The 72,089-nt window shown below is 31.8% G+C and overlaps 2 protein-coding genes across 2 annotated transcripts; one reads left to right on the top strand and one right to left on the bottom strand.

The window, feature by feature from the left end:
• Nucleotides 1–47,100: 47,100 nt before the first annotated feature.
• On the bottom strand, nucleotides 47,101–71,809 carry dpr18 (defective proboscis extension response 18). The gene is made up of 8 exons (XM_090113325.1): nucleotides 71,649–71,809; nucleotides 59,713–59,816; nucleotides 55,410–55,559; nucleotides 53,819–53,982; nucleotides 52,960–53,173; nucleotides 51,346–51,769; nucleotides 48,620–48,723; nucleotides 47,101–47,438 (listed from the first exon to the last, which is right to left on the bottom strand). The coding sequence occupies exons 2-8, from the start codon at nucleotides 59,771–59,773 to the stop codon at nucleotides 47,326–47,328; spliced, it is 1,230 nt and encodes a 409-aa protein (XP_089969451.1). The 5' UTR covers nucleotides 59,774–59,816; nucleotides 71,649–71,809; the 3' UTR covers nucleotides 47,101–47,325.
• On the top strand, nucleotides 57,423–58,272 carry LOC149900241 (uncharacterized). Its single transcript, XM_090113430.1, has 2 exons — nucleotides 57,423–57,463; nucleotides 57,567–58,272. Exons 1-2 carry the CDS (start codon nucleotides 57,428–57,430, stop codon nucleotides 58,065–58,067), a joined length of 537 nt encoding a protein of 178 aa, XP_089969556.1. The 5' UTR covers nucleotides 57,423–57,427; the 3' UTR covers nucleotides 58,068–58,272.
• Nucleotides 71,810–72,089: the final 280 nt, after the last annotated feature.

The following is a 72,089-nucleotide window of genomic DNA, read 5'->3' as shown; positions in this document are numbered from 1 at the left end:
CTGAGTTAATTCGCACAACAACATCCACGTAGTGATCTTGTCGCGTTTGTTCGTTTAAATAAAGTTCGTTGCGAGTTTGGAATACGAAATTTCTGGAAAATCAGTTTGGGGCTCTCCAAATATTTTGCGACTAGAAACACGGATAGCTTGCCAGGTTTTCATAGTTTAGTATGGGTCGATATTGAATATGCTGTATCTTTTTTTGAATCTTATACGTCCTGGCGTTTAAGTTGCACTATATCATCTTCATTTTTGAGTGAGGACTATTCGGAAAACTGAACGTTTTTTAGCACATTTAACATTTATACGATCCTGAATCCTCCATATGGAGAATGAATTGTTCGTTTATAACGTATGCCCCAATTTCTATGTGACCTTTGTTTGTTAAGTATTTGTATTATAAAAGAAAGAAGCCATCACTTATCCATTTTTATCACTCAATGAATTATCATGTTATATTGTATTAACACACACTAGTATTTCTATATTTAACGTAAATTCACCAGCACGATCTAATATCACATTAATTAAAAATACTTGGAATTCCACTTACAATGACGAATGGCATACGTCACGGGGTGGAAAAAATGGAAAAATCCTTCTCGAAGATTCTCCAGTCACCAGTTATATTGGATTCCGGGAACGTCGATGTCCGATTACCATAATGTGGCCAATCTGTCTTTGACAATTCTTTTAAAGTTAAACGACTTTAGATGAAATGGAATCGCCTCTGCTCCACTTTTTTCACGATCTTAGAAAATAGTGAGTGAAATACGTTTCAATTATCAATTTTCAATCGACTTCAAAAAAGGAGGTTTTGAATTCAACTGTACTTTTTTGGGTTTGAATTATATACTAGATAGCCGATTGTGATGATGATTTTTGAAGTGAAACGTTGAGAGTAAAATTTCACCGTTGCGTCATGGCAATACCTGCACGTCATGGAGAACGCGACGATTTTGGTATATTTGAATCTTGCCAAAAAAATTTTACTTATGTCACGTGTTCAAAGCTAGGTTTACAGTTAATTAGTAGTCCCATTTAAATTTTGTACGTTTCTGACCATTTGAAGGTTTTAGTTTTTTGTTAAAATAATAATTATTTTCAAGCATTTGTATGAAACGAATGTTAATTAACTTCCCGGATTACGTTTTCATACTGAATGAGTTTCATTGTCGGTTCTGGCCGTGGCTAGTCTGCGCATTTGTTCTATATCGCATTTGGATTCATGCGAGTATTATTTAATTATGCCTGTTTTTGGTCCATATTCATAAAATTCATGTTCCGCATTACAAAGCCAGCTGTTCTTTTTGAATTAAGTTTTAAATTAGATTCATATTTTATTTAAAAATTTCCTACATATCCTCAAATATTTAATCATATTCTACAGCCTATTTTAGAAGATCTATATGAGATATACATAATATTATCTATCCTATATGAGACTCGAATTTTATCACTGTATATTTTAACTAAACAAATGTATACGGAGGTTGTTTTGGTATACGTATTGAAATATACATAAAGAAACGGACAACAAGTTCTACCTAAAGCCTGATGTACCTAAGTATTAAAATCTTGCATTAAAAGTATTAGGCTTAAGGGCAAACTATTCACAGAAACGCATTAACGGAAAATATAGAATAAGTAGATATCTACATAAAGTTTGCAATAAATAAGCTCAAACAACCGAAAACGCCTTAAAAATTTGCCACGAAAAGAAATAATAACTTCCTAAAGCCAAAGAAAAGGCACCATAAATCTCGAGATGGTTAGCGCCTCCAAAATCCGGTAACAGGGGAAATCTGTCTCTAAAGCTACTGCAAACTTTGAAGTACTTTCACTTAATGCGTCTAAAACTTGTTTATTGGAGGTTTTAATAGTACTTACTTGTATATGTTTTATTTTATTATATCAATTTTTAAATTAACATTAGCAAGTGTCTTGTCCTGCTAAACGTTCTGCTTTTAATCATATTGTTTATTAACCGATAATGATATTTATAATGGATATCGCAGATTATATTAAATTGTGTTTGTCTATTTCTCTGTTGATTCTAACTAATATCTAAAACAGTTAGTTTAAATAACATTTAACACGGACGAGGTCACGACCAATTTAAAGCGGATGTGGTCACGATGTGACATATAGGTACCCTATGTATCTCTACTCATAAAATAGCGTAGTTCCAATAAATAATAATGATCTTTTTCTAGTGAATAAATTATTATAATAGTTGTTATGTACAGTCTGAACCTACAGTCTGAACGTATATGGACTTATAATGGTGATGAGGATCATGAAATTGTTAGAATATTATATACCTATATGCTAAAAACTTATAACCATGCTCGGTTTTTGATACGTTTCTTCTTGATACATACCTAAAGTGATTCAAGAGGAAGATTTATACGTATGCTAGCTGCGCCCCGCGGTTCCACCCGCGTGGCTCCGCTCATGTTGGTCTAAGCGAGATGATATATTATAGCCTTCCTCGATAAATGGGCTATCTAACACTAAAATATTATTTTTTTAAATCGGACCAGTAGTTCATGACATTAGCACGTTCAAACAAACAAACTTTATAATATTAGTATAGATAAGTAAGATTCATAATGATAGTGAATCCGAAGAAGAAGCGGGGCGGCTAGCTAGTCTTGTACCTAAATAAATACACCAATCCAACACATGTTAGATAACATCAAAACGGCAAACGACGAGAAGTTTCCAGTGATGTAATATAAAACAGATAGACTGAAAAAGCCGTAGTTATTTTAATTAGTTCTGAGCGCGTCCCAGTAACGAGTGGAAAGTATTGTTGTGAAGTATTTTAATTACCTAGTTTGAGTAGCAGCTAACATAATTTAGGTGCTAGCAATTTTTGCTTATTTAAACTGGGAAAACATATTTTCCTTTTAATATCTGGAAAAGATAAAATAATAAATACACGGTTAAGTGTGTTTGCGACATTGTTTGCATAGAAGTTGATAAGACGAATTTTTTTGTCGCCTATAATGATTTCTCGAAAAATAGGCTATGCGGAAAAGTAATATTTTTAGATTTCTCTCTACATTGTAATAATACGTTTACGTAAATCAATATAGATTTGCTGAATTTAAATTTTATTGCTATAGGTACATGTAGTGAATTTTAGGTGATAGTTATTAGAAGAGGAAGATTAAAGAAATTAAATACTTTTTAATGGATTTTAAACGCGGTTTATTCATTTTATTATGTAACCCGACGTTTCGAACAGTTTACAGCGAGAGTGGTCACGGCCCACGGGAAGACAAATATAATTTCTTAATTAATAATACTTACTCATGTAAAATCAAACAAGAACACACACTCTTCATTATGTTAATGGACATGTGAACAAGCACTTGTGACATTTCCAAAACCTTAAGCCAATGCATAGCTACATAGAGTTCAAATAGAAATGTTCGAAGCTTAGTCTATGCTCCAAAAGCTTTACAATAAGGTCGTCAGCTTACTCCCTTGTCGTTCAAAAACTTTATTAACGAACCAACTATTGTGTGGTACACTGAGGAATACTGGACCGTTATTTTATTGGGCTTGATGTAAAGTTTGATGTAGTCAAACTAATATGGATTAATTCATATATGTTTAACGGTAAGTATAGTTTATGTGGGTCTTTGATCAGGCAATTTATTTGATTATAATTAATCACAATAATGTGGTACATAAATAACTATATATTTCAAATCTGAACTAAGTTTAGGATGCTAAACGAATAGGTATACTAAATATTACTTGAGCAATATAAAACAAGTCTTTTTTTTAATGATTTTACCAATTTCATAAAAAAGGCTCTGTGGTGAGATTTAAACTTAAAACAATTATTGTTCAGTGCATTTCATTTATATATATTTTAATGTAAATTTTATATGAGTAATATGGTTTTATTTTGCGCACAAACGAATTAAATCAGCCACGCAGTTCGCCAAAATAATTTCAGCTTATTTCGTTATTGAACGAAATTGTAAAAGCTCGTTGTTTTTAATTCTCGTTCCATTTTTTATTTGTTTCTTTATGACCGGATGAGATTAAAGGGATGAATGATTGTAATTTGTTGGATATTCATTATACGGATTTGTTTGAACAAAACAAACACGTGCAATGTATTTATTTTTTACCTAAAGGGCTTTAAAAGGGTTGGTTTACACAAGGCTTTGAACAACTGGAAAACGGTATCGATTTTCACAATGAAATCAAAGTTAGCAAATGATTACCAATTAGTGTGAATTTGAATCATGTTATATTAAATGCAATAAACTATACAGATTTAATTTGAGAAATTAAACACTATATTATGAAGATTGTTAATAATTGATCTAAACATAAGCTTTAATGGCGCCAACTACCTATTATTATTATCTATGTAATGAAATTAATTAAGTCGATTAATGTTATCTCTGCTTAGTATTCACTGAATATTGACTTGAAGATGTTGTTAAGAAATAACTATAATATTATTATTTTATTCATTCCTATTTTAATAATATAGTTTCAATTTTCATCCAATTCTATGAGAAACGTTGTCTGAAGAAGGCAACCTTTTTCCTTTTTGTTAAATTTGAAAGGACAAATACCGTCATTATTTCCATGGTAAAAGTGAAGTGCAAATCTTTTATTTGAATCGGAATGAATTCTAGTTTAGTTAGATTTTTTTATATATGTAAGGTTTCACAGGAAATAATATTATAATATATTATCTACTAATGATAACCGCGATATCATCTCCGGTTTGCGAAATTTTACAATAGCAGTCTTCTATACAAAAGTCCCTGCATATTATTATAATATAAAACTAAGTTTAAAAATTGTTCTTTTATTACATAGAATATACATTTTATAAAAGAACTAATAAAGTATACCTGCATGGAACCAAAAATTATATTTAGACAACACATACAGTAGAACGCAGTACAGTAAACCACAAAATACAATATTTCATAGCAGAATACATTTCTCTAATTGAACACAGTCACAATGCATATTGTTAGCATCAATATCAGTCCCCACACTGTCAATCCCTTATCTTCACATAAATGTCTACTTAGGATTCATGCCAGTATCCAATATCTGAAGATCCTCTATCAATTTATAAGTGATGTGGGGTGTGAGTAGATGTCATTTTGCGGTTCCGTATTAAAGTAAGATGTATAGCTATTGATATTATGTATGTAAAGTTTAAACAAGTTTTATACCAGATCATCGGTAAATTAGAACTTATTTTTAATGAAAGGTGAAAATACATCACCGAATAACTAAATATATATTATTTAGCTTTCAGAGTATATAATAGTATACTTTGATATTACATAACCCAAATAAACACGAATACAGCTTTATATAAATTATATAAAATGATAATCTATCTAATATCTAATATCTAATATATATTATAAAGGCGAAAGTTTGTAAGGATGTATGGATGTATGGATGTATGGATGTTTGTTACTCTTTCACGTAAAAACTACTGAACCGATTACAATGAAATTTAGCACACATATAGAGGGTAACTTGGATTAACACATAGGTTAGTTTTTATCCCGGAAATCCCACGGGAACGGGAACTATGCGGGTTTTCCTTTGCAAACGCGGGCGAAGCCGCGGGCGGAAATCTAGTCTATAATATAAAAATGAATCCCAAAATGTGTTGGTAAGCGCATAATACGAGAACGGCTGAACCGATTTCGTTAATTCTTTTTTTATTATATTCCTTGAAGTACGAGGATGGTTCTTACGTAGAGAAAACGTAAATATGTACCACTGTTATGATCGTCACTATTCGTTGGATAATTTAACCGAATGTTCAATTTTTACATTGTTTTCACACAAAGACTGACCTAGATTAATCCCAACTTTAGGCAGTTTGTAAAATTGCAGGCTAAAATAAAAGAATATTTTGAAACAAGACATTCTTTTCAATGGAAGTTAAAATCTTCTGGGAAATAAATTGCCCAGACTTTTTATCCACAAGGCTTTTAAGATATCATGAACAAAGAAATGAGAATAATGAAGGTAAGTGTGTTTTAAAAACCTTTAGTTTTTATTTTGTACAATTGCACACAATAAAATGTATGTCATGAAAATTATGAATAGAGATATGGCGCACTACTTGCTGTATAAAAGAACACTAGTATTTCATCTAAAATAATATGTTCTTCGTATGTTTTTTAAATACAGTGTATGTGGAAATAATGTTCTATTATTATAGCAGAGTGGATTTCTAACAAGGATAAAAGTCTATGCTGTAGAACTAGAAAGAAATCACAGATGCTATATGCGTTGCTCTAACTAAAAGAATGTAATTGTGTGGTTAACATATTATTATTTATTTATTTATTTATTGATACAGAATTATTCTTTGTACTAACAGTAATCTGTAATAATACCAAAGCATACATAGAATTTAGTAACAATATGTAAACAAAAATACAAACAAAACGGAGTTACATACTATGTGCATCCAAGTACCTGATACAGAGGTCTAGGACAGTATTTGTACTGCTAGCAAAAATGTCAATTGTGGCCTCGGAGGCCAGCACACGATTTAATAGATGAAGGGCCGAAGGGCCTTATTATATAGGTATATATGTGAATGTTTATTTACACAAATGATATCTGGGTATTAGTTGGATATTAAAAGTATACGGTTTCAAAGCTGATTATCTTCTAGATAGTTGGGCTGAACCAGCGGTTTTTAAATCGCAGTATATTCCTTTCACGACCTACAAGCAGTTTTTCAGGGGTACTAAAAATTTGTAGTGTGTGTCATACTCGTGTATGTGTTTAAATAAATCTTTTCTTAGAAAAGGTCTGTCACTTTGACTCGCACTTCTCAACTTCCTTATTCAACAGCATCCTATCATAACATACTCATGTAAAAAAGTTTATTTAAGGAATTTATGAATGGATTTCATTCAATCCTTCTTCATCCCTCCGACTGAACAGCAATCCACTTATGAGGAAAACCATGATGCTTCAATAAGGATAAAATGAATGTATGAAAGATCCCCTTTATTATTTTATTGTATTCCATCTCTGTGTCAATCAAATTGAAAATCAAGTGCCAATATAGAAAGGTATTTTAAGAAATCATTTCTTCAAATCATGGATGTAATTTGCTCTTGGTGTGCAATTTATTAGAATAATAAATTATATGTGGATGTTTAGTATGTTTTGCGTTTGTGTAAAAAAGGATATTTTGAATTATATAAAGCTCATAATTTATGAGTCTTAATAAATAGAATAGCGGAAGATTCATTACTTTAATCATGAAATAAATAAACTTTTCAAATCTATTCACAAAATTGATTATTGCACAACACAGAAACTAAAAACACATAGATACGTTGAATCATGTCACAAACTGTGATACAAAGTTGTATCGAAGAATACGAAATAAATGGTTTTTCATTTCACCCTTTGTGCGAGAAAACACGAGCGACGATATATGGGAACATTAGGAAAAACAATGCTCTATTGTGCTCAAAATGCTTTTGGGAAGCGCTCGAATAACTGACTGACCGCTGAGTGTGACGTCACAATCGATTAAAAATTAATCGCCGTATTGTCGGTCTGAATTATTATTCATTGCTATGATTTTATCGAAAGACAATCAATAAGGCCACTTGTTGAAGCGTAAAAGACTATAATGTAGGTTACAGAGTCGATCGTTAGATTTTTATTAACGACCTTTTTGTAAATGTGCTTCATATTTTGAATTTTTGATTAGTAATGATTGTGTATTATGACTTGTAATTTTACTGCAAACATTGAATAATCACTATGGCACATTGAATTGTGAATGATTGACTAATATTTATTATTTGTGCAACGTTTTGTTTAACTTTTACAAAGCATTATTATGATTGTAATTAGTCTTTCATAAATTTTTGAATGTATATATCTTTGTTATATTAATAAAGATAGAGTAATGTGCGTACATGTATAGTCTTGTTACAGTCAAAGCTCGAGAGGTCCTGTGTCGGATCTCCATACACGGTCTCGAAAGCCAGTTAGGTCAATATCAAAGGAAACTGATAATATAATATTGACATATAAATACAGTTTACTTATTGATAAAATCGATCACTAAAATACATTGAAGATGTACCTATCCTAAAGCACACATAGAACGTAAAATAAAAATAAAAATAAAACGCTGAATTTGTTGCTAAGCGCAAATCTCGAGAACAGCCGAACTTCGTTTATTCTTTTTACAATATTCCTTGAAGTACGAGGATGGTTCTTATGGAGAGAAAACGTAAACATGTAGCACGGGCGAAGTCGGACGGAACGCTAGTATTCAAATAAAACTTAATAATATCTAGTTAAACCACTTTCTGATAATATTACGACTTTCTTCAATACAATTCTAGTTTTATATTCAGACTCATGATTATCGAACATCTTCGGACATTACACGTAATAAAACCACAGGCGCAAAGTTTTGTTTGCTTCTCATACGGTATGAAGTTTATAAATTACTCCGAAGAAGACACCAGTATGTATCTAGTCTCAGCGATTGATAAAGTTTTGATGGATAAAGTTCCATACAATAGTGGTCTGTATTTAACATCATGATACAAATAAGACACTACGTACAAATCCACGATTAGTTATTTTGTTGTACTATAGTTATGAATCTTAATAATCCTAATGATATTCTAAAAATTATTAAATACCTATTTTTTATACTATGATCATTTTAATACAAATTTCTTACCCATTACAGAATCATCTGTAAATAATAGGAAGCCTGAGATCATGGACTCTGTAATATATGCCAATCTCGGATAAATAATTGAACAAAATAAATTCATTAAGTCAGGTCACACCTTGCATACGATCCCAAAGAATCGCAAATACAGCATCGACGAAGACAAAACAAGTAAATTAGCTATCCCTATCAGCGGGAAGAAGTTCTAGCAAACACTGGCGACACGCTCGACTGCCAACTTGTCTCCGAACTCGCTCCTACACTTCTAAGTAGTTTTTGGAATTTCGTTTTCACATCCGCGAATCGTACTGAGGTTGAACTAAAACTGTTCGATGCCAATTTGAATATAGTCCGTACTGTATTAGATGCAATAAAATTTATATGTGTATAAGAATTTTAGTGTTAAACACTCATTTAGGGATGTAATCTACCTTTTAAATGAAAGACGCAGTAGATATTCCTACTCAATAAAACGTATATTTATACAGGGTGTCCCACCGTCGGTATTCTAAGCTCAATGGAGGTTATAGCTTTGCATACGCTGAGTACGTAAAAAGTATACTTATAAAATTCCAGATGCATTTTTTTTCAAATAAATGAATTCTTAAAACTCTTTGTGTACATCCCTAACAAGCAACCCGCCCAACTTTGCCACCCGCACGTGAGCTATCGTTTAAGATTATGTTTTCATAGACAAAATGCTTACATTAGCGAAGCGTTATATGCCGGCTGCCCGAAGCTATAGAAGAAAACATGAATTTTAAGAAAAAATTGAGCAAAAATTTTTTTGGCATAATTTTGTTGTTTAAGTATTTTTTACGTGATCAGTGTATGCAAGACTACAAATTCCTTCGCGCTCAGTATACCGATAGTGGGACACCCTGTATAAGAATGTTAGTGTTTAACATAAAATTAATTAAGGAATGAAAACTACCTTAAATTAAAAGGTAGTAGATAATATGCCCACTACAGATGGTAACGCGCGTAGCACAACTCCGACTTTGGCGTAGCACCGTAGCAGTAGCAAAAAACCTCGTTTGTTGTATTGAACTATAACAAATTAATAGACCAATATGTTTTTTTTTCATCTATTTGCGTTTCAAACCTAAAAGTAATAGCACAATGTAATTTAAAGCTAGCTAATAAGATGTCGTGAAATGAAGAAAGCATTCCATACAATACTCTTGTTATTAACGGTAGCTAATGTTTCATTTCATCCGATATCTGAAGTACCAATAATTGTACCTGAAATAGTTACACGATTGATTTCTCAAACCTTCTCATAGGCCCTCTTCACAATAGGCAGTGTTGGGCGAGTATAGGCAATCACGATAGTGTAGAGGGCCTAAATGTCTATGATCGGCCGTAATATAGATGTTTATTCATAATCGCCGTAATGGCGGCAAACATCGACGATTATTTGTTGGGCCAACGCTGCCCATTGTGAAAGGCTCATCAATGTTATAGCTGATTCATCGTCCCTCCGTGATCTGTCAGCCTCAGGGCAGGTTATTTTAATCTCGACAATATACCGTTGGAGTTTATAAACATTGTTTTGAATCCTCCGTTGTATGTGTAAGGTTTATTTTTTAAAGTTAGCCAGCTGATTTTGGTTTCAATTTTAACCACTTTAAAATAAAGTCGGTATACGTTCAAATACGACCAACGTTGGTCGGATTTTATCTTTTGAAATAAAGTTTTTTCTTTTTCAGTTGGTGTCCTTTTTAGGTGGATTATCTTAAAACTATTAAGCAATTGTTGCTTTATTTCTAACTAATATATTAAAGTATTGGTAATTAGAAATATATAGTATATAATATAGTAAATAATATAATATACTAAAGTCACTTCAAACTTCTACTGATACACAAGAAATATTTCATCACCAGTTAAAGTCCCTTTGAGGATTATATTTCAATTTGTTCTTTAATAAATCAAAGAAAAAACTTAGCGTTCTACTTTATAGTTTCTAGCGTCGGTAATTTATAAGGCTGTGAGATGATTCCCTGCAGTGAAGGTCAACCAGGACAATCTACTTTTATATAAGCATTTTATTGAAGTGAAACTTCTTTAGACGCGTGAGAGTAAAATTTCAAGGTCGGGTCATGGCAATACCCTCACGTCATGGAGTAAGGCGACGATTTGGGTATCTTTGAATCTTGCCAAAGAGGTTTTTTTATTGCATGTAACTTTCTTATAATGGATAACTGGATCCATTAACATACTGTTCATATTATATAATATATATAAGTATTATTTGCGCAATGACAAGGAGCTCAAATCAAGACATTACAAATAAAACAGAAGAGTCCAACATGCTCAATGCTTATGGCCCCATTCATATAATATAATATAGGTATATATATTCATATAATATAAGTACAATTCTTATAGTTGCTTCATCGTCCCGCGTACTGATCAACATGATCAAAATATATAGGATTCCTGAGTGTTGTTTAATATACATTTTAATGATATAGGAAAAAATCCTGTATCATTAAAATTTTTATTTTCTGTAGTTCAAATAACATACATTTATATTGATGTTAATGACATGCCGAAGGTGTGGTTTCGAAGGAAATTAATCTCACCTATGATACGCGAAAGCTATCTCCCTGAAGTAATGGCGTTATGATCCGTTGCAAACTTCATTAAAACTCCATTGAGAAACCATTTTACAGTGGTTTATAAATTTACGATGCTATGTGATGCTTTTATAAATGAAAGTGGTTAGTGGATGTTGTGTTAATTGAATTTTTTTTAAATATGTGGCAAAAGAAAGTTGCAGTACTTTTTCTGAATAGGCTATAGTTTTTCAGAAAAGCTAATGCTTTATAAAAGTCCTTAATAATGGATTTGTAGAAAATCGGACTGTCAAACCAAGGGTTTTAAGGGTGTGATCTTGTTTTTATAACGATAAAAAGGGTTACGTTCAGGCCTGCTTCTATTGCAATTTGGTTTGTAAACTTTTGGAGCATCAAGTGATACTGTTAGTAGAAATACTTATTGACTAAAATGATTTGAAAATTAAATTTAAAATTATTTCACTTAGAACATTAATGTCTCCAAAAACTTTTGTTAATAATCTTGATGTTATACGAATTTACAAGAGGTAGTCTTTAATCAAATAATATTCCATGTCATATTATATCCATTCCAATAAAATTTGAATAGAGCTCCTCTGCTATTATATTCTTATGAATGCCCCAAGAAAAGGGAAGTTCAGAGGACAAAGGATGTTACAATGTACCTTATCCTTTGAACTAGTATAATTCGTCAACATCAGAACAGTATGGCCATCGTAATGGAAAATTTAATAGAGATTAAAGTTTAATCGGATCCTTTAACAACGGTTCATAGAAAAGCGGAGCGGAAGAGATATGGATCATTTTCATATCTCTGCACTGTTGTGAACATAAACTAAACCGTTTATAAATACATACCAGATAAGATTTTGGTTCACAAGCTCTTCATAATATAAATTTATAGCAGCATTCGTTTTATGAGAAATATTCCTATGTTCCTATTGCGTATTAAAGGAACTAGTTCCTTTTGTTTGTAACGTGTCTCCCAACTACGTAGTACGTATCTTGATAAAGATCCGTGTACAATGGAGTTAGATATCTCGGTTTTCGAAGTATCAATTTGCTGACGGAATCAAAGCGGCACAGACGTTATTCATGTACATATCTGAAACTTTGTATAGGTTATGTGCGATGTGATTGATATGAAGTAATTGTAATTTACTTGGTAATAGCTTTGGCCAATAATTCGTAAGTGTAGGAGACTATAGAATTTTTTCCCGTGTAGTTCTTTTGTTTGTCTATTGATACTTGGACTATAAACCGTCCATCTTTTAATAAATTAGATATCCGGGGTAACGTAAAAATATTTTTTCAAATCAACTAAATAATGTTTTCAGTTTTATTAGATTGATATTTATATTATATAGGGGCAAAAAATGATTAAATATTGCACAAATAAACAGAATCGAATGGAATACATAAAATCCAGTTAAAAAAGTATCTAACAGCCAGAAGAACTAAGAAATCTAATAGCCACCTTTCATGAAGAAAAGCTATCGCTGAACTAGATGGGAAATGCATTTGCATAAAGTCGTGTCGATAAAACGGTCTCCCATTTTAAACAGTTTCATTATGTCGCATTCATAAAAGGATAAAAAAACTAATTAAATTACTATTTTAAAATCTGCAGATAAAAGCGAGAAGTATACAAAAATAAAGAAATGACATAGATAGCATTTGAGCTTGTGATGTGCACTTGATACTTGTTTTTAATGATGTTTGCATTCTGGCATTTCATAATATGGGACGGAATTTCAAAATGATATCTTCAGTGTTCGCTGTACATCTCATTATCAAAGATCAAACTCTCAGTTGAACTGTAGATGGCGTTATATCAAATATCGGATAGTTTGTTCAAAGACGGAAGTTTATTACGAAGTTACAATCTCAGCTCCAATATTTCAACAGCTTGAAACAATAATAAAAGGAAAGGCTTTCTCAATTCAACATAATCAGAATCTGTTAGGCTAGATCGAATAGTTTGCACGGAATAAAAACGGGAATTCCACTGGACATGATCCAATAAGATTTGGAAGAGGGCCAAGTCACACCACGAACGTTAAAAGTCTCAAGCACATTGTTAGTTTCTTCCACTCTCGCCTTTAATTAATCGAAAAATCGTACTCATATTAATAAACTTTGGTTTGTTTTCTGAAGAGTTACAAAGTAAGAACGATTGATTTGTTTTGAATGTACTTTGATGATTTTAAGCCACATCTTATATATAAGAATGAATCGCAAAATGTGTTGGTAAGCGCATAACTCGAGAACGGCTGAACTGATTTCGATAATTCTTTTTTTATTATATTCCTTGAAGTACGAGGATGGTTTTTATGTAGAGAAAACGTAAATATGTACCACGGGCGAAGCCGGGGCGGACCGCTAGTTATCTATATAAATGCGAAAGAAACCAAAGCAGTAATATGTTAGTTGCTGCTACTTCAATCAAAAAATTAGGGTTTGGAAACCGGCTTATGTGAATAGTTCGACGTCATAACATTATGGAATATTTAAAAATTATGTAAAAAACGTATTCGTATTCGTAAACGTAACTGTTCAGAGAGCCTATTACAGCATTAAGGAATATATGGAAGATAAAAACCCATGGAGGGTTATCGCGTAAAATACAGTATAATATACAGTTACATATTTTGTAAAATTAAATTGTAATACTGATATGATTTAAAAGAGCAACTATGGAGTTTCTTGCCGGTTCTTCTCCATAGATACTGCTTTCCGAATCGGTGGTAAATGTAAAAATATGTATTGACGTTTCAAAAGTGCTTCTCCAAGAAGTCTAATTGAATAAATAAATGTTTGAGTTTGAGTTTGAGTTTGAATCTGCCAACCTGTTCTTGGCCAGCGCGGTGGATTATAGCAAAAGTCAAAAGCATGACTTTTGTCCCTGCAGTAGAAACTTTATATAATATGGGATGATGATGCTGAAAGCATCTCTCATTTTGTCAGATTTTCATATCCCACCTACTGAAAAGATATATATAAAATTTGGGGAATAAAAATGTGTTCTATTATTTTGCCATGTAAACGAATAGCAATAAAATAAATATAAATAATTTATGAACATTATAATGAGCAAAATCACCTTATTAATGTTAGTGTTTTGCAGTATAACTTACAAAAGATCATATTTTGACTTAATTTATGTTGTAAAAGAAAAATAAAATTATATACCATTCAAGGGAATATAATGCTTCAATTATTAACGTTTATAAAGCTAATAAAACAGGTCTACATTTTAAAATTTATTTAAAACGTTTCTGTAATTAAAATTGTTAATAACTATGTTTTTCTGTTGGAAATAAATGGAATTTTCTCTAGAAGTTTCATAATTAAAATTTTGTTAATCAGTAACAATTTGCATCGTAAGTATGTAAAGACTCAATTTGAACATTAATAATTGCCAAGGTTAAAACGGATTTTTTTTAATTGCCCTCTTGTATAGAAGTTACAATTTAAAGTTCTTACAAATTGGGATTCGCAGTAACTTTTTATATCAAAATTTGTGATTATCAATATTTTATACCATCACGTCATGGAGTAAGGCGACGATTTTTGGTGTCTTTCAATCTTGCCAAAGAAGTTTCACTTCTGACACGTGTGCTCGGCACACACACTCTTTTTTCCTTTACACCACAGATCTTAACTTATAACTATTCTTATTTAGCTGAAATAAACTAGCCCATGAAGTTATTTCGTTTTATTTTATTTGTTCATGAAGGCATTTAGAACCCGTCATTAAACTAGGTACATAAAACCGTAATATAAAATTGGGCTTTTTGTTTTATCTGAGAAGCAATTCATAGTATCTAAGGAAAACTGACCATACCTGAAATCTCCATTAATTAGAAACAGACATCATTATTATCTTAATATGAAATTAATATTTTTGATAGCGCAATTTAATAAAATTATAGGCAAAGTAATAATAGTAAATTATTCCCACAACATAATATTATTATCTTTAATACGATTATTTTCACAAGGAACAAGCGATTTACCACCAAATCACGTGGAATAGAGGCCATAAGTACATTTTTTGTTTTTACAAACGAGTAGGAAGAGGTGGATACAATAATTATAATATTATACCTATATCTGTACTAATATTATAAAGCTTTTGAATTTGTTTGCTTGAACGCGCTATTCTCAGGAACCACGGCTCTGATATGAAAAATTATTCACTTTTGGATAAAGTCCATTTATCAGGGAAGGCTTTAGCCGGTACCGGCACGCTAAGACCAATACGAGAGCAATGTGGATAAAACCGCGGGGCAAGGCTAGTATAGGTACCATAATTATGCTCAGAGATGTGGTGCAGAAATGTTATTATGACGATAAAACTAATTTAGTCAATTGCCTTAATTAAAATGATCATCGACCTAATTCCCTACGCAGCACAAATATAAATCACTGTCGGTTTATCTAAAACAGATTTAAATTAATGCGGTTAATCGTGATATACATATAATTTACATAACTATTGATTTTTATTTAGCATCCTGTTGTAGGTATACTTTTGTACCAATTGGTCTAAATATTTGCTAAAAATATTATACTGTAAATTGAGAGGTAACGGTTAAATATGAAACATTAAATAATAAATATATAGTACCTAAGTATACTGTTAACTAATTCAAAACGAATTCCTATCTCATTCCATTTAAGTTGTTGTAATCTATCAAGAAAAACATGACCAGAATCAAACCAGAATATTTCTTCACCAAAAATTTAAAAACAACTTCTATAAAACACTCTGCCACAATTTTCTAACGAGTATCCATAAAACATAATTCTATCTAACCCTGAAATGTAACGTACAAACAAAATTGCTCGAATCGTTTCAGTCCCATGTCTTGTTTTATAAAGTTTTATGCATTTAGTTAAAAATTTCAACAGCAAAACGGTATTTTTGTTCGTAAACACGAAACAATTGTATGGACAAAATGCGCAAACATTTCCGGTGGGAAAAATCTCGCCACGAGAACGCGGTAAAGCTTAGAAAACTCGTATACACAATGCATATGCTAATTTCAAATTATATTTTGTTATTTGGACGTTACTTCATGTTGGAGTTACGTTTTTGTAAGGGAACTTAACTGTAGAGACTAGAGACGTTTAATTTTTATATTAGAGTCGTATTATTTTATCATATAAAACTAAGATATTTTTATTTATTTATTTAGGATTTTTATCGTAGATACACTTAGTCGTATGCATGTATATTCATAGAAAATATTGTCAAAAGTAAAACCGAAATGATACTATTTTGGTTTTACTAAAGATGCTCTTTTCTAACGCAAAGCGTATCTTTTAAGTACTTCTTCACATCTTAAAAATACTAATCCCATGTGTACTTTATCATCTATAAGTTTCGCTTATCATTATATGACACTTATTATATTTTGTTTGTCTTATATCATAAAAATAACCAAAATCTCATTCCCCTAACTAATTTATTTACAAGCACGGTATACTCGTAGCGAATAAATTTTAAGCTCATCGTAGTGGAAGACATTTGCTTGGGCAAACGATGGGGGAACATTTTTGGGATACCTTTATCTTTACGTTTGCCGATTTGTGTCGTGGTTGCTGTTAAATAGCAGGGGTTTTAATATAAATAATCTTAGTAAAATATCTTATACTTTAGAAATTCATGTTGAATTATCTATGCTTATAATATTATACAGCTGAAGATATTGTTTAAGTAATCTCAAGAACAACTAGACCAATTTCTGAAAAAGTACTGTTTTCAAAAATGTAAGTGTTATAATGTACCACGGTCAAAGCCGAGACGGAGCTTTAGTATAACTATATAAAGGGAATAAAAAGGCAAACAATATTCGCTTTTTAATCAAAATATCACTGAAAATCAGCCATAACAGCCCTTTAATATTCTAGCATGATACGAGTACGCTCTGGCTGACACTGCTTTCTTTTGACATACGAATATGAATAATAATTTATTACCCGTTCCATAAATATAAATTATATACTTTACATCAAAGTGCCATGTTTTAAAATATTTATTTACAATTTTATGTTTTCTGAGAAGATGGTAATTATGTTATTTGTATTTGCTAAACCATAGTAAGGTTCTATGCAACCCATCATTGTTTGATTCAAAGAATTAGCTTAAGTAAATTCTTTACATTTCATTAAGTTTCAGATAGCTCCGTTAAAATAACAATTAAATGTAGCGACAATGCAATGGCTACGTCAATATTAAATTATTAGATAGACACTTTTCCAGAAAGTTCACTCACTTCCTACAAGCTAAATTAAAATACTAAAATATTACAAATGAAATAGAAACAAAACCCATTTGTTTGGATGCATACACATTATAAACGCTCTTAGACTTAATTACGCACTCACATTTCGAGAAATACATTCACGTAAGTATATTAGTGGTACTGCTCTAGAAATGTAACCGCAGATTTTAATTTCGTCTCATGTGCTTAATTTAAGCCTCACTACAAAGCACCTACGACTCCAAAATAATGGGTTTATTGTACTAATTGTGTTAATGCGTAGATTCCTTAAGGTCGGGGTGGCGGAAAAATGTTATTATGATAATGATTAAATGTTTAATGTTTATTTCATAATATAATTATTTTGGCACTATGCTAATATACTTTACCACATATTATATTTATATTAGTGCACTATTTTGACACTACCAAAAATCTAGCCTAGATTTTCTAACTCTACATAATATTAAGAACTTGATTAATTTGATTATTGCGCTACCAATAAGATTTATTATCATATTAAACCAGTAACAATTTAGAACGTTAAAATTTGAACGTTTTCCTCCAGAATTTGTTACCATATTAACATATGAAAGTACGTGCTATTCGCTTTTTTCTTACGATATTGTGACTGAAGTCAGTCACTAAGTACTATTAATAATGCAGGCGTTGTCGCGTCGGTTCTCTCTATAATATGCAAAAACTCATTAAATTCTTACTGTTCAAACTTGTAAGTTATGCACTTCAGGTAACTGCTACAGGTACGTTAAATACTGTTTTTATTGCTATGTATTTTAAGGCGCGGGTCAAACACAAGCGGCGCGGGCGCGGGCGTGCCATAAGCGCACCTCTTGAATCTGTTTTGCACCACGTCCTTCTTATACATTTTGTATGAAAGAATTTTGGAAAGGCGACGAGGCGGCACGCCACGGTTGCGCCGCGGGCGTACCGCAGGCGTACCGCAGGCGCGCTTCCCCCATCGCATCCAAATAGAGGTCAATTCACGGTCATACACAATCAAAAACAAATCGGGTGGTAGGAGACGGTAGCCTGTCAGTCAAAAATGTGTTCTCTCTGTGTGGAATTATATAGAGCTGCTATTACATACCCTTCTTCGTTTTATTTTTAAAGGTGAATTGAATTAATCGATGAAATGATTTACACAGGTGATGGCAGTAGGGAAAGTGAAAATGAAGAGGAGCATAATGAAAGTTCCCATGTATTTACAATGTCAGAAATAAAGATAATCCTGATTTTGATTGTGTTTTTTATTTATTTGTAATTGTAATAATATTGTGGAATGATCAGTACTGTAAATACTTTTGAACTGAGATTTTAATGATAAGATTTATATGGTTTAAATGTAAACCTGTGTTTGAAAACCATATTTTATCTATACTAATATTATAAAGAGGAAAGGTTTGTATGTATGTATGGTTTTCACGCATAAACTACTGGACCGATTTTGATGACATTTGGCACAGATAATCTTTAGACCCTGAGAAAGAACATAGGCTACCTTTTATTGCGAAATATGTACCACGGGCGAAGCCGGGGCGGACCGCTAGTACAATATAAATTTTGTGTTATTTTAACCTTCTTTTCTTCCATCATTACACCAGTACTACTTTAAAATTACTTTAAAAGTACTATAAAATTTTCCAAGTAAATTCCAACATTTCCAACAAAGATATATTTGCAATCGTGGGGTTATCCTCGCTATTTACTTACAAGGAATTATCAAAACAAAATCGTTACTTTCAAATTAATGTTAAACTCTTTTAGCACAAAAAACATAATTTTACTAAATTATGCATGAAGAAAATGCATTTAACCACTCTATATAAATATCATTTTCGGACGCCAACAGCGCGCCCGATGCGCGCCGGCAGGCGCGCCCGCGGTGCGCCCGATGCGCGCCGCGCCGCTTGTATATGTCCCGCGCCTAAAGAGAGAGAATGCTTATAAAATGTGAATTTTTTGAAGTTACTTTTGTAAAATTAGAAAAGATAATGCATATAATAAATAATCATTGAATAAATTGGCTTCTATGAAAGATTAATATGTTGTGTATTATTTTGAATATAATGAAAAAGTGAAGAATAATGTTTCGTAATTGGAATATATTTTTATAGGCTCAATAGGAATGTTAAATATTTCAACTTTAAATGAAGACGTTTTCAAAAGTTTGAGCCCTCGTCAAAATTGCTCTATTTAAATTAATTAGAAAATTCGTTGCAATTTCAAAAATTAAATTAATGCTACTTCGATTAGCCACAAGTTTAACTTGTAAGTTCATATAAAGTTACGTTGATCCGATTTTAAATTAAAATGATAAATTGGGAAATGTTGATATATTTTTCTTCATAAATAAATACTCTTAATTTGCGTGGTTTATAAAGTATTTTATTAAATCTTAGATAAAGTTGTTTTTGTGCTTACATTTGAAAATATTTAACCTTCCTTTTTACTTCAGAAAAACAGAGAATTATTTATCTAAAAAGATAATTAATTCAGATATTATCAAATCTTATGCTTTTAAACAAAAATAACATTGCGTTAAATTAAAAACTTTTTAAAATTTCTTACCCAGCATTCTATGCTTTACAATAGTCAAATATAACACGCTGGTAGGCGTAATAGCAGCCCTCTCGGTACATTTATGCAAATGAATATCAAAATTCTTCTTACAATATCTCATTCAAAGCCTACAGAAATAATTGGCGATTATGCCAATTTCATTTGAAATGACTTCAAAGCATTTTCTAATGATTCTTTAACCTAAATGAATACGGCTATTGTCGGCTTTGTAGGAGATTAAAGGTATGATGAAATACGATCAAATAAATGTAAATACGTGTATCATTTATCTTTTGAAGTGGGTGCAATATGATTAGGGAAATTAAGGTAGGTACTTATAAGGAGAAAATTTCGCAAGTTCAAAGGCTCGTGCTTTTAAAAATAATTTTTAGGTTTTAAAATTGAATAAGGCAGGCAAGGAACACTTGTATTTGCTATTTTAAAAACAAGCAAATACAATAGGTATTGCTACAGTTTCTGTTTGATATTAAACAATAACTACATGAAATGATACAAGCTTTTCAATAGTCAACAATGCTTAATGTATGTTATATTCATTATTTCTTATATAACAGTATAAAAATGTTGTCGTGTATGTTAATTTTAGGTAAGAAGACTGTAAAATAAATATCATGTACTCATAAGAATATTATGTTGAACGTTGTTTAATGCTCAATACTAGGCTCTGATAAAGACGACAAATAGCATATTATTTACAAAGAATCCTTTTTAAATCCAACCCATCTCAATCTTGCATTATGACACCACCAATAATAGTCAATTTGAAAGGGAATACCGAAGTCGGGTGGCATTTTGCAAAATCCAATTTAAAAGGCAAGGTTTCATAGGAAAAATTGCTCGGATTTCTCGTTCAAAACAATCGATCTTGACCGTTTTTCCTGCTTTTACAAAGCCCGAGGCTGCGGTATTGTAACGATGTTTTCGTGGACCGTAATAAAACGTTTCGCATGTCGTCCACAGAGGGGCCGCGTGCGGACGGCGTGAGCCAAATTGATGGTCCACTCCATCGACAATGAAATGGTCCTTCAAAATGTACGAGCTCTGGTCACTAAGTGAAATTCACGTTTGATTAACTTTTCTACGACGTATGCTGGAGGAACGCGCTGGTACGTGGCTAGTGAACTAAACGCTCAGTGTTCTGTTCGGACAAAGAGAGCGATGACGGAAGTAACTTTTGATTAAAATATATTTTTTACAATGAGAAATCGATTTCTGACTACAGATCTTATCTGTATCAATATTTTAAATATTAAATATCTGGCTACGATGTGATATACTGCAAATCCAGAATTGAATAATGGAATAAATACCATATACATATAAACGCACACGTATACTTAATTAAAGCGAAACAGCTTAAGCAAGCTGCGGCACAGGTGCCAACTCCGACATCGGTTTTGTACATCCATCGTTATTACGCCGTAAAATAAATATAATATATCTACACTAATATTATCAATCTGTAGAGTTTGTTTGTTTGAACGCGCTAATGGTCAGGCACTACTGGTCCGATTTGAAAGATTATTTCGGTGTTAGATAGCCCATTTATCGAGGAATGCTATAATATATCATTACGCTAAGACCAACAGGAGCGGAACCATGCGGGTGAACCCGCGAAGTGCAGCTAATTATATATAATACTAGCGGTCCGCCCCGGCTTCGCCCGTGGTACATATGAAAAATAGATGTTGGCCGATTCTCAGACTTACCCGATATGAACAGAAAATTTCATGAGAATCGGTCCACCCGTTTCGGAGGAGTATGCAGACTAACATTGTGACACGAGAATTTTATACAGGGTGTAATCGTTAAGTGTGCACAGGCGATTTTTCCGTAAGTATTACAGATAACAAAAAACTTTAAACTGATATCGAAAGTACTTAACCTAATGAGTAAAATGGCCGTAATAAATTTTTAAAAATAAATCGAGAAATATCAAAAAAATTATCTTTAAACCCTCCCATACATTAAGTATGAAATATGAATATCCCATATACATTTAATATGAAACATTTTAGCTTTCTTTTTCTTTTATGGTTTTCTGCTTTAATTACTTCCCAAATTTGAAGTGGCATTTTCCACGCTCTTTCCGGACATTTTCACGCATTTTCCGGATATTTTCCGGGGATTTTCCGAGCATTTTCCGGGCATTTTCCGGGCATTTTCCCACGCTTTTTTCGGACATTTTCACGCATTTTCCGGATATTTTCCAGATATTTTCCAGGCATTACCCAGGCATATTCCAGGGATTTTCCAGGCATTTTCCCGCATTTTCCGGACATTTCCACGCATTTTCCGGATATTTTCCAGACATTTCCCAGGCATTTTCCGGGAATTTCCCAGGCATTTTCCGGGGATTTTCCTAGCATTTCCCAGACATTTTTTTACAGGCTATGCCAGAGAAATGTCCGGAAAATGCCTGGAAAATATCTGGAAAATACCCGGAAAATGCGTGAAAATGCCTGGAAAATGCCTGGAAAATGTCCGGAAAATGCGTGGAAATTTCCGGAAAATGCGGGAAAATGCCTGGAAAATCCCTGGAATATGCCTGGGTAATGCCTGGAAAATATCTGGAAAATATCCGGAAAATGCGTGAAAATGTCCGAAAAAAGCGTGGGAAAATGCCCGGAAAATTCCCGGAAAATGCTCGGAAAATCCCCGGAAAATATCCGGAAAATGCGTGAAAATGTCCGGAAAGAGCGTGGAAAATGCCACTTCAAATTTGGGAAGTAATTAAAGCAGAAAACCATAAAAGAAAAAGAAAGCTAAAATGTTTCATATTAAATGTATATGGGATATTCATATTTCATACTTAATGTATGGGAGGGTTTAAAGATAATTTTTTTGATATTTCTCGATTTATTTTTAAAAATTTATTACGGCCATTTTACTCATTAGGTTAAGTACTTTCGATATCAGTTTAAAGTTTTTTGTTATCTGTAATACTTACGGAAAAATCGCCTGTGCACACTTAACGATTACACCCTGTATATAAGAAGATGTAATGTAATTCACCATTGGTCTCTGTATACAAAACGAGTTATACTCAGAAAGGGATTGACAATAGAAATGGTTAGATTTATTATCAAGACACTTGAATAGTTTCTGTCCCCAGGCCGACCCTATCTCGAAAATTATGTGCTGATCCTCACAATAAACTTCAGTTTAGTCCAGAACTTGGTCATTTATATCACTGTGAAATTTGATAATAATCGTTATGTAAGCTAATATTATCTAGTTTGTTAATATACTAATACACTATTAAATATCACTTTTTATATTTATGTTTTTTTTTTTCAATTTAAAATGATTTGTAGAAATGAAACTTATTGGAGGATTTCATTGTGTCGAAGGCATATCTTTGCTACCATCATTGTAAAATACGGAAGTAATATGACATAAATGAATGAATAAAATCTATACAGACTATCAAGACAATATATCTAAATTGAATGCAATATCAATAGAAGTGCTTATATACACAAAACATAGGTAGTTGGTAAACAAATTGAGGACTTGATATAACCGAATAATATTGAATCAGCTATAGATGTATTGATTCTCAAACAGTCTCTTTGTTGATGAGATTGTGAAATACTGTTGTCTGTTAATTTCAAATTATACAAATACGAATAATATATATGTATACTTACTATTATTATAGATAAATACGTTGCAGCTACTTTAAACCGCATTGTATAAGTTAACATGAAATTATATCTGATAGAGTTACTAAATCTCCGGATGTGGCTTCGCCTTCGCCATTGTAGAAAACTTTACAATTAATTACATGCTTAAATCATCCCCTAGTAAAAACTCTATTTATTAAAAAAAACCTATCAAAATCTATTGCGTAGTTTTAAAGAAATACAGCGACTTAGTTTTATACTATGTATTAAAAAAATATATACGTCGAAAATTATGTGCGGAAGTTAACACAGGTGCTCGTATGCTAAAAAATTAATAGAAACAGTATCGTTTAAGCTCTTTCGTGTCAACGCACTTGATTATACATGTTATAATCTATAAAAGCAACGATACAATAGGGCCGTCACGTTTGTAACCCTTACTAAAGTACCCTCTCGACAGGTGTATTGCATTAACCTTATCCCAACAATATTAAAGGTCGTTAACCCTACGGGACAAAAAACATCGCTGAAACAATGGCTATGATTCATTTACAAACCGTTTTCCGTTTTAGAGATCAGTATAGACAATTTATTTGTTCTAATTTTATTAAGATGAGCTTGGAGCTTCGATTTCGAAATATACTGAAATAATAAGTTATCTTATATCATCGTATAATGTATAAATATTTCTGAGCTACTGCATTTTGTATTTAAAATAAATATGTCGCTTTTATGTGGACTCTTGTACGTCATTCGTATATTGTTTAAAAAACCTTTAATAATTTAACGCTTTTTTATGTTGCTCAATATATCCTCCATCATTACAGAAAATTAGTCAGTTATTTTGCTCTTTACATACGTACACTCTTTAGTCTTTACATACAGAACCCACACAGAGTTAGCGGGTACGTTTTTTATCAACATTCATAGCCCAGTGACCGTAATAACCGGCTTAATGCGTGATAATGACTTATCCGTCACAAATTATCCGGGCGCCCGGTCATTCCGGATTAAGGCTCACGAAGCGCTGACCGCTAATCAGTAAGCGTGCGTGATGTTCACAAATCATAATCAAGCCTTGAGTAATGGCGGTGTGACTGCTGTAATTATGTTTCGTTGAGGGAATTAGACAATTAGCATGTGAAATTATGGTAGAAGATGAGATGCAAAGTTTAAAGACGATGAAGATTATGTTTAAGTGACATGTGCAATGCGACGTTTAACGAGCGCATTATTTGGGAATTGAAACTATTTCGTCAAGATCGGTCTCATACCATTGCATTAAGAGTTGCATATACTGCTACCTGTTGACAAATATGTTTGTATTTATAATTTGCAATAAAAAAAAACATAAATATAGGCTCTGCATGCTCTACATACGTGTTCGCCTGTCTTACCAGACACGCTATGAAATTATTACCAATAAAAACATTTTTGTATCGTATCATCGTAATACTTATTCACTGGCAAGCAAACATAAAAAGTAACAGAACATGAAATTACATGAATTAATTCCAACAAAACCATAAATTCAACGCAATAATTTCCCTATAACATTCCCAATTACCAATTACAGTAATGCAATACGAAACAAAAATTTCAAGAAAGTTCACTTGCAAAGTACGTTTCAAACTTTTCTTAAATAAAACGCTAGCACGTAGCCAAACTGAATGCAGTAATGGTCTACGTGACGCGGTATCACTGCTTTTAGCGGGAACATCGCAACTCGTAAACTTCTGCTTGCATTTATCATGTTTATGATGCCCTGGTAATAGCTTATTTTGTTTGTTCTAGCTGTTATATGCACGTGAGGTCAGTTTTATCTGAGCAAGGATGGAAGGATTCTTTTTTTGTTTGTAAGAAACATTTCTGATTTTGTAGGTTGCCGTGTTGCTATTGTTATGCAGATTAGAATTTTAAATATGATTATAGATTATGAATTTTTAAATTATTATAATTCATTTATAAATAAAAAAACATATGATGTTTTGTATTAGATACCCTAATGGCAAGTGCATCTCCATCTGAAATAAAATATACTTAAATACATATTATTTCACGTTATGAACATAATGTATTGGTGAAGGAAAATGTATATATCTACGTATTAGATCTACAGAAACAGTATTAGATATAATGTGAAATGCAACGGATCGAATTAGATCTTCAGGAACAGCTATATGAACAGATTATCTAAATTGGTTCTATTTCTTCCGTCAAATATCTGTTTTTGTCCATGTCGATACGTATGTCCCTATATATCTTCTGTAAACATACACACACACATATATATATATATATATATATATATATATATATATATATATATATATATATATATTTCCACTGTTTTATAAACAATGTGAATGCCAGTAAACAGATTGAATCATCAGGATCATACATATCTGTGATGTGGAGTGATGGATGTAATTCCCACAAAGGGTGGGTTTTGATTGATTGGCCCCTATGGGCGTTAATTTAATTAAATTCAGATTCATTTAGACATGAATAATATAGGAACATAATTTGCTATAGTGTGTCATATATATTGATGATCAAAGTATCAATTAATTTTACATCATTTTGATAAGGTAGGTATTTTGAACACGAAAAATGGTTTAAACACTTTGGTTATCCTTTTACATTGATATTAGTATACAAACTTTGAGTCACTTCCACGAAAGAAAAGTTTGATGCAAAGAAAATTCGCCGAACCATACGTATTCAAAGTTTTCGTATCTAGTTATACATCACACTGTCTACAAAGTATTATTAAATTCATTATTCCACACACGCTTCCGAGATCCCACGTCGCTCTCTTAACAACCCTCTATGATAATATTGTGTGGATTTTATATCCCTTGCGCACGACCCTTTATTTAGGTGAGATTTTTACATGTACCTACGATATCTCATTATTTTCGATTATAGTTTTTGTGTTATATTACAAATAGCGTATTTTTATATGATTAATAGAACGTTTTTTGAATAAGTAGTTTGTTTTGCTATTCAATGTATTTGTGCAGTGAGGATATCCACAGTCGTCATAATATCAAAATGTGATTGTGATGTTAGCTTGGCTTTTATCTTTATCTGTGGGAAATGTATGTGTACTTACTACTTATATTATTATCACGCAGCATATTTGTAGTTAGCTTAATTTATTATTTATTTTTTATGTTTTTAATTTATAGGTTAAAATATAACTGTTTGTAAATTGAACAAGGGAGCAAATTTAAAATGATAATATCTATAAGATCTTAATCAAGAGCGATTTCCATGTTTCCAAATTGCCAACATGATGTATTGAAATACAGAATACAGGACGGAACATTCTCGATTTTCAAACGACAATTATTATCAATTCGTATCCCACGAGTCGACATAACATTATCAACTTCCATTCTTATTATTTAGAGAGAATTGTAAGCGAATACAACAATAACAATAAAGATGGATATAAACGAATATTATAGCGTACAAATGCGGTGTTTTATTTGGTTGTCTGTCGAACAATGTTTTGGACATCATCCAATATCACTTTGGGTATATTAAGATCCGTTTCAATGTTTGACTCGATATTAACGACACAATTAACTGACAATATTTCGAGGCTTTATATAAGGGTATTGAGTATTTCTGAATAGAACGTTTTTATCTAATTATTTATTATTACAAAAGGTCTGAAGGCTTTTGCTAATGTTGTTGTTGAGTTGTTATATAAGATATGTATACTGTATAGGCTTTTCCATTTTATAATACTCATTAAGCTCTGCAAATATTGGTTCTGGCTCAATAGAAAAAGTGAAACGTAGAATTTGTTTCGCTGCTTCACAATTTAATACTTATATATCATTTTTTAAACAGATAATTATAACAAAAAAACATTTAGATTCTGTGAAACTGACTATTCTGTCCGTGTCCTTTCAGACTGAGTCTCATTTCCAATGATCATTCCTCATCAGAGATCGAGCCACACTGTTAAAATTTCTGACCCTGATCAGATGAATTAAGACGATTATTCTACCCATACTCAAAAGTCTATAGTTTATAAACTTCCCACGTGCAAATATTCTCTTCATATAATTCGAAGCTATAGTTTTTTCGTATCGTTATTATCCCCTTTAATCAAATAGCCTTTGATCAATTAATACGCAATCATTATTGGCATGTCAAGAAAGGTGAAAGGGTTCAACTCAATTTTGCTATTAATAATGTGAAATGATGAAATATATTGAATTCTAAGCGAAAATTAAGCATAATTAATAATATTGTTGTTTACTTGTAAAACTGTGTCATTTAATTAGTAAGAGGTAATTTTTTTATTTATTTAATAAGTAAGAGGTAATTTGATATTTAGTTTTATAGCATTCAAATGCTTTAAAAATAATAAAAAATAGAAAAATCTTGATCACGAAGCTGGATTAGAACCTGCGTCTCTCTGTCTTTCGGTTTTATGTGCCTAAAAGACATCCACCCCAAAAAATTGATGACTAAATAAGTGCGGAGACGACCCCGGCAATAAAAACAGTGTATATCGGAAATAATCTTTTATTCAATATAATAATTTGCTCTGCGTCACAATTTGTCGTAACGAAGTAACATATAGTCGTAGAAACACAGAACGATGTAGAGGAATGTAATAAAATTATCCATACCCTTGTTACAAACACATAAGTTGGCGGTTAAGCAACTTTCAATTCGATTAGTTTCTTTCACGTTCACTCGTAATGGTTTTGTCAAATAGAATGCGTTATACGATATAACGCCGCGATGTATTGTACAACGATCTATCGAATTTGTCAAATAGAATGCTATTAGATAGAATGCGTACTTAACGCGCGTCAGAGAGTCGTCGCTTCGTTTGATGATGCGCTACCGCTTAGTGCAACACAGTTCGCCGTCATAGCGCGGCGTCAAGCAACCGCTTTTGGGATCACGGAGGAATTCTACCATTATTCGTGGTCACGTCATTGAAACGGCTGGTCGGACTCATTCCAGGCAAGATTTCTCTACTTAAAAAAAAAGTTTAGCGCTTTGACGCGCGAAGAACGCTTGCTATGTGGCAAAGCCATTAGGTTGTACGAATTTCTAGCAACACTTGGCTAACGAGCTACAAACTCGATAAGAAGGATTTAGGAACTCGATTAATTGTAATGCGGTTTCTTTCATTTGGTTCTTCGAGAAGTTTGACAGCCTCGTACATATGTAGAGCAGATTATGGAATTGATAAATGTAGTGGGAATTAAATAAAAACGAAGGCCCTTGCTGACGAAAATTATTATGATTTTAGACTGAATAGTTTCCATTTTTTTTGTTTTACCCACGCTACTTAAAAATACTATCTCAAAATAAACATAACTTGCTCATCCTGCAGAAAAAAAATATTACTAAGATAGAGCAAAGATTTTGTGATTTTTTTATATTTAACATAGTTTCTGCGTAACTTTTTCTGTAATTAAAAAAATAGCGCACTTTTTAAATTGGAGCGTGCTTAAAAAACAGCAAAACATTCGAGCGATCGCGACGTAGAGCTAAAACCAACATCATATAGACGTTTCATCTTTTTTCAAGTATAATTCTAAAGAAATACTTATATAAATTGTAAAATTCATGATATTTTAATAAAAACTCATCTTCTTTTAATAAAAAACATGTTTTGTAAAAACCATACTAATATTTAATAAAGATAATATAGAATAGAGTTTTCACGTGGAAACGCTTATGATTGGACTATAAATACAAGCTTCCAATAAGCTGTATTTTGCTCAATAATTCGTAGGTGGAAAAAATGGAATTCTATATAAACTGATAATGATCAAGTTATTTGTGACGAAATATATATTATGGAGATAGAACTTTTTAGGTCACACGTAAGTTATTGTAACGTAGTTTACATGATTACGTGAAAGAACACATAGGGAAAATTTCGCTTGGTAAGTCATCAATTATTTCAGTCTCAAACAATGTGAATTTATACAATATCTTACAACATAATATGTATACGCATAGGTGGGTCTTCACGGAGGTAGTAGCCTCGTGAAGCAATTGCTGCGCGAAGCAGCTCAGTCAATATGAACGTGTCTCGGCCTAGGAAAAGGTCAGCACACGTTTTTTTTTGCTTTTCGAGGCTGCTCACTCTATGGAGACCCGCCTTATGACGTATGTCACATCGTAATACATGTAGTGGAACACTAGTAGAAATAAATAATTGAACAAGAGTTTTGCATTTTCGTCAACCAGATTACCTTGCTAATGCTAAAAAACATTTCTGTGCTAACGCGTTAGTGTATTTAATTCACTATGGTTTTTCGAACACTTGCTAAATAACTTTCCCTTACAGCATTTCGAAACTAAACAAGCGCTCGCTTTACAGACATTTACGCTCCAGTGTTCAAAGAGTAGCCAAGTTCTATATTAGTTTAAGCTTGTAACTTGTAGTCGGGACTTAACAATATTAACGTGAAATTATTAGTGAATAAAAGTTTTGGAAAGTATGTTCGATTTATGATTAATGTAATACTAAAATTGTAATACTGACATGATTAAAAATAGCAACTATGGAGTTTCTTGCCGGTTCTTCTCCATAGATACTGCTTTCCGAATCGGTGTTAAATGTTAAAAATATGTAAAAATATGACGTTTCAAAAGTGCTTCTCGAAAAAGTCTAATTAAATAAATAAATGTTTGAGTTTGAAGTAAAAATGTAGGTACTTGGATTGAGTTATGAAAAAAATAAACGTTTTATTAAAATCATGATTTGCGTTTATAATTAAAAAAATGATTGTTATTTTTATCTTAAACTTTTAATTAGATTACTTAAACTTACAAAACTGTTTACGCACGGATAGACAAGAAAAATATAAGTCTCTAACATCACTCTCGAAACTAGGTTATTTTGCAAATACTTTATCCGGGGCCATTTAAAGTTTAAGTCCGAGTGAATAGGTAAATGGCAGGAAAGTGTTTTTAGGATTTCTAAGTGGGCGATTTGGGTAATGTTGCTTGAATCAAGAGAAAAAGACCCTTTAACGTTGCGCTTAAAGAAAGGTTATTCAGCGCAACTAAGGTCGCTTTATGAAATGTTCAGAAAGTAGAAATAGACGCTGTATTCCATAAATATATGTGAATGTCTCTTTGAGTGATGTATCTCAAAGCACATGTAATTTTAACGAAACCTTTGATGAGTTGCGGATGTTAATATGTTGAAGTTCAATGAACTAAGTTAAAAACTAGGGATGTAACGATACCGATACCGATACCGATATATCGGCCGATATATCGGCAAGCCGATATATCGGTATCGCCGATAATAAATCAACCGATACCGATATTTTTTTATTAAATTCTTTCTTTTCTTTTATGTTTTTGCATTGTATTCATTCATATTGTTTTATTTCTGTTTCTGTAATAGTGTTAAGGAAGAGCAGAACCTCCTGACTCAAGCATTCTATTTGCTTACTAGGAGTGTTCCAATCACAAATTTATTTATGTAAAGGATGAAATAAATAATTTTGAATTTTTTTAATTTTTAACGTGATAACGTTTTTAAAATCGTTTTAGTCGGGTGACATGTTCATAAACTTGTGTCACACCAAAACCTCACGAGCGCGAGCGCATGTATAACGAGAGAGAGACGGACCGATCTCCCGTTTCATCTCGAGCACTGCCACTGCATTATGTTATCACGTACGTAAACATCTCGATCGTAAACCTACTTTACAAACAACCAATTTTTTTGATATCAAAAAATTCAAAAACCCGCGCACAATGAACGATGCGGGAGGCCGCCCGCGCGTGCGCACTTTGTTTTCTGAAAAAACTCTACTAATAGTAAGCTTTTATTAGGTACTGATTGTATGTGTATTATTTAAAGTTTAACTGACTTTGTAAAATAATAATACTAAAATACATTTATTTTAGTATTATTATTTTACAATGCCAAATCAAAAAACAACAAAACCATTGTTGTTTTTTGATTTGGCATTTTTATTTAAAAGAATACGATTAACAGTTGTCTCTGTTAAATGTTGGTAACTTTTTATGCATAATTCACTATTTATTTTTCTACCAAGCCATCGATATCGGTATCGGTATCGGTATCGCCGATACATTACCACAAATATCGGTATCGGTATCGTATCGGCAAAATCATGTATCGTTACATCCCTATTAAAAACCAACTATCTAATACATGATACATGAAAATAAATATGTTTACGTTTTATTTTAAAACATACTTTTCAGTCTTAGGAGATAATATTATGTAGGTATCTGCATTTATTACAAAAGTTTATTTATGCAAAAACCAAGCGTCATTTAAGCAAATTATAAAAATAATAATTTCCATTGCATTACATGAACATTGAATGTAAAATATATTGTGTTCATTCATGCCTTCGTTTGCATTTTGCAACTGTTGCGGCAGCAGACTAAAGTCTTTTGTAAACAAAAGGATTTTAAATCGTAATAATTTAAGGAAATAAGTTAATTTATTATCTGTCAGCTCGTTAAGGAAGTAGGTTCTGATAGCGCATAGCTTGAATAATTCATGTGTGTTCACGATGAGACGAAATTGGAGACTGTATCTCGCGTGTAACAACGCTTGAAACCGCTTTACAAATAGTCGGTATAATATTATTATTCCTGTAGTATATTGTTGTTTTGGTGCTTCACTGAATGCAATTTAAGACGATTATATTATATTATATTGGTCGATTATCTTCTATCTGGTAAAATAATAGAGATATTGAATCAAACAACAACGTAAATAGATTTTCAATATGTTTATTCCTAAGTTAAATATAGAGCAATAAGTGTTTTAGAACAGCTTGCAAAACCTTAATTGTGATATTGTTATAAGTAGATCGTAATACTATTATAAAGGCGAAAGTTTGTAAGTATGGATGTATGGATGTATGGATGTTTGTTACTCTTTCACGTAAAAACTACTGAACCGATTACAATGAAATTTAGCACAAATATAGAGGGTAACTTGGATTAACACATAGGATAGGTTTTATCCCGGAAATTCCACGGGAACGGGAACTATGCGGGTTTTCCTTTGAAAACGCGGGCGAAGCCGCGGGCGGAAATCTAGTATAATATAATGCTATCAATGCAAATGCGTGTTTTGCCTACAACTATAATATATTTCCATTAGCTTAACGCGACTTTATCCTGAACAAAATCTTCAATGAAAAAAGTGTAAGAAAATCTTTCATCAAATAATAGAAAATTCGTTTATTTTATTATAGGAATTCGATATAAAATAATGGCTGACTGTTAAATTAAAACAATTGCTGAAGCGTACATATTTGTAAAAGTTTAATTGAATTGTGGTTAAATATTAAATTTCATGGAAATAGACTTCTATTGTCTCTGTGTTTATTGTAAAGTTTGTTTTATAAGAATTGACCTGAAAGATTATAAGAACCCTACTTTTAATTATTCAGTTATTTTTTAACTTCGCTGTAGATTTTTTTAGTATCTAATATCTAATATATATTATAAAGGCGAAAGTTTGTAAGGATGTATGGATGTATGAATGAATGAATGAATGAATGAATGAATGAATAAATGAAAAATTCTTTATTGCACACACATACAGGATTACAACAGAAGAGCTATAAAAGTTAAAACATGTACAGAGGGCGGTCTTATCGCTGTACGCGATTTCTGCCAGACAACCCGCAAAACCATAAGGATAACATAATTTTATGGTGAAGGTGCAATCACAATTGGGTACATTTTGCTTAAAATTGAACAATATCTATAAATAATTATTACGTAAATAATAAATATATAAATAAATACATAATAACTTATATACATAATATAATAACTTATTACATAAATACATATATATATACATACATATATACATTCATATATATACCTACACATATACATATTATACGAAATTAAAGAAGGACCCATAAGAAATACTCAATATCCATGTGATGATATATATATTATATAAATTATAGGCAAGGAATAACTTGAAATATATAATAAAGTAGGTATAAATTATAATGTGTTACGAAGCTGGTTGCGAGAAATATTGTTTTAATGCATTTTTGAAAACATTAATTGATTGAGCACGCCTTATCGATTCTGGAATAGAATTCCAAAGATTGATTGCAGACACAGTGAAGGAAGAATGGAAGAAATTGGATCTGTGGGAAGGGACACTTAAGGTGAGTAGATTAGAGGAACGGAGAGTAAGGCTATTTTCACCCAGGAATTTAAAATTTTGTTTCAGGTAAAATGGGGTTTTGGGATCAAATAGAATTTTGTACAATAAATGCAGGATATGAGCATTCCGGCGGATGCGGATGGGAGGCCACTTGAGCTTGGCTCGGAATTCGGACACATGGTCATATTTTCGCAGTCCAAATACGTAACGTATACATACGTTTTGGAGTCGCTCAAGGGAATCAAGTTGTTGTTCGGAGAGGTCAGGGTAGGAAATGTCAGCATAATCCAGGATAGGAAGGAGTAAAGCCTCAGCAAGCGATACCCTTGTAGGAATGGGCAGAAAATTGCGCAATCGACGAATGGAACCTACAGCGCCATACATTTTTTTCCGCAACGTCTCTATTTGCACATTCCAAGACAAGTTCTTATCAAGCAGAAGCCCGAGATTTTTGACCGACTCGCTGAACGGAATGTGCGATCCACAAAGAATTAGCTTTGGTAAGCTGTTCCAGTCTAGCTTGGCAGTCATTTTGCGGCTACCAATTATGATAGCTTGAGTCTTAGATGGGTTAACAGTTAGACCGAAATTGTGGGACAAGGGCCCGTAGACAAAGTAACAATTAAAAAACGATAACGAAGTTAGAAAAGGAAAAATGTATGGGATTGACATTAGATAGACCACGTGATCTAACGCGGCGTATGTCAATCCCATACATTTTTGCCTTTTCTAACTTCGTTATCGTTTTTTAATTGTTACTTTGTCTAAGGCCCCAGGTAGTGATATTGTCTAGATCAACATATGTTCTTTGTATAGCTTCTGAAATTCCCGAGATGGTTGTATGTGAGTAAATTTGCAAATCATCTGCATACATATGGTAGGGAGAAGTTAAATTTGTGGAAATTGAGTCAATAAAAATTGATTGATTGACTTGATGAAAAATTTATGAGATGTATGGATGTTTGTTACTCTTTCACGTAAAAACTACTGAACCGATTACAATAAAATTTAGCACACATATAGAGGGTAACTTGGATTAACACATAGGATAGGTTTTATCCCGGAAATCCCACGGGAACGGGAACTATGCGGGTTTTCCTTTGAAAACGCGGGCGAAGCTGCGGGCGGAAATCTAGTAGTTGAATAAAAAAATAAAAACGGTTTAATTTAGTACAAAACGTAACTTGTAGGTATTCGATATTATAACACAGAAAAATATATTAGCATCCATCGGATTACACAATATAAAAATTGCATTCATGCTTTCCCATATTTTTCTTAAGCTACATACCTTTTATATAAATAATTTAAAGCTTTGTCCGACGTCAAGAATTTTCGATAAAGGAGCGTGTTCTAAAAATTTCTCCCCATATTTTATAAGTATTGGAGCCGAGATCTTTCTTTGACCTTAAAGAAATGAGAACGCAAAAATATTCACCGTCTTTACAACGCTGACAAAGATTCATTCTTTGGGGAATTTTTATTGATAAATGAGTCAAACAATGAGAGTTTCTCTTCAATCATAATAATGGGATGTCAATACATACTTTCGTTTTGTAAATAATGCAGGGAGTTTTATATTATTTTTGAACACGGGATCAAAAATGGGGATGACAACATAACCTGCGAAAAGATTTAAGAATTTGATACTTTGTACCTATAATATTAAGGTTTAATTATCAAGGTTGTTACTTTTTATATAAAATTGTTGCGTATTTAGTGTGTTATAATAATGATACTTATTTCAGTTTTAAACACTAATTAATACATGCTAAATCTAACCTAATTTTCATATGAAATGCTTACATATAAAACGTTTTCATAAAGCCTTAAAACGCGTGCATAAACGATAATATTAAATCACCTTTAAATATTGAAGTAGCAACCTCTGTAACAATTTCGGTAATTGGCAATTACAACAGGGTTTTCAATTTAGATTGGTCTTTAAAAATTAAGCACTCGAATTGGGAAAGAAAATGGAGCAGAAATAAGTGTTTTATACGTAAATTTGTTATTTTATAATTAATGGAGAATATATTTTATAGGTAGCTTTGGTTCTTGTAGTGTGACATAATTAAGCTGATATTCACGTTTTTATATAATGATTGTAGATTCATATATTTTAAATAATTGAAATAAAATTACAACTTATACTTTTACTTTGTGCTTTTTTAAACCTTTGCTCGCTGTGACATTAGATGAAAGGTTATTACTAACATTTTTGACCTTTCTACCTAAGGTAAGGAAGACTAATGAAAAATGAACACTCTAAAGTAAAAACAAAAGTAAGATCCCCACTATTAGTAACTGCTTGTTTATCTTCTAAAAAGGTTTTTACCAAAAACAATAATGTCCTCATCCACAACTCAATATGACAATAACTTCGTTTTGAATACCTTTTATCTAATTTCAGAACCTGGAGTCCATTATCCCGCTAATACATCGGAAAAGGTGATGACATTGGGTTCCCTATTGAAGAAAACCTTTGCACAGCGGTTTTCAACAAAAGAGTCGGTATATCACAAAAAATAACTGTATGCCAGTGACGTATTCCCAGGGTCATGAAATAATTTGTTAAAAGTGATTGAATTTATTTATGCATTATTTACAAAATATTCAAAAAGAGATTTTTTATCATTCTACTCACAAAGATACATGAAATTAAAATAAGTTTTTTGTATACTGTGGCTATACTTTGTATATTTTAGAACCTCCATGAAGTTTATACATACCTTTAATTTGAGAATGAGAGTGATGTCATAAAGTATTTTTTACAAATAGGCTTAGCAAATAGGTATAATAAATTATATTAGCAATTATTAATGCTTTTTATTTATTTCTATGGAATACCAACCAAGAATCAACACAAAAACATATTATCAATACTTTTTACTAAGACGAGTGAACTATATATAAGCATTTTGCTATATAACCTTCCACCACACACACTTCATACAATATACAATATACCCATATCATTTCATAATTATAATATAGGTACGAAAGAATATTTTCTTTAGCCATCTCCGCGCCCCTGTTCTATTATCGCCCTAGACGTTCAAACCACACAGCCATTCAATGGAACACTCAATATGGGCGAAAAAAGATACCGTGTTGCGACGTGATCCGTGTCCCAAATCCAATGTGTCTTCAGATGTTAATACTTTTCTATTGATATAAGTGCTATAAACCGTAAGTGGTTTCTCTATTATTATTTTATTCAGAACTCTGTGATACGATTTGCTTCGGTTTGCGTTTTTTGTTTTTTGAAAAATAGCCGAGAGCACGATACGTTTTTTTGTGGTGTAGGTAAGGTTAATCTTTAATTAAAAGGGATTTATGTATCTAAGTGAAAGTTAGTTTTGTGTGATGATTGAACCCTTTAGATCGAAAGTTTTATCAAACGGGATATTTTGAGATTGGGATTCTAATTAATAGAGATTAGTTAGTGCGGGCTGGTTCGCATTTGCGATTGTTTTTCCTTTTAGTCAGTTTTATTATTATTTAGTCAGTTTTTATTATTTAGTCAGTATTTATTGTTTTAATTTCGTATAGTATTTAAACTATTAACAAAAAAGTTGTTTTTTTAAACCAGTTTGTAGTTTATAGTTCATATATTAATAATAATATTTAAAATATCCAATAAATTATATACGCAATAAGCATGTATTTGAATTAATTTTCACAAATATTCGCATAATATTGGTGGGAACCTCTCCAATTCAAATTATAGTTGTAATTTTGTAAGCCTGCTTTTGATATATATGAGGAAATGATACGATGAATTATTCATAAGTTCTCAATACTAAGGGACAGGCTTCTTTCCAGTGTGGAATATTTGGTTCGCTATTGATGATATTTCTATTCATACAGACTTTATTATTGGTATCTATTATTTTATCAACTTTTCTATTTTTGTTGTTAGAAGGTTTACGTAATAATTGTTATCAGAATAATACAATAATTGGGATAGAGATAATGTTTGTGTAAGTACAAATAATATTTTCAGTAATTTACTTGTATACTTATACTTCATATTTTTTTTTTATTTCTATATCGAATTTTTCCATATTTATTTAGTTTTTCAAAGAAAGAACTCATCAATCATCTTATTGTTTAATATAATTCCGTGTAACTTAATCATTTATGAAATTATATAGAAATTTCCCAAAATAGACATCATTAACCAATTCTAGGTAGATATCTAATTGCAAATAAAATAAAAACAATATATTATACATACTATTATAATTGTTTGACATTTATCCTAATTCTCAACCAATGAAAGAATATAAGCCATGTCGTAAACACATAACAATAAATTCTCAATGGTAAGGATCACATTCCTTATGTAATATATTGTTTTGTCTTCGATATAAATGATTAATTCCCATGTCTAGAAAAGATATTTATCAAGGCATTGGTACATAATTCATATCAATTACAATCTTTTTACATGTCTTTGAATGCTCGATGATTTCTACATACTGTTTTTGTATTGAAAGGCTCATATTTAGAATTAATACATCTGTTTTTCTCTTCGATATTCTTTAAGGTCAAGTAGGTGTTTAGACTTCTGTGTCCTACCAGACCGATAATTTTTTTTCTTCGTCTGTACCGTGAATCTAACCTAGAAGCCCACGGTTATACGCTCACGCGTTAACCACTGTACCAAGAAGAAGTCAAATTAAATGTACTCTTCAGAAAAGTATTAAAAAGGATGTCATAATTTTAATTTAATTCTAGAATCGAAAAGTTTATAATACCTAACCTGTTTATGATTCACATTACCATTTTTATTTATTCATATTTCATAAACATCTACTTATAAAGATAGAGAGTTGAATACGATAACTTTCTTTTGCCTTTGTTGGCGAGAATAAATTTATGTTGTTTCAAGTATAAAAATAGCTTAGATATTTCCATCTCTTTTATATTATATCGTTTATATAAAACTTGTGGAAATATCATATTAATAGATTTATGCGCATGTTTTCATGCTTTTGAGTACTGAAATTGTTACAAATTTTCTACTTAGTGCTTTAAAAATTAATTTCGTGACTAACAGAAAAGTACTGCTTAATTAAAAAAAAGTAAAAAATAATCTGTAATTATTTAACAAAACAGAAATCCCAGCGTTGCACATCAAGATTCATCAACTGTGAAAACCTAATAATTTTTAATTCCGCTCTCCTTAGCCGCTCTCAATGAATAATATAGAGATATTATAGTTTAATAACATTCAACTAATCTATAATTAAGTTCAGTATGTCTACAATTTCACATTAAACCATGACACCGATTTGAATGAAATTTGTGATAAAAAGGTTGAAGACTTTTTGATAAAAATAATCCCTTAAAAGATTGATCTTGCCTATAAAACATGTTTATAACCACTTATTATTTTGCTTTGTTTAATACCACCATTTAATCTTAGTATTTACAATGTAAATGAATAAACCTTGGAAGATATAAATATTGTATTTCATTCCAGCACATTTTCCATAAGTTTGCCATTATATTGTCACGATCTTGGCGTCTGTCACACTTTGTACTCCAAGTTTATTCATTATGGAACTTTTTACAAAGTATCAACTTTCAAACTTGACTCGAGTTCAGTGTTTTGATCGAAATACTAACATTAGGCTCACGTCCAATATAACTTCAGATTTTATTCACAAATAGGACACAAGTACGTGTGAATAAGTTGATAAAATGTATCCTACATAATATTATTTGAGTGTTATTTTTGGGATAAAATGAACACATACAATTGATGAGGTAACCTATTAAAAACTCGAATTTCTATTACCCGAATCTTAAAAGCCCGAAAACGGTTGTTAGAACTTTTAAAAGACAGATGTAATGAATGACAAATTTTTAAAATTCCTTTTTTAATTTCCCAGATGAATCGATTTCCAGATGCACCAAAACCAGATTTTTAAAAAGTATTTTTTTGTTTCCCGTATTCTCATAATACAGATTTCATTATACCAGATTCTCAGAATACTTTTTTTTGTTTCCCATCGTACCATTTTCCAAATAAACTATTGCCAAATTTTCATAATCTTTTTATTTGGTTCCCATATAATCGTATAACAGATAAACTATTGCCAGATTTTCATAATCTTTTTATTTGATTTCCATACAATCGTGATTATACCTTTACTATCGACTGAAAATAAACATTGCCAATAAGTAAATTTATTGTTTTACTTGTCCATTACAGACCGGTTTTAGTGTCAAAGTCGACTCAGTACTTCAGTAGGTTAGGTTTGAACTGCGACCCCCACGCTAGAACTGACTCGCTATTGTTTTACTTGCCCATTACAGAAAGGTTTAAGTGTCAAATTCGACTCAGTAGGTTAGGTTAGGTTTGAACTGTGACCCCCCATGCACGAGCCGAGCGAGCGAAGCGAGCGTGCCGCGGCAGCGGCCGGCGAGTGCCAGAACCGACTCGCTATTGTTTTACTTGCCCATTACAGAAAGATTTAAGTGTCAAATTCGACTCAGTAGGTTAGGTTAGGTTTGAACTGTGACCCCTCACGCACGAGCCGAGCGAGCGAAGCGAGCGTGCCGCGGCAGCGGCCGGCGCGTGCCAGAACCGACTCGCTATTGTTTTACTTGCCCATTACAGAAAGATTTAAGTGTCAAATTCGACTCAGTAGGTTAGGTTAGGTTTGAACTGTGACCCTTCACGCACGAGCCGAGCGAGCGAAGCGAGCGTGCCGCGGCAGCGGCCGGCGAGTGCCAGAACCGACTCGCTATTGTTATACTTGCCCATTACACAAAGGTTAAAGTGTTAAAATCTATTCAGTAAGTTAGGTTAGGTTCGTGCTGCAACCCCCTGGAAGGATTTCGTTTCGCTGGATATCGTTTATTTGAATTTCAAAAATCTGGATATTGTTTGTCTGGATATCAATTAACTGTATTTCAAAAATTTGTGTTTTAAAAATCTGGCTTTCGTGCATATGGATTACGGTCATCTGGATTTTATGCATTTAGATTTCGTATGTCTGGAACTCATTCGTCTGGATTGTAAAACGTCGTACAAATAAAGAAATGGGCAAATGAAATTCGGAGTTGCGATTATATGGCAAACAAAACTTCGAAATTTTAAAATTCGGGGTTATGAAAATATGTCCAAACGTTTTCTGGATTATGATATTCGGAATATTAAAATTCGAGATTAAGATAGGTAACCAATTGATGAACTTGAAGAATGGATTCACTCGTAGTAAAATTATATCTGGAAATAGCTCACGCATCTTCAGAATACAGTTAAGAACGTGTAACAAGGCATTCAACTTCCGAAGAAATCATAAAAAATTTAGTTTCAAGTTTTTTCGTGCTACATTAAATTCTCACATATCTACTAATGTTATGCTGGTTACCTTATTAAAAATGAAGAACATAATATATCAATCAATATTTACAGAAGACTGATAGATAAGTTGGCTTCTAATACCAGTTTCTTAGGATTATCTTCATGTTTGATGTGTAATAAATGAATGTGTTCATTACTGAACATTACTCGAACAAAGGTAAGTACAGCTTTACACGCTATAAACCCTGTTGGAATGGCATTACGGAACTCATCTAAGATTGAAGTCTTTCAGTTTGATGGCAGTTGTGTTAGAGACTTGATCGTGTGTTGAGCGGTTTTCCATATAACGAATATAAGAAGTTTAACCTTTAATATTGATGAAGTTTATTAACTGCAATAATGTTCGTTGAACTGAATTTTATGTATAGTTTTTTCAGTAATTAAACAACTATATTCACCAGTTAATCTGAGTAAAATAGAAAACAAAAAGTATGTGTACATTATACCATTCAAACGTTATATTGAATACTAGCTGTGCTCCGCGGTTTCAGCTGCATTGTCACGCTCCTGTTGGTCTTAGCGTGATGATATATAGCTTATAGCCTTCCTATAAATGGCCTCAAATCGGACCAGCGCGTTCAAACAAACTAACAAACTCTTCAGCTTCATAATATTAGTATAGGTATAACTAATATTGATTACATTACTAATAACTACATAACTTATAAGCTAAGCTATCTCTGATTCCAGATCTGCTGGGCACAGAGCACCACGACCGTTGTCCAGTCGTGCTGGATATCCACGATGAAGACCTTTCTACAGTACTTAATACTTACTAGTGTAGTAGAACTCCAAGGTAATGATGAAAATCATAATTACTAATATCTGATGCTAATACAAATGGAGACGCTACTGTACTAAGTGTTAAACTTGTATATAATGTCGATTTATATTTCTAAATAGAATGGTGTGGCCCTTATTCTTCATTTCATGTTCACCAAAGATCAATTCAATAGCATACAAGAAACACCCATCTCACATACAATAACAATACTTTATTTAACGTCAATTTGAGGTTTCACACTAACATCGGTAACAATGTGTGTGACAGAGCCATTAATTTGTAAATCTCCGCTGGTTATGTCAACCGCATACCACCGCCCACAAGATGAACTATATGTATAACTAGGCTATTTGCTTTCATGGTTAGTGCAAATGAATAGTTAGTTCGTGATTTGTGTATTGATTGATTTAGTTATGTACTATCACTATCACTGTATAGTACAAAACAGAGTCACTTCCCGCTTTCTGTCCCTATGTTAGCTAAGATCTTTATTAACGCAAAAGATTTCGATGCGCGAGTCTCTCTAATAGATAGAGTGATACTAGAACTATAATATATGTACTAGCTGTCTCGGCAAATGTTGCTTTGCCTTACTCTTATCACTTAGTGATATGAAAAATAAATGTTTCCGATTCGTAGACCTACCCAATATGCACACAAGCATGACAATCGGTGAAGCCGTTTCCGAGGAATCAAAGCGACACGAGATTTAATAAACATATAAGAAGAAATATATAATAATTACAATGCGAAGCTAGGATGGCTCGCTAGGAATAAACCAGTTTGTAAGCAATACAACTCTATAGTTATGAATGATAAAATAATAATTTTGCATTCTACATGAACGCCTTCAATTCACTTCATTTATCTTTGGAACGAATATAGTATTCGCTTGCCAGAGCTAGTTATAGTTAGCAAAGCTCTAAAATATTGAAAATCTTATTCTACGAGTCCTAAAACAATAAATTTCATGATCAAAAAACGAAAATAAACAATAAGAAGATGCATTTATAATCCAAAAATAGTCAAGCTATAATAAAAAAATTTAAGATCTCTAGTATAAAATATCTAGTATAAAATATCTCAATTATTCCTGTTCATAACTTAATAATTGATAAATGACGTTTCTGTTCAATTGTCACTCTTTAATTGCCACACCAACGGGTCCGTTTTAATAGAATTATTAACACAAGTCCATAACAAAATTCATAATAATAGATGTGCATTTTTCAGTTACAATGACACTTTTAAATTGCCAACGGGTTAACAGTTGGACTTATTTCAATCTTAGTGGCACAGGCTGAATGAAAGGCGGTTTCTCGAACGTATACAAATGGAGGAAATTAATAATGTATGCACTCCTCACTAACAGCAAGCGTAATGAGGCTCCGGATGGATGTATTTATGGTTCGAGTTATCTACGTCTTCATTGTGAAAGTATTCTTGGAATGTATGTTCTTATTTATTTTAGTTTTAGTAAAACCAGTATTCTGTGGTAAATTTGTCTTGTTGTTTTAGACTAATTACTTATGTATGCAGTTATGAGTCTAGTTGTATCTAGAATACATTCATATTACCTATATTATTATGCGTTCGTAATTAAGGTTATAATTTTATAGTATTTTAACATTTTAACATTTGCTCCAAGAACGACGCAATATTCTTTGACTGATAAAATATATTGGAGCGAGTATATTGCGTTATATGCGAATGTTATATGAATATCTTAACCCTTAATTACTCGCGTCCATATAGTTACACTTACGCTCGCGTGGGGTATATTTAACCCCAATTTTAAAGGTACAATAAAACATATTTTTAATGACATACTTTTATTTTTATTATAAAAATTAGAAAGAGACAACATTGTTCTAAATTATAATACTATATTTAATCAATATAATTATAATAAACTTTTAAAGATGAAACTTTAAATTTAGGAACTTTTTATTCAATACATTTATCACATATCATAGAGAATGGTCGTGAAAAACTTGCTGGTGGCATTTGGCACACATAAATCTTATTTTTTTATCCTTTGACCTTGGATAGATATGGCACCTTTTATAAGTTGTCGATGGACCACCTCTGGAAGTGGGGCTAGGATCCTGAACTTGAGCATTTTTTTAGCCGTTTTTGTATGGCCCTAGGCAGTGTGGTAAATATAACCATAGGCCATCTTTTTGTTCGTCTGCCGACGTTATAGTTAGCACACATTTGGTTGAGTTGTGGTCACTCTGGATCACATCCTCGTCTACCTCATCTTCATCGGAACTATATACGATGCTTTCTTCGTCTTCTTCCAAACGCTCAACAATCTGGTAGTCAGAAAGACGCTTACTTGCCATTTTAGGCGTTCTAACCTAAAACAAATAACCATAAAACAAGGATAAGTAAAAAAACGAACCATTTAGTATATGTACTGCACATTATAAAATAAAAATACACATACTCACTCGTCCAAAAAAGTTGCACGAATACTCGCGTGGGGCAATATATACCCCAGACGCGATCTCCTGACCCAACTACACGACATGGAGCGGTGCTCGCGAGTGATTCACGGCAGGGGAAGGTATTTAGGCAGCTACTAAGAAAGAAACGCAGGTAGCTTTAAAAATGACGGAGATACGACGCTTCAAATACGCCGTGGGGTTAGATATACCCCACGCGAGTAATTAAGGGTTAAAGCAATATTTATAAGTTCTTTCTTTTGAGATCTTATAATTCGAGACTTTACAAACTATATCGAAGCTTCAACTTGATCAATATATTAAAAAAAAGACGTGTGGCACTCGGGGACTGCCACGCTAAAGCTATTGCATAGCATGCCTTCAAGCCACACCTCCGTGTCCGTCGGAGTGGGGAGCGTGAGGTTTTTTCGTTACGGAATTTCTCGATTCGGTCCCCGCGCTCATGGCCCGCGATAGAAGCTATGCAATAGCTTGAAAAGAATAGTCTTCTGTCTAGTATAAAATGTTTCCATACTCAGTTCCTTTATTAAGCGCATACATATAAAACCTATCATGTATTATACGAAACTTTCATGTACTACGTGATATGGAATGATAAACAGATGCCGTTTCAAGTTATTTGTTCAACATTTTGATGTATTTTTCCCGAAGCTCTTGTTACAATTGCGTTCTCGTTGGATTTACATTTCAAAGATTTCGACTGTCGCCCTGTTATTGAACACGTGGCAACGTTGTACAATTTTGTTCAAAGGTTTGTACAAGTGGAGTGTGTACCTAGTAATCGGGATAGGCAGAAAGTGTTGTAATAACTCTTTCGTATGGATAGAGTCGCGTCATATTTATTTTATATAAATTAATAGCTTTCCGCTCTCGGATTCACCGCTTTGTCTAAAACTTAACAAATTATGGGCTTGCATCCGTGAGAACCACTTAGGTACTTTAAAAAATAAGTATCGAAAATCTAGAACTAAACTACTAATAATGGAACAACATGGTGTGTGTGTGTGTGTGATGTCTTGTAAGATACAAGTTGATATAAAAAAGTAAGAAGTCAAAAGGATTGCTATTTGAAGTAAAAACTTAGAATTTAAGTATTAAAATTTAAATTACCATTAGCGTGCTTGTGACGCGAACTTTAAGATTTTCCTCTACCAAAAAGTGTTCCACGAAACTTGAGAAGTTTCCACAAAAGCACAGAGGTTATAACATACCAACTCATATTTTCAAAGAATGATAAATACCATAAAAGATCTGTATAAAAACTATAACATATTTTGATTCAAAATAAGTTACATACTCTAACAAAACGATAAAAGTTTACGAACAAGTTTCGCAAACACTAAAAACAGTTCGCTACAGCTCTGAGAACTTTGTCAGCTGTTTATTATTAAATTTATTAGTGCACACTAAGAAAAACCCAGCTAACTTACGAAAATGAGAAAATTTCACTGGTTATTTATGATGCGCCGTGTTCCAGATTTATAAAACTTTTTAAGTAGGGATCTTAATTTTCTCGTAATATAAAATGTAGCTAATTAAAACTTCAGTTTCACGGTGCATATGTATTTAAAAATTACATTCCTTGTCCACATTAAATTATCCCTAGGAAATAAAACAGCTTTACGTATGAAGGAATTAAGTTTATATGATAATTTCCTTACTGACACAATTTTATATCGTAATAAATCAAGATGAAAAAAGGAAGAACATTCTAGAGTAACGAATAATATGGTAATTAGTTATATGTTTGAATAATCTATTGGATTGAAGAGAGAAATAAAACGATCTGAGTTCAATTAATGAATTTATTTGATAATATTACAGTTAACATCTTTCGTTCATTTGGAAGTTATATTTTATAATAATAAATTATACAATATTGTGCAATTTTATAACACAAACAATTTTAACAACAGCTTGGCTGTCCACAAAAAGAGTACCAATTTTATTACACCCGTTACGGAAACAATTATATTTATTTACATAAAGTACTTAAATTGTGTATGTCTCAAACTAAATTTCAATGCTTAACCTTACAATACAAATTATATTAACCTAATTTAATGATTATTATGTACATACATTTAAGGGTATCGCTTATAAAAGATATATTTTAAATTATCTAGCTCAGTATAATATTGGCTTACGTAATGAAACGAAATGTTTCCAGAGTGATTTAAAATTTTCATAGATTACCTAATAATTTGGCTTCATTTATGTACAGTGAATGCTGTATTTTGAACTGATTTTTCCTTCTCATATTATGGGACAGGAAAGAGTCTCGAATCACATCGAATTCACAAATAAATTGATAATTTTTAACATTAAATAACAATAGTAAACACCTTATTTGAGAAAACGAAAATTTACACATAAAACATAATTCTTAAGACATTTTTTTCAAATTTAGAAATGCTCTATTTCTGTTAACATCCTTTTTTATTATATTAAATTGATTTGGCTAAATTTGGCCCATATCCCTCTTAAATATATTAATTATCAGACAGATGAATTACCATGTTACATACATTGATAATAATATTATACAGAAATCAAATCAATCAATCCCAGATTAAATTTCCACCAGTTTACATCATCTTAGTTCATGCAAGCTTTGTCTTGTAGCCCGTAATAATAATTCTTAGATCAAGTAAAAAATGATGACAGTATGACAATAACGAGTAGGTATAGTATCTGTGGTTGCCAGAAGAGAGAACCCTTGTTCCATGTATCGTGGTGAACTGCTGCCTGATTTTCACCTGTAAGAAATTTTAGAATAAAATACTATGTCATATGAAGTAATAAGCCTGTCTTCTATTTCAATACATTTTTGTAAGATTTTGTTACTACACAACACCAAGGAATTCTTAATTTGGGGAAGTCATAGAAATGTAAGAACGAAAAATATTATATAATATACAAAATACAGTTTGTATTCAATTGAAATCATCAAAAAACATCCAACGTTTGATAATATTCATATCAACTCGAAAAATAAAATACATTGTATGGAATTAAATGGAAAAAAATACGAAACCGTAACAAAATAATTGCTGACAACATTTTCCTTTAGGGCAAAGAAATGGATAAATAAATTTTCAACACGAAAATTTCCGCTTGCTTTCACATAAATAAAAGAACATTCATTAGCATTGATATCCAATAGTAACCTCAAAACATTCCAAAGAAATAACCTACTTACATAAAATCGGCAATAATATTACATTGTTTTGATTTCCTTAAACAGGAATAAGAAACCTACTTGTATATCCACCCTTCCTTCCTTATAAGAATAGTACAGGAATAAATTACCCCAAATCACAATTTTTATTATTCCCAAATAATATCACTAAAATATTTGCATTTTAAATCCGCGTTTCAATCATTCAATTTTTTAATCCTCCCAATTTTATCTAACACGGAATTTCTATCCAAAATAAAAATATCGTTATTGAAATAGATTTAAGTGTATTAATAAACGTTTGTTTATTGGTTTGTGTAAAGTGAAATGTTATAAAAATATTTGTAAATGTATCGTTTATTTTTTTTTCTACGTGACGAGGAATTTTTATGTAAACAGTATGTTCCGATATATTTGTTTTGCAAATGGAATAAGCTGACGTATTTGATTAAATTTTGAGTAATAATGTATTTGTTTGTTTGTCGTATCTTCGGTATTAAACGATGAAAGTTAATTCTAATTGATTTAAAGAACATAATTTATTATGAAATGGGTATATACTTATAAATCACAAATATTTTATCGACGATATTAGTTAACTACTACAATATCATACATTATTTCTTAACAAAGGTTTTCCCATTTCTATTTCTGGCACTAGAGCCAAGAATAGTCAATCTCCCAACCAAAATGTTTTCATAATATCTTACAACATAAATTCTTAAGCATTGGCTAAAAGCAAAATTAAAGCTTACTTACCACTAAGAACGTGTACATTTATAGAAACTTGAGAGTGATTGAGCAAGTGACAGCTGTAGAGACCACTATCGTTCTGAGAAGCTGTTGAAACGCTGAAGGTGGCACTGTAAAATAATCATTTGACAGCTGTATAGTCCACTATCATTCTGAGACGCTGTTGAAACGCTTAAGGTGGCACTGTAAAATTATGATTATTAATATGTACTTAAAAAAGAGCGTGTGTACCGAGCACTTGTGTCAGAAGTGAAACTTCATTGGCAATATTCAAAGATATAAATTTATAAAGAATAAAAAATAGCATTTGAATGCCATAAAACCAAAAATATCAAATATTCAAGATACCGAAATCGTCGCCTTACCGTCCGTGTCGTCACGGAATTGCCACGACACGAACTTGAAATTTTACTCTTGACGTGCCTAAAGAAGTTTAACTTCAAAAATTAGGTATAGTTGTACATAATATAAAATTAACTGTAATGATCATAGAAATCTAAATAACAAGACACTAGAAGTCGTAAGCGCGCGTGACATTGTCGCCGCTCAGGTGGTTACCATTCCACAAGTCTGTTCGTCGCTTGGTGGTCGCTTGTTCAGTTGTTTCTGACACGTGCGTGAGTAAACATGGTGTGTTGCAGCATTTCCCAGTGCGGAAATTCTTCCATAAATTGTAATTATACTAATAAAGGAATAACATTTCACCGGCAAGTATTTTTGTTTATAAATATTGCCGTTTTTCCTTAAAATTAAACAATATTTACAAGCAATACGAATGACACAGTCAACCGTTCCTCTCATCACGTTTAGCTATACATTGCCTTTTACTATTGTCAACATCTGACAGGTCGGTTGTTATAACTGCCAGATGTTATCAAATGACAATTACAAGAAGCAATGTACTGCATTGTTAACGATAAAGAGTAAATAGTCGCAAGCTAGTGATGTGATGTGTTAAAATTTTTCGATATCGTAATACGATGTTTTTTTGCGTAATATGACGACTGATGGAATAATTGGATTATATTTTAATTTGAATTCTATTTTATTTTTATAACTGATACTTTTTAAACTAAGTACATCGATACAATCATTTTCGGACAATTTTACTGTCGATACAGAATCACATTAATTAAATATACAATAAAGGACATTCTTCGCTTAGGTTGACAAAACTATTTTATGTTAAATATATTCTTTGTAGATTTCCACAACGCCGTCCTGACATTAAGGACGAATGGATATCCGCGACTGGGAAAAGAAATTGGTTCCCTACAGGCTATAGTAGGATATGTTCAAAACATTTCAAAGAAGATGATTTCAATGTCACAACAAAAAGACGTACATTAAGTAATTGTTATAACTCTTATAATTTTTGGTGGTCTGGCGCGGTTCTGCATCAGGTGTTCGAGATTTTCAAATTTAAACTCTCAGTTTCTAAACCCCCTCCATTTTTTTTAATATATAATGTACAGACACTGTTTTATAATTTGTATATACTAGTTTGTATATATAGATAAATAAATATTTAAGTACATAACATGTTTTTATTTCTTATACCTATATGTACCTACAGTCTGCCGTGGGCCCACGAGATGAGCCTACCACTGTATTAAAATCAACAACTATATATTTCTTATTTGTTAACTATCACTTAACTATCGATAACAAGGCTGATGAAGTCTTACATCACTAAAGCGTTGAATGAACGTTAATGAAATTTCAACCTTATTTCTATGCGTTGAGGTTAAAAGTTATATCTATCAAAAATTAACGCCCTCTGTTGTCGAATAGCCGAACTTTTTCGTATTTGAAGTTTCTAAGCAAAAGGAAACAAAACATCTTACGTACCTAGGGATGTTATACTAAAATAAACCGTAAAGTCGTGATTTAGGGTACATATTAAAATGCGAAATTTATTATTTATGTTAGTTTTCATTAAAATGAAGCTGTCCAATAAAAGGCATAGTTTACTTGTGTGAACTGTCTAGATATCGTTTTAAATGTGTGGATTTTGGCGACAGTGGTTTTCATACTAATTATGACATAATAGCACTTCTATGTGTCTTGTTATTTAGATTTCTATGGTAATGATTGTAATTATACAACTGGCTTGGTTCAAGACGACCAAGCACATAATGCAAGGGACGTGATATTACATAGAACATAATAAATACAGAAGAATATTTTCGACCAAGACAAGAGTATGCTCGCATTTCGCAAGCGTTCAATTCCTGACACAAAATATAATAGAAACTAATAAACGCAAACTCGAATATTTATTCATTCAATTAGTTCTTTCAGAAGGGCTTTTAAATCGTTATATTGCAACAATTAGTTACCACCGGCTCGGAAAACTGTTTTCAGAGAACCGGCAAGAAACTTTCATATTTTTATGAGTTTCAATAGACGGCTGGCTCAAACGGTAAATTTAATATTTGTTGAGTGCTTTGCTTTTATAATAGTAGTAAATTGAAATGTAGTGCTAGTCTATCATCGATTAATAAAAAAATGGTAAGTAAGTTAACAGCAAGGAAATTTTTATTTTTCGTTTCAATATTTAAAAATTAATTAAATAGTAGAATTGAGAAATGCGTAAAAATATTAATGTTATAGTCTTCTAAATTATGGTAACGTTTTACTTTACAATTAAACATTTAAAACCAAACAAACAGTATGCAAAAATAAAGACTCAGAATTTATACAACCAAAACGACACACATAGAACATACCTCATATTCCTCCACGTAATAAAATTCACTATGTCCTTCCCTTGTTTCCTCCACACTAGCCCATAAATATTATTCAATACTGGCCTCATGACCGGCTGAACAGTCGCTTCTGTCTTCGCCTCAATGCTTTTTGTAGTCGTACTTATACTAACAGTCGACGTTATCGTCGTAGTTTCTACGCTCCAACTTTTATTTAACATTAAATCTAATTTATTGAATATTGTACTCATTTTGGTAGTCATTTCTGTTGTGGTTGTGACTGGGGCTGATGTGGTAGGCGTAGTTAATGTTATTGGTACTTTTGTCGGCAATGTCGTTACATATTCGTCGGATATTACGCATGAGAGCTTTATAGAGCTTCCTGCTTTGTAGAATTTGTCCTTGACGTCGTGCGTCGAGTCACCGTTTATCGTGAGAACGGGAGCTGTTCAAGAAATAAAAATATATAAATCACATTTGAAGAGCGATTGATGAATATGTGTTTAGCTAAGTAAGGTTTCTTTAAGATTCATTATTCACTATCATATTGATTGTTTTAATGAATCAAGAGATTTATTGAATAATATAATGAATATTATTTTTTTTAATTAAAAACATATTTAAAATAATGAGATGTTGAGTTATTCTACTATGCTCACTATTCAAATTAATAATTAAAAAATATTGACATTCACAGCTCGATATGAACGAATAAATTTTCAAAGATCATCTCGCACTTTCATCATAATCGCACTGTATAACAAAAGCAGTAACCAAAGAACCAACTTCCTCGCGATATGCATTCAAGAACCCTAAATCAAAGTATCCCAACAAAAAGCACGTACAAGCACGAACCGATGCTAAAACACGGCAGAATTGTGTTGGCGCTCTCACAAATTGTTCCACCCACATCGTTATGTAAGCAATCCAATCACCAGCTGAGCCTATCAAACGGCTCTATTGCACTCCGGATCACTGCTGAAGGCGATCAACCTCAAATATTTACAGCCTTGCATACACTTTTATTGCAACTGAGAACGCTACTAATTCGCAACTCAATTTGGCAGGGTTATACCGTTTTTACAACATTATTTGAGACGTAAATTGTCGGAACGTGTGATAAAACTTAATTAAACTTTAATGTCACTAATAGAGTACAGAGCGGAGATTTATGTTGACGTAAAAGAAATAAATTTGATAAAACTGCTGCATGAATTTAAATTAGTTTTGAAATTGAGTTGACTCAAAAATGTACAGCTGTGATATACAATTTTGTTAAATTTATGGCAAGTTTAAGAAAGTTAGCGGTGGAGAAATAGTATGGCTCGTCTAAGTAATTACGCATAGCTGAATTTTTTAAACATAATCAGAACAATAAAATTAGAAATTATTCGACCATCATAAAGAGATAAGACTAAACTCATTAATATTAATATTTAATTTGAATATTAATAGTAATATTAACTTTCACATTAATATTTCATTGTTCTCATAATGTTTAACACTATAAAAGCCATGTCACCTTCTCTATACCTAGCAAGTAATTTCATTTAGTTATGTAAATTAGTTCTACTTTATTTATGAATTCATTCGTATGAAATGAAAGCTCTCCACAGATAGCATAAAAATACTTACGTAACACAGTCAAATCAGTGTATATGGTTCTTGGCGGGTGCGTGGATATTTGACACATGTAGCGGCCGGCGTCCGACCACTTGACGGGGTTAATGCTCAGCCTCCAGTTATTCGGGTATTGGAACTTTGAAGCCACGCGGTTGTCGCCGGCGTAGGGCGCGGGCCCGACGGTTAGGAGTTGGGCTGTTTCGGTTGTGTGACGGAGCCACATTACCTAGGAACAATAGGTGTTTTAGAGAAAAAATTTCATCATCAACATTCATCACACAAATATTTTCCCCGGGTGGGAATTGAACCCACGACCAGTGGCTTGCCACCAACCAAGCCAACCGGCCAGTCAATTATTATATAAAGATCTTTTTAAATTAAATTCATGTATGTAGTTATTTACTACCTAGGTATTGAATTATATGTATCACAATTAAATTCCAATTTATGTTAAGTAGTTAACTGATAAACATAAGTAAGTTTATAAAATATATTATAAAGTTAGAACTTTTATGTTAATGTAGACTTTAGATCCAGACATCTATCCAGACGCTAGAAAATCTATTCCCTATAGTGCATTAGACGAGCTCGCTAATTGATTGTCAAGTTTTATAACTAGAGATATAATACACCCTGTCTAGCGGGATCTGATGTCTGGCTTTTAATATTGTGGTATAAAATTAGAAGTCAATTAACATGCAGCACATCTATTTTTAACCATTCTCAAGTCCGGTTTCACATCTTCCTGATATTCTGTTTACCTTATCTATCAGTTAATATGACAAATAATGTACGAAAAGTTACATAAAAAGCGTCCAAAACTATCAGGAACATTATCAGCAAGCCGTGAAACCAGTTCTTAGTCCCTTACAGTTTTATCCTTGAGCATAACGACCCTGCAGTTGAGCAGCGCCTCAGCCCCCACGTGGGCGGTCACTTGCGTGATGTTCCTCTCTTCGAAGTACGGCCCCCAGTGCCGCTCGTAGTGATGCAGCTCCTGGTACGGCGCATACTGGCGGGATTCTTCCGCTTTACCTGCAAGTAGCTTGTGATGTATATTATTATGTTACATATGCATTGGGAAATTTGAGTTGTATAGGTACGTCATAGTCAGCAAAGCTGGGTCGTCGTGGTGGTGGTCTACCAAGGGGTCTTAAGCTTGTCCACTGTAGGTATATGTATGTTGGTAATTTGATTGGAACTATAGAGATTGCATGAATATATTGTGGTGATGTGTAGAAATAATAATATTGGACCCACGGATGGAAATATATTTATGAGTAGCCTTTTGCTAGATAGCAAGATTCACCAGATGGAGAATGAATTATAAACATCGGTCTTACAGCTTACTATTGATATACTGAGCACAAAAACATAAAAAAAATCTTTGAATTTATTATTAAAACGCGTATAATATTATACCGCTGTTTGTATCTTATGGCAAAATATAAGTTCACTAATAAAATTACTAAAAAAATTAAAATAATATTTTTATACGAGGTAAAAGTATACCTATACAAGGGTTACGAAATAAAATATGAAAGAAAACTCATAGTTCATTAGTTGGCTGTTCTACATTCCTCGACACGAACTAAGGTTCCATTAAAGACAAGTAAACAATTAACTTGATGGATACTCTTTGTTTGAAATATGCAAGCTTTTTATTTTACAGTGCGATATTGAAACGTTGGTTAAGGGTTGCTGCTTATTGTACGCTCGCCTTTTGTTGGAAATTTAATTTCGGCCATTTGTTTCGATATAAATGATCTATTACATTAACGTTGTAAGATTAGTTTGCATTTAATAATGATATGAGCGGAATAAATAGTGAAATATTCAAAATTTTATAAATTACAAGAAGAACAGTTTTTTCGTCACTATTTTTATTGTGTGATTGTGTGTGAGTTGAAATAATTCCCGACATAATAGTATGTAAAAATAATTAATTGAATATGAAACATCTATATAAATTTAGAAAATATTTATCAAGAATTAACGAGACATTTTCAAGGTGAGATATCGATAAACAACTAATTATTTACATAATGCTAACACAGATGTAAAACACAGTTTTATCAAACTTTAAATAAGCATATTATTTATAGGTTTAATGAACTTGATATTGAAGGGTATAATAGTAATATACTAGTCAAAATATGTAATAAATGTAAACTTTTTAGAAGTAAAAAATTTAGGAAGTAACAACAAATTATACAACCTTAGGATCTAAATAATATGAATATAAAAAGGTTTCATACTTTCGCATAAATGTTCAAATAGGTCCCAGTTAATTAAAAACAATATCAAAACGCACTAAATGCAAAAAAATGCTAGCCTGTAGATACATTATTGTACATAGGATGATGATGAAATTCAGGCAAAGTTTGAGTATTTCGAACATGTTGTGATAAAATATTAACAAAAAAATCACAAAACAACCTCGAAGTAAAATCGATACTCACCCTGTAATAAATGATCGTTGTCAGTCGGACCCTCTCGTATGCTTTCTCGCAATTTCTTAGTAATGTTCCTGAATATCTCTCTGGATAATGCCAGGCCGTCCTTCTCATCGCTTCGACGCGCTCGGACGTGATCTTCGATATGCAACGGTTCTGAATAGAATGGGTATGCCTTTACAAGGGAATTCATTCTTTATTTGTAGAACATTAAGGTCCAGGTGGTTCCTATTAGGTTTCAGTGGCGTATAATGCTATGTAATTACAGTCACGTATTGACAAGTGAATTGATCAAATGTGTTATGAGCGTGTAGGAATTGGTTTTGGTAAGAATGTATGTTGAACATAAATATTCAGTTTGTAAGGAATAGAGAAGAGAAGCTATACAACAAAACTCACAGGATTATATCTTTTAATTCTCTAAATAAAGGAAATATTGATTACATACATAATATAGAAAATATATACAATATTTTTTGTGACTGTAATTACATAGCAATTCATGCGTATTTAAATAATAGGAGAAGTATTTTATATGAATCATGCAAAAATATATTATACTACTTACATAATACAATAAGGTCCTATACTAAAACATATCGATGAAGTTATGAAAGCTTTATTATATTGAAGAATTTCCAATAACGGTAAAGGACCGGCCCTTGTGGAAATTTTCCAAGTCCTTAATTCAAATATTAATAAGGATAAACACACGAGAAACATTTAGCTATCAAGTACTACGTAAATTTGATTGCCTGCTGTTATAAATAACCTAAAATCCAACGGTTATTAATTCATCCGCTAAAGCCTATTTGCTCGAGTTTCGAAGCGAAGGCAAAAATTACGAATTTCATTCATAAAACGCCGCCTTTGTAGGCTTTCGAAATGTTTGAAGTTTAATTATGATTTTTTCTATTAAAGACAGGTCGTTTCAAAGTTGTTACAAATACACTTGATGTTTATTTTGACTGTTAAATTAACATTTGTTAGAATATACGTGATCTTTTTATTTAAGAACGTATATAAATTACTTTAATAATATTGTACCATCGTGTTATTTTGATACCCCATTTCACAGTCTTTGGCTACTGTGTACTGTAAATAGAGTCCAGATAAATGAAACGAATTCTTTAGTAGTTTAACCTTTGAGCTTTGATAGCTTATTCAGTATAAACATTTATATTTTATTAAATGTATATATCTGACGAGTATGAAAGTACATTATTCCATTAAATCTTGACTAACGAAGAAGCCACCTAAGGCATCAACTAAGTAGAAACTGTACTTTGTTACCGGTATTAACAAATTAGTGCGACAAAGCTCTTTACACTTCGTAGAGGCTCACGTACTAGTGTAGCTAATGCTACGCTGGGTGCTACGCCGTAGCAATCTTGTTACGGAGTCTACGATTGTAGAGCTTCCTTAGTTTAACTCTGTGCCATATTTAAAATGATATATTATGTAAAGTATTGTATATTATATACACTATTTAGATAAGAAATATTATATTTGCAGATGTAGAAATTTGATTAAAACATACAATCTTTATATTGTGGTAAAATATTATGTTTTAATGTAAACATAAACATAAATTTTAAAAAATAATATATAAAATTAGGTTTAGTTAGTTAGAGAGGCTTAGTTATTAAAAAATAGACTAGTCATTAACAATATAATATTTCTTCATTTTGGCATCAATTCTCGTTCTCCCTCCCGGCGTTAATTTATGTTAATAGAAATCGTTATATAATCGAATAATACTCTACAGTCTACATTGAAAGCGACCTTAAAAATACAGCACTATTTTAAATCGCTCGAGTCAAAAATTAAGTTTACATGGATCGGAATAGTTTCACTGATTGCAGTATTCATTTGTTAATTGATGTTAATCTGATTGGATTCTTAAAATTAACCTTAGGACGGCAACAGGGGTGACCCGTCACCCCACTACTCAATAAAAGTGTCAATATTTAGTTGATATTGTTTCTGTATCTTTCTAATGCTCTATGTATTCTCTAATTGGCATGGATGCAATCAGTCGCACACGACAACGTGTCGCGGTAAGTTTTTATTTTTGGTATAATGACATTGCTGGGGTGACTCATTGCTGTTTACGTAATTATTTATTTTTGTAATACTGTAATAATTTCTGGATTTTTTTAGGTAAAATTGGTTTCGATTTCGGATACGCAGATTCAAGACTACTTGCAAAATATTTTTTATGCTAGCTCGGATGATGAGCGCCGTTCCGAAGATGGGGATGCAAGTGAAAATGATGATCACGTTTCGGTGTACTCGGAGGAGGAGGACATTATTTCAAATTATGAAGGTAGTGATGACGAGGATGTGCCGCTGGCACAATTACGCACTAAAGTGTTGAGAGGTAAGAATGGACATGTTTGGTCGTCTATTCCACCATCTTCGAGTAGAACACCGCGGCGAAATATAGTAACTATTCAGCGAGAATTAGGAGTCACTTTACGTGACATTCTAAATATAAACCAGGAAACTCCTGAAGGTGAGCCCCCTGTAAAATTGCAAAAACAAGCAAGATGTGCACTATGTCCAAGAAAAAGGGACAAAAAAGTAAAAACTTTTTGCACAAAATGTCTTCAGCCCGCTTGCACTGAACACCGTAAGGATGTTTGCTTGAACTGCATTTAACCCAAAAAAAAAATACCAAATTAAGGTTGTCATAATTAATACTTTTTTCATGTCATTAATAATTGTATAAGTGATTGATCTCTTAATAAATAACTTTCGTTTTCGTACAAATTGCTGTTTTATTTGAGTTTAAAAATAAAGGGGTGATGCGTCACCCCTGTTGCCATTTATGTATGTAAAAAAAGTCTTGCCTGCGGAAGGTTAATTGAGGTTTTAATGGTCATAATGATTGTAGTAAATTTTCTAGTTTTATAAACATTGCTTTGATAAATTAGTTTTTCAATCGTTATTTAACGACCTATATAAAAAGGTAATATGCCAAAAAAGTGTTGTTTTTTATAGACTTGATAGTACAATGATTGAAATGTGTGCGTGTACTAGTGTACACACGTAAGAAGTGAAACTACTTTATGACCTTAGATTATGGATTGGTCTCCGCGCGCGCGCTACGACTAGATACCGCCGGCGTACTGAAAAATGCGGCAACTTAAAGTACGCCGAATTCGGCGTACCCAAGCCAGTCGTGTCACAAGCATTGTGTGGAGAGGGTGAACCGATAATTTATAAAGATTTTGAACAAAATCTGAAGTAAAATGCCTATTTGTGTCATAAAACTATTTAAAAATAATACAACAAAAAATAAGAAAGACACTGGGATCACGTACCATCACTAAGTATCGTATTATTCGAAATTTCTCCTTTACTTCGAAACATTTTTCTACGAAAATACGACGCCATTCAGTGTTGCCGTATTGCATATCCAAAAAAATACACGTGGTTGAGGAAATATTTTAGCAATAATTTGAACTTTTTTTTTCAATACTATTACTAACACATGTATAAAAAAGTATAATACAATAATTTATTTCTGTTTAACCATGTTTAACTGACTCATATAATATGTTTTTTTTTTATTTCCGCTTTTTTACTTATAAACAACCTTTGTGACTATAGTATAGTAGCGTCGCAAGTGGATTTGAGTCACATGTTCATGGATTCGATTCCCGGCCAGGTCAGGATGAAAAAAATATTTTTCAAACTTCTTTCCAAGATGCCAGATTTCCCATTTATGAGGTAAAATTTATATAGCTGGCAGCCCAATTCTTCACACACACTAGCGTCTTTACAAATTGCCTAACACACACTACAGAAAAGAGTTGCCGCACTCACAGAGCTATTGTTTTTAGGTGGGGCGGTATCTAGTCGTAGCGCGCGCGCGGAGACCAATCCTTAATCTAAGTTTATGACCTTATTTTTCAAAAAATAATTTACTATATGCAACTTTACAGAAGTACGTCGAATCAAAGATGGCGCGTAACGGAATAATATCACGCGTAACGAAAAAATGTTACACTAAATTTTTTTCCAACCCCGATAAAGAAGTTTCACTTCAAAAAATAACATGAAAATATATGTTTATTAATTAGTAGTAGTATCATTGTTATTTTACACACAATTACTAGGTAGATTAATATCCTACATGCACCCAGTCTCTGGAGATTTTACAATCAATGACAATTTATTTGTTACAGGCTTCTATAGGCGCTGTATTTCATGTTTGTACTTTTGTAGAGCATTGCATTTTTTCGGTTTTAATAATGGCGTCTCTTATAAGTTTCACTATTATTATAAAGATATTAATTACCTGATGCAGTATGGAAGCAGCATAACGCTAAACACACAAGGTTAAGGCCGCTCCACTGCATATTAGAGGATACATCACAGGCGCTTACGCATTACGCCGGTTACCTGAAAATAAAATGAAATAATTTATAGTATAATAGTAACTATAATCAATGAAATAAGCTCTTGCTGTTAACTTTCAAACCCTCTAAACTGTTTTTAAATATAATTATACAAGTCTTTATGAATATATCTATATGCATTGTGGTATATGTATATACTTTACATCTGATCTATTTTCAGGTTAATAAGTAATCAGCTGTGCCCGTGTACGTCCTGTTAGAGTTTTTTATTAGTCGCAGTGATTGATTTTCAAGTCCCTATCCAAGGTTATCTTTACGTTTTTACTACAGCACAAAAAATCAATCCAGATCTGCAAGTTCAATCACTATACATAGGTTTCATAAAGATAAAAAAAGTTATATGATATAATTTATTTACAACAACTACCAACTACAGACCCTGAACAATGACAGCGCTGTTACTTAAGGGGCGGTTTCTATTATATTAAAGACAGCAAAGGCAGTTGACCAGAATACATTTTGACATAAAAATTGAAGTTATTATTTTGACACTAAATTCGACCGTCGTAATGATTAACTTGTTCTGTCTTGAGAGCCAGATGTTCTGACGTGAATATTAATGAGTTATGAATAAATTATAGCTTCTTTGAAATGAACTGGGTTAGAAAGCATTTCAGGAAACAGCCTTTGATTAAGTGTAATTTATTTTATGCTATTAATAAATATGTATTTAATTTTTAAGTGCGAAAAATATTACGAAGAATTGGGAATTAAGGATAAAAACAAAATAAATAAAAAACAAGCTTTACTGCGACAAATATACCTCAATTTGGAACAAACTCGGCCATGCTGTCGGGCTTTAACACCCGGACAGCGCTGATTTTCAGTCTCTATGTATTTTTTAGTTCCAAGATTCACTAAGCCTAGATATAAGTGTAGAATCCCTTTATTACCACTCTACGATATGAAAGTAATATTTTATTACGAATGTTTTATGGTTTAGACACGGTTTTATTGTTATTTGATATTATTTATACAACAGATAGCAAATAATGAGTATTATATGCTTTTATATTGCCTTTTATGAATCAACCTCATGCATTAATAAAAAAATGTCTTAAAATAATTCAATATGGATAGTTTAAAATACATATGTGTGGGAATAGGATAAATTAAGATGTATTTCATAACTAGTTCTTTATTTTTAGTCTGTGTCTTTCTATTAAGAATATGTTAATATGTTATCTGTAGAACGATAATATCTATGACGTGTCTATGAGAGATTACTTTGTGTTTTTGGATACTAAAGAAATGGAGGATTGTTAAAATGTATTTTTATAACCGGTGTCTGGGAAATAAATTGATTGGGCTAATTTTGGCGTTTTAATTCACACCATCCCCACATATATTTATATTGTATTTAAAAAAGCAGCTTGATAACCATTCTACCCAATATTGATTTAAAATATTTGTTTTCACTTGTTTCATCTAAAAAAAATATTAAGCTTTTTTAAATGTAATCTAGTCTCTGGTATTAATAATTATGAATAAGTAGATAACTAACAGTAAAACGTAAAGCATTTTATTTTAACATAATCTTATGAATGTAACATCTTTAGGAGCAAATAAAGAATTATGAATTATGAGTAATTTTACATTTCAAAGCAGCTAATGTAAACAACAGAAAAGTTTTTCATTAAATACGTTTTAGCAAACTGAAGAATGCATGCTTTGTTCATGTTAGTATCCAATTTTATCGCAACATGAATAAGTAAACAGTTGCCTGCAGCATTATCCATTATTACAATAATTTTCTTTTCGTATATTGTATATTATACGTGCATACTTCAACTGAAAGTCTAGTTTAAAAATAAACGAATATTCATTTGAATAGAATTATCATTTCACCGGTGAAAACCAGGATGATAATAACATCTTTAAGTAGTTGTTAATTTTTAATCAACGTTTCTAGTAATATTTAACGTAATATTTAATAACGTAACGTAATATTTTTCTTGTATCTAATATTATCTTGAAAATGAAAAGATAGGTATATCACTAGCTTATAAATTGTAACCATACTTCGTAAAATTTTATTGTTTTTACGGTGTCGTATTTTTCTATCAAATGATTAAAGTTGCAGAGTTTGAATGCATACCAGCGAAGTAACTATATACAGTGATTTATTCTATATAAATTTTAAATCAATACATGAATTCCCTTTGATCCAAAGTCTCTTTAATATAGTGTACGGAGTCTTACCTTAATCTTAATAATGAAGTTCTTAACACAATTAATTACTATGAGCCGCAAAGATTTAATCTCACTTCACCTAAATGACATTTTACAAAGGTTCGTAACCTAAGATAAAGGTCATCCTTTAATTAATATTTGAAAAATATTAACCGAAATAGGTGTTTATTAAATGACCAAAAAGTCTTTGTGTACAGAATATTTTTTGTCGATTCGTTAAAATACAATCAGAAATATTTAAATAGGTACTCCTTGCTTTCAAAAGATTTGAATGATATTTTACGTTTAAGGAATATTAATAAACCATGTTATTCTATAACTATTATTTAGTTGAAGATATATTTAAAAAAAGTTAGACATAATACACGCCATACTTTAGGCACAAGTCAACTAGTAAAAAAAGAAAAAAGAAGTAGGTACAAACATGGATTACGATTTTTATTAACTGCATGCACATACATATTTTATATGTTTAAAATCGTACGTGAAATATTGATACAGCTATATTTTTTCCTCGTCTGAATTTACTCGAAAATAACTCAACCAAATTCAAACGGAATCAAAATACATTTCACTTGAAGATATATGTTACAATTCACAAGCTTCAATAAACGTCAGGCAAAGAGAAAATCAACCAGAGAAGTAATTAATATCTGAACTGAACGCAATAATAAATCAAACTGCACATTTGGTGCATTATCCATAATATTGAGCGTAATACTGAAGTCAATAAAGAACATATTACACACAGGAACGCAAGCAATAAACAAGACAAAGGGGTATTTGAGCAGGGAACAAAAGCCAGATTTTAGGTCACAGCTTACATTAGAGGTACCTGAAACTCGGGGTAAGCTGTCTTAGATATCTTGCTGCAATATAGTATAGACGTATTGCGTATTATTATTACAGTATATTGCAAATACATCATGAACTAACTTTGTATAATACTAGCTGTACCGCGCGGTTTCACATGCGGTCGATCGCCCAAGCAAAAACAATTATTCCTATAGTTTACGTGTATATGGTATATTTGGCTACAACAATGGCAAGTATTATCAAAATCTCTTCAGTGGGTTTCACGTGAGAGCAATGAACATACATACCTTTCTCTTTTTGTATCTAATTTGTAGGACTTGTAGGATATAGAATAAATCCGTTTGTAAGGGTTATTTGATGATAGAACCGTGAACGAGGATGATTGCGTACTATTGTAATTCTGATGCGGTAATTTTAGCAGCGAGAAGATGAAACCTTGAGAATATATTCACGTCTGTTCCGTAATGCTCTATGTTTGTCGCAATACAAATTTACAATAGTTAGGTACCTACTCTTATCTCTACTGATAGATTATAGAACCTTTTATAACAGAAATTATTTAAAGCGTTAAAATTGTGCGTATTGGATAAAAGAACATGTATTGATTTCAGTACATAAAAGTCGATTAGCTTTTTATTCCATGCATTAAATAAGGCATTAAACTTTTTATTTTCTCATTTATAAAATTGATAGTGTAATGCATTTGTAAATGAGAATTTTATAGCAAAACAGAGTAATTAATAACTCATCAACCAAAACCTCTAATGTTTAAGCGTTTAGGTAAATGAGAACACTACAATTTTAAGGCACTCTACTAGATAGTATAACTTTTATCATTAGCATTTATCATTATTAAAATAGTTATTTTGGATAATATTTTATATTTGAATATTAAATTCTTTGTTAGCAAATCATTACTCTCAGTTTATTTTGTTTTCTGTGTTTTGTTCGTAATCTAGGTAAAAAAGCACCATAAATAATTATTATTATGGCTTCGTACAGTTGCTTCGAACCAACTGCCCTAAAATTCATGTCAGTTTAATATTCTATGGCTGGACTATATAAGACGTACATACAGTTCCTAAATAACACAATTGGATAAAAACTTACAATTTATTTTTTTAAGCGTAGTAAGTTTGTAGTGTGTATATCATCATCATTTGTCGATGCAAATCATTTTATAGTTCTGGGTTCACATTTCAAAGCTAAAACAAATATACTTATTTACTAAATTCTCATTCGGTGCAATATTCTGAAGAGAATTTTGATTTTAACCTATCGTTATCGTCTTAGTATAACGATGAATTATGGCTGAATCTTGGCTGAATATAGTTTCTAGCTGTCAACAGCCTTCGCTCTTGACATTCATTCATATCTGACGTAATGAAACTTTCGTTTTATTGGAGACTGAGATTGACGTTTTTCATAGTCTAGCACTAGATTATCATAAAGAAAAATAAAATATAATCTATACATATAATAAATCTGTAGAAGGGTCAATTCTGTACATTGAAAATATTGAAAAAATAAATAGCAGGGGATCGATACCAAACCCAAATATGTGATTAAAAAAATTTTTGTCTGTCTGTCTGTCTGTCTGTCTGTATGTGAAGACATCACGTGAAAACTAACGGTTCGATTTCGATGAAACTTGGTATAATTATACCTTATTATCCTGGGCGTAAAATAGGATATTTTTTATCATGGAAAAATACGTAGAAAAAAAATAATCTTAATTTTTCAGTTTTATCCATAGACGTTGTTCTGTAGAACCGCGAACACACGTTGGGTATTATTATAGGCCTAGCCGTATTTGAGTCCAATAGATATTTTATAAGATGTTATTGTCATAGTTACTCAAAATGGAGAAATAAACCATCCACGCGAAGACCGACATCCGCGCGGACGGAGTCGCGGGCGGAAGCTAGTGTAAAATATAAGTTTTATTTTTATTTTTGAAGGAACGAATAATCATATATAACAATTGATACTGTATAACTTTATTAGTTTGAACCTGATCACAGGTTCATATCAATGAACATCATAATTGTACGTCGAATATGTACCTACCTGACTATTCTTAGAAACTTTGAGGCTAGATCAATTATTCTCAGATTATATTGAAATCCATCCAGACCATAATAATAATCTAGGTATACATGATATTATGATATGATATTAGTTTCTACAGAATATATAATAAAATTAAATACTTCAAAACAATATAGAGTAAGTAGCCAAGAGTAGCAAATAGGAAGACGCTTCTTCGTTATTTAATAGCACACTGTATTTAACGCAAATAAATTAAATGGGAGAAAATATGAATTACAAATACGATACAATAAACCCGTTAGAATAAAGATAGAAAGAGTGTCTGCAGTGATACTTTTACCTCTAGATACAAATGTTTATGGAAAATACAAGACTTTTTATCAATTAAATTAAAAACATATTTTAAAAGCTAATTTTATTTTATTCTAGATAGGGACGCGCTTGACCACAATCTCGCATGATGGAAAGCTAAGATGTGGACTAAGCAAATGAGTAAAAAAACGGGCCTAAGATGGTACGCGCTTCCTTAGTAGTTACCACTTCATTCTACGCTTGAAGCTACATTTATGCAAACTAATGTGTTATCATAAAACAAACTATTACACTGGTATTAGAAATCGCGTAACAAACATAAACACCAATATCTCTATGCCTACATCCATTCTATTTTAATTCATTTATTCAACCGAATATATCAATAAAGGAAAATATATCCTCAAATTCAGGGGAAGAAACATTATGCAAACTCTTCAAGGCACATCAAACTTGGTGACATTGTTATCACAAAAAACACACATTTTAACCCTTTCAGGCTTTCTTGGGTAATCTCAGGGGATTAGAATCGCAAATAGCAGTTATGTAACACGTTCATACATAAGTCAAGGTGATGATGTACTGAGCTGATGGATGGTTCTCGAATGTTCTGGAATGATAATGGAGTAAGTATTGGAAATCGGTTGTTACGTCTTTGTAAGATTTGTTTTAAATTGGAATACATAATCGAAGTTTATTGAAACATAACGATATACTTTATTAATTATATTGGAATTTTGAAGTGCATTAATGCATTTATTAAATAAATTTGTTTAATAAAAAGGATCACATTGATTCATGAAGTAAATTATTATTTCTGCAAGAAAACAAAACTATTTAATCCATTCACGAAGCCCAGAGCAAAGTGATTGATTTGATATAAGTAATTAGTTACCAATTCAAATTCATTATATAAATAAAAAAAATAAAAAAATAAATCGAGAAATACCTTTAGTAGAGGTATTCATAATATATTGGAAGATATAAAATCGATACAGTATAACTACAAAAACTTGTATCGGGGTTAAGGAGTATGGTCCACATCTTTTTCTTGAATAAGGGTAGAATAGGATCGTAAGCCCATTAATATTCCCTGCAGGCTTTCGCCTCCTTTGAGAAAATTAGGCTTTCGATAACACAATACGAGTTAGTTAATTCTTGTGCCGTTTAGTTTCCATATCTCAAAGTTTACGGCTTCCAAAAATAGTCTTATTTTGTTTAGAGAATATCATTTAGGCAGATCTATTTTGAAATTTAATAACACAAACTAATATTTATATGTAAACAAATTATAATCTTGTTACAGAAGTTTCCTCGATATTAATAGTTTTTATTTTATTAAACGTTATTCATATACGATAAGAATTTTCTCTCTTTATGTGAGACGTATTTTTAACGAAAAACATTATACTATTATTAACTTAAAAATAACTTTTCCTGTTATGCAACTAATTGTAGCGTATTTTTCTTCTAAAATCTTATTAAGTATAATGTTTACATAATGCTATCAATAAATAATCAAACCGAACATCGAACTTAAATAAAATTCACAGGAAAAAGTCTTCCTTTAGATTACCATTTTCCTTGAATATTTAAATGAAATCCCAAGCATAACGCAAAGCATTTACACATTAAACAAGACTCAACGCTTCTAAGTTCTAGCTCATTACCGCAATTAGACTGGAGTGCAGTTCCATGTCTTAATGAATCAGACGTTAATCAGGAAATCTTATATCACAACTAGCTATATTGGCACATCACTTGTGTATCGTTAATACCTCTCTATCGCTTTTTAGATTAGGTACTCTGAATTCGTAAGTTGTGTGTAACATTAATGACTATGATTGGGCTACCAAGTGATAAACGAAAACTATTTTAAAAGAAACTACGACATTGGGGCCTTCAAGAAAAGAGCTTATTTGTCCATAAAAGGCAGGCAAAGCACCTGTAACACTTCTAGTGTTACAAGTGTTTATGGGCGGTGGTGACCACTTAACATCAGGTGGCCTGCTCCTTTGCTTGCTCTAACATAAAAAAACGACTAGTTCCGACTATAAAATATTCTAGTTAAATTTACTTACAACAACATACATCCTTGGAAAACGATAAACATCTTGTTTGTGTTCGGTACAAAGTTATCACTGGGAACTGGGATGACTATAGGAACATTACTATTGCATTCACCACTACGGTACGTAACCTTAAAAGCAAGATAGATCAAAGCATAACTATAACATATTATACGAAATAAGTTTTCTCTGATCTGAATACATATGTTTACAGTATACATGGAAATGGAAATCAAACTACAAGGACACGAAAAGCCAGCGTAAAATATAATTTGCATTCAAGTAAAATCGTTTACCGATAACGTACAGTAACGACGTCCTTTAAAGAGAATCTCCGAGGTTGGCATTCGAGCCGTCTTTATAAAAAGAAAACGTGGCTCAGCGATCTATTTAATAGCTCCCTTTTAGCTTTCATTCAATTACCGTCTTCTATTTGATTTATAATTAAATTTTGTTACGAATTTTTTGTCACGTTTGTTGGGAATTAACAATCTGTCCGTTTTAACGTAAACGCGTTAATTGTATTATTAAAAATGGGCACTACAATATTATAATATATTCTATAAGGCAAGTAAAACTTATTAAAATTTGTAAATTTCACCGTTTTTCTTTTATAGATAGTCTAAAAGCCATTGACGACATGGTTACGACGCCGGCTACGTATCCAAGCAGTTGATATACAAATGTTCAAATTGGCGACGTTGCCAAACCATTCGCCAAGTTAGTTAGGTAGGTACCATACGTTTCAATGTAAACTCCTTGGACACGTCGACTAGCGAGGTTGCCATGGTGTCCTAACACGTCCTAATGAGCCAGAGTTCTAACTCCTGAATAATGACAATTCTCTGTAACTTAAAAAATGCAATAAAAATGCTGACACATAATATAATAATAATACAACTTTGACATGTTCGACTTTTAAATCATCCATTAGGGTAATTATTTCGAAAAATGTTTCGAAAATTTATGAACTTCACTCCAGATAATCGCATAATATTAGAATTACAATTACAATATAATAATTTCATTTATGAGTAGAAGAGCACTCATATTTCTTACAACATAACAAATATCTACGCCTTAATTTTATAGGATTTACTTCAAGTCTCCAATTACCAACGCTCTCAAATTTCGAACATAATTAAGACTTGGCCAAAAAAAAAAGCGTTCCACGCGAAAAATATTAAACATGTTAAAAAGTAACCGAAAAGAGACATGGGTTTAACTGACCTGTTTTGAAAGGTCGAGTGATACTAAAGCCCGTAATATTAAATTTACCTGCACTAGCGATGAAAGTGTTGATCTTGCTATACCATTTTTAATTATAATACTAAGAGAAATCTAGATTGTGATACGCCCATTATACACTGGAAAAGTATAATAAAAGCAAAGATGAAAATTGCAATCTCCGAAATAGCATCTTGTATTAGCATTTTATTGTTTCCCATTTCTATTGTTTAATCGAATGAAATTCATGTTTATGTTATTTAGTTTATGTTGTTTGGATATTGTATTCAGATCATTAAATTAACATGAATATATCTTATAGAATGTCATTTCGGCGATGTGAAAATACTTTAATTATTATCTCAAAAGCTTTTATTCCTTACGCCTTTATTACTTAAGTTTATTAGTGCATTTGTTGAATAAGGAAACATCAATCAATCAAGTAGAAAAACAATATAAGAAAGAGCCAATCTTTACTGTTTTATTATTTGAAAGTTTTTTATCACAGAGCTCGACAAATTTAACAAAATGTTTTACCGATAGAAATCTACCTCTTTACCGAGAAACAGGCTTTTTTATATTCTTTTTAATAGGTAGGTTTTTAATACTAAGACCCCTTTTTTTTAAGTGGGGAAATCTTGCATAGATACCCACGGCCTCCGGGGAAGGGGCCGTGGGTTATGTCGGATTCCTACCGACCAAAACCCCACTGTGTTCCGTCAAGCCGCATCAACGACGGGGCCACGGGTATGGTAGAATTCTTCCGTGACCCCATCAGCGGCTGAATACTAAGACCCCTGGACATGCATTAACGATTTTACAAGTTATTCTTCATTTTAAATTTAGACTACTATTCGCACAAAATTATAAATTATTTATGTATTACCAGCGCCTTTGAAATATTCAAACAACCATTCAATAGCTATAAATTTTAGAAATAGGTCAATGTGTGACTACATTATTAAACTTTTACGACGATATTTCACATGTTCGGATTTCTATATTTTAAAATGAATTCAAACTGAAAATATATGCTATTCTTTGAATACATTATGTTACTGCAAATTTAATATGAAAACGTATTATGTAACGTATTCTTATGTTTGTTTTTGATGCGAAATTTATAGGTACTAATGGATATGTAAGGCTTAGTGGCGATTTAAATTGATTTAAGCTGTTCTATTAATTCTGTTACCTCAATCTGTGACCACGCTTGCTGTTAAGTTCTCGATATAATAAATAATTGAATTATAAATGCCCTTTACTCATGTTTTCCAGGGAGGACATATAATTTAATAAAATATTGTAGAATTGTAAAAATTCTACAATATTTCGATGTATAAATGATGAGTAGGTACTCTGAACATATTTTAATGATACTTGGCAGTTATGTAGCTTATGTCCCAGAATAATTACGCAGTGCGATCATCCGCGGGTAAACCACGCACCACAATTAGTATATTTTCAGTATGGTACACTAATATAATATTACAATATTATTACAATTTAGTGTAATCTAATTAAATTCGAAAACTAATAAGCTTTTATTAAGATTATTAATTAGCACAAATTTTAAATTAAATATGGGCAATATATTATTTCGTAGGCGACTCAAATATCATCTCAAAGTTAATTTCCCTTATCTAATAAACTTAAACACCATATCGTTATTTAAAGCCCACGCTTTGAAACTTCGAAAGTGCCCAGAATTTCCTTATTCCGACAACTCGTTTTTAGATTGTATAATACATTATTTCGATACAAAGCAATTCCACAGTTCAATAAAAAGAAACATTTGTGTAAAATAAAAATGCATATGCAGCTTAGATTATACTGTATAGAGACCGGAATATCTGCTGCTGGTTAGTAAATGCCTTTGATATTACGGTATGCGAAATACTAATCAAGATTTGGTTCCTATGTTTTAAATTAAATTCAACACATAATATATACTAATATTATAGAGCTGAAAAGTGTTTTTGTTTGTTTGAACGCGCTAATCAGGAACCACGGTTCTGATTTGAAAAACTATTTCACTGTTAGAAAGTCCATTCATCGAGGAAGGATATAGGCTATATTATTTCAGTACGGTTATATCGATAGAAACGGAGCAATGTGGGTAAAACCGCAGGGCACAGCTAGTATAATATATATTCGTAATGTCTTATTGCTGTAAATAATCTTATAGCTGGATATACACCATAAAGATGTAATTTAGTAGAGAAGATATTTAAACTCTCGCGTATACTTTAATAAAAATGCATTGAGATATTATATTCTGCTGCATCTGATATAGCCGTATTCTATCTGCATTTGAATGTTTCATATAATGTGCATAATATTGCTTTGACAAAATAATTTGATTCTAAAGAGAGATGAGAGAAAATGCTGTTTAAAAATGATAGTGTATTCTTATATAAGAGCTTTCTTATATTATGTGTCATAACGTATTTATCACATTTATGTAGAAATAAATCTTCTTATTATATATAAATCTCGTGTCACAATGTTTGTCCTCAATGGACTCATAATCCACTTAACCGGTTATAATAAAATTCGCACACCATGTGCAGTTCGATACAACTTGAGAGATAGGATAGTTTAAACATGTAGGTACCACGGGCGAAGCCGGGGCGGACCGCTAGTAGTTTATAAGTCACATACCTAATCACTATGCGTTTTTGAGATAATAAGCAATCGAGTGATTATTCTGTTCTAAATTATTTGTGTTTTTCTTATACTTAAGTATATTTCACAATTAAAAAATGCGGTGGCAGACGTAATATATTATTATGTAGATTATACGTCACGTAAATACTTCAAAAATAATTTGCTTTCAGAATGAGCTTTTTCCAAAATATTTTATTTAATTTTCTGATTGATTGCATTTTAAAGTTTGATTTGAAAATAGGTACCTAATTGTTTTATCTATAGATAAGTAAGTATAATAAACTCGCATATGAACATTTTTTATATTTAATTGATAAATTATCATTTTTTTTTCAATCAATGTTTCAATTTAAAATACATCTTTCATGCTATTAATCCACAATTTTTTTTTAATATTCTGTTATCAATATTTTTTTTTGTATTAACATAATCATACGCAATTACCATAAATAAAAAAGTAAAATAAAAATACTCACATTGTACAACAAAATAAACATTCACGCTATAATCACAGTATCACGGTTCACTGTATAAAGCGGCTAAATTAAATGCTCTAATTTAAACACGTTCCACTGCACTCCACACTCGCGAAATGAGTCTTGTAACGGGCCGGGTTATACTATAGTCCTGCTATCCGTCCGAGAGGCTGCGTGGTACTGAGCGATCTACGCGAAGTCTGTACGCGCAGGCTGACTAAGCATGGAAACAGAACTTTATTTGTATGATGAGGTGTGAGGGTTTGGAGGCTTTTCATGGATCAAATGTTTGGTATGGATATGATGGTACTTATTTAGTTTGTTGTGTGTCGAATTTTATTCGAGATTATTTTTAAATACAAAATTATATTTTTAAAATTTTACATTATGTATTTAATTTGCTGTTTAGATATAAAATGTACTGATTTGGTTTGCTTATAG

The sequence above is a fragment of the Colias eurytheme genome, chromosome 19 (assembly GCF_061535395.1).
Source record: "Colias eurytheme isolate Ceu_HAF_F1 chromosome 19, ilColEury1 Martin Lab GWU primary, whole genome shotgun sequence".
NCBI classification, from domain to species: domain Eukaryota; kingdom Metazoa; phylum Arthropoda; class Insecta; order Lepidoptera; family Pieridae; genus Colias; species Colias eurytheme.
The sequence above is the reverse complement of the archived record's forward strand: the minus strand, read 5'-3'. Positions and strand labels throughout refer to the sequence as shown.

Excerpts from the sequence above, each read along its gene's own strand:
- dpr18 (XM_090113325.1), bottom strand. The coding sequence starts at position 59,773 with ATGCAGTGGAGCGGCCTTAACCTTGTGTGTTTAGCGTTATGCTGCTTC. Across the intron at positions 48,724-51,345 it reads ATTACGTGGAGGAATATGAG|TGCCACCTTCAGCGTTTCAA; the intron begins GTATGTTCTATG and ends ATTATTTTACAG. Across the intron at positions 47,439-48,619 it reads AAATGTACACGTTCTTAGTG|GTGAAAATCAGGCAGCAGTT; the intron begins GTAAGTAAGCTT and ends AATTTCTTACAG.
- LOC149900241 (XM_090113430.1), top strand. The coding sequence starts at position 57,428 with ATGGATGCAATCAGTCGCACACGACAACGTGTCGCG. Across the intron at positions 57,464-57,566 it reads GCACACGACAACGTGTCGCG|GTAAAATTGGTTTCGATTTC; the intron begins GTAAGTTTTTAT and ends GGATTTTTTTAG.